This window comes from Clupea harengus, chromosome 14 (genome assembly GCF_900700415.2).
Source record: "Clupea harengus chromosome 14, Ch_v2.0.2, whole genome shotgun sequence".
Taxonomy (NCBI): Eukaryota; Metazoa; Chordata; class Actinopteri; order Clupeiformes; family Clupeidae; genus Clupea; species Clupea harengus.
The window spans coordinates 27,609,783-27,681,871 of NC_045165.1; the positions used below are offsets into that span (position 1 = coordinate 27,609,783).

The following is a 72,089-nucleotide window of genomic DNA, read 5'->3' on the forward strand; positions in this document are numbered from 1 at the left end:
CCTTACACCAGCTTTAACCATTAACCAATAAAAGGTCATGAATATGGGCAGACAGAAAAAAAAATATGAATTATGAATTTCAGACTTTTAAGACTGCAGTGTTTCATAGATCCAAACAGATTTAGCATAAATGAAACCGTGCCTTAGGTAAGAATCACTGTCACCCTGAAACCAGCTAAAGTCCAGTGCTAGGCCAAATTATAATCATTCCCCACAGTTCTGAGATCATCATGCATCAAAATGAAGATATGTCAAATGTACCACGGACACTGTTGCTGTTCAACCAAAGTGTATGTAGAATTTGATGGTAATGGTTGTTTACTGCATATAGCAGCCAAAATGCTTTCCATCTGAGAATGTGAGTTTGTGATTTGTTCTGATATAGGATCCCAAAACCACATGACCGTCTATTTCACCTCAGAAGGGAAGGAACATTTTCCTTCATTTCTACCTCCCTCCCTCCTTTCCTTCTTTCCTTCTTTCTGCCTGCCTGCCTGTCCGTCTGTCTACTACATTGCACAGTGGCACAGTGGCATTCTGCTCACATAATCATGGATGAACGTTGTCTGTCTACCCAATCTAGCCCCTGGTCCCTGAGGGAAAAGGGACTTGTAACAGGAAAACCTGCATGAATACTAATTCTCCTACTTGGCTTTTTACAGCTCCGGCAGAGCCATCTCACAGGAATTTGCTGAGCATGATGCCTTTCCATATTAATTACTCCACGGGTGTGGGGTGGGGGCAACACAGAGTGGGAAAACATATAAGGAGGGACTTGCTGCTCTAACTTAAATGTGCTTAATTCTAATGTGGTTTGAGACATCCTAGACAGGTGCCTGATGGCCAGGAGATGCCCAATCCCCAGAGTCCCTCCATTCTGGGCGTCTGGCTATTGGGCTTAGTGTGGCGAATGCAGTCTTTACTAAGCCTGAGTTTGTTTGTCCTCATCCTACCTGTCCATTTGTTATTGTGAAATGCCTGATTAACAACTACTGAGAAGAAAAGCCTCTCACTTACCTCGCCCCTTTCCTGAGAGACACAGATTTGTAATGTTTTTATTTTTATTTGATGGACCTAGGGGTGATAACATATTGCAGGTTCTGCATACAATTGGTTTTGAATTCAACCCACATGAACCAAATCAGCACATAGCATCAGGACGTCATAACATCAGACTTTGGTACTCATGAATGTTATCGAGGTAACGGAAACCCCCCATAAGCCATATCTCAGGTTAGAGATTAACGAGATATGATGAACGCAGATTTTGTCATCATCTGCATCCCTTCTAAGACCTCTCTCCAGACATGCTTTAACGGCCTCCACACAGTGGCAGATTGAGTTAGGTCTTTTGTGTGGGAGAACCTCACCTGAGCCCCCAGAGAAAGGAGCAGAACCCCGGTGGCCACAGACAAGGAGAGGGCCCTCCTGCATAACCCACACTCCTCTTTCAGGCACGTCATTCATGTGCAAATCCATACTCTGCAAATGGTTCCCCTGCTCTTTCAGATACTTGCTGAATCAAGCAATATTTGAATGGCAGGGCGCAAGATATTTGCATTCATTTGAAAGTGGTAATAAGGCTAAATTGGGCACACTCACATGGGATTGTTTGTCCAGTTCCTCAAGAGGGGAAAGTGTGTGTCCATGGCGATGGGGCCGCGTGAAGGCGGACCGATCCAGGGGACACAGGCACATATCAGAGGCGCTGAGTGAGTATGCTCTTCCTATTTCTATTCAGCTGATGGGAGTGCGCTGTCCTTTATAGGATAGATTATGACATGAGTTGTCATTTCTGAAGATGGTTAGTGTCATTTCCACCGCACTAGACTGCACATTAGGGCTGAGCGGGCGCTGTATTGAATGTTTTGTTGTCGCAACCTAGTCATTTGACTAGATTGTGAATTAACAGGATTGCAACGGTCTGACCCTTTCTAATAATGTATATAGCAGTGCCTTCTAAAGCAGAGGCTGGTAAAATAACAATGCAGCTGCCTGACCAAACTGCTGGCAAAATAAAAAAAACACGTGATGACAAAACCACCCTTTCTACTTTAAATAAATCATGCAAAATGACATTATTTAGTTACTGTTTAAATGGATCGCTAGTAGAGCAGATGAATTATTCAAATGTTCTGTCTACATTTGGGTGAAACCTACCTTACTACCTATAATTAGATGTTTCACCAAGGTGTTCTTGTGAAGCCAAAAACAGGAGATGCTTTTTTGCAAACACCCATTCTTTTGGTTTATTCAATAGCCTATGTCCTTGTGTGCATGTAGGCTATAGAAGAAATTGGACATGTTCCAGGTCCATAGCAACTATTGCCTCTTTTACATCTGAAGACTTGAAGACCTTATCCTCCAGAAATGCTTCCTTTACTAAATACAACAGGAACTTGAGTAGTCTATTGATGAAATAGTTATTTCTTAAACGATTCATTTAAAAACATATTTGTCCTGCTCCTATGCAGTACTTCACCTAGCACTACATCCTCTATAATGATCCAGCCAGCAAATAAGATGGTCTAACTACAGATTTCATTGTTTTTCCAGGATATTGTTTAATTGTCCCTGTATAAGAAAGCCACTGTTTCAACAATGTTACAACCACTGAATGTACAAGTAAACTGGTTTACCTTGAATCAGGAGTCTGTATAAAAATGCTACTGTGTGTACTGTGTGTACTGATGTGACTCTCTTACCTTTAACCTTCCTAAAATATTTTACCTCAGAATTGAAAAAGTAAAATAACAGTAGCGTGTCCCTGGTGCGGAGCAGCCAGAGGAGAAGTGGTTTCTTGTGCCTTTCAACAAACTAAGGCTGCATAATGGAAAACACTGCTTTTGTTTCCGCGCAGCACGTCCTCAGGAACACGGGGAGAAGAACCATAGCTGAATGAATGAATATTTAATTAAGGCCTATTGAAACAGAAGATCAAATGAACTTGCTTTAAATCATTATTCCCTGATAAAAATGAAAGTGGAGAGCAGCAGAATGGAAGGAACACACTCGAAACTTCAACTTGTCTAACCGGCGAAATCCATTATAGCAATATCGAGTATGTAAATACCATGCTGCTACCATATCATTGTTAATGAAAAGTGTTTAACTTTTCTCACAGTTGCTTTCATCTACATCTTATCTAGTCTTTGATTGAAATCCTCTTTTTCATTCTCTTTCAGGGAAAAAAAAACAATGCAGATTTCCCTGGAAAGTGTTTTGATAGCATTTAGTAAAAAAAATAAAATTACACAGCACAATTACAGTCTCCCCTAGAGAATTTTCATGTCACTATTTTTAGATCACTAGCTAGATGGCTTATCTGGTTTAACATCTGATCACAAGTCTTGGGGATGGGATGGTACTTTAGTATTTGATCACAAGTCTTGGGGATGGGATGGTTCTTTAGTAATTGATCACAAGTCGTGGGGATGGGATGGTTCTTTAGTATTTGATCACAAGTCGTGGGGATGGGATGGTTCTTTAGTATTTGATGGATACAACAGTGATGTCAGAATTGAAACCATTCAACATTCAGCTCCAGGTGAACTCCTCCGTAAACATGCACCTTGCATAGGCATTTTGATTTTAAAGGCGATCAGAGTCAGAATTGCAAGAAGGCATGGATGAGGTGAGGATCATATTCTATAAAATATATTTCTATTTTCTTTTTGACAAGGTTTAAAGAGAGGGTCTGTTTTCTGCAGCATGGAGCAGGTGAATCTTTCATAGTAAGAATACTTATCATTTCACAATGGAATTTAACAGACCACTTTATAACACTGGACATATCATGGAGTTTATTGTATTGAGTGAATAATAAACTGTTGGAGTCTTTTAACATTACAAACTGTAAAGTGTCACAATCGCTGTCAAGGTGCTGAGCCTGTGATGGCTGATTCTCTGTATTTGACACCTCCTCATTACTTATTGGCACAGAGTGGAGGATTTCATCATCAAAGTTACTGTGAAAAGCTCACCTGTCCAGTCAACACGGACTGTTACGCAACTGTACTATGACGATAGATAGAACAAGTTTTTCCTTCACCGCCAAATTAGTTGATTTTAAATCAGTTTCTCATAGCAACAAAGATTACAGAGCAACATCAATTGTGAATAGATGTTTATATTACAAATAGGACTACAGTATCTGTTTTCTGTGTACAATATCTGTTTTCACACAGGCTTGGAGGTGAGTATACTATATACGCACATCTTTTGGTGTATCACATACCACCTCTAAGTCTAGACTGCATGAGCGTTTACTTTCAGTAACATAATTTCCCCACTATTAACCGCAGTTTATATATTGATTGTGCACAATTTCTGCAGCCCTGTGGTTAATACTCGGCAGAGTCCTATACATGGAAATGCATTTTTTTCAGCTCTCCCACTCTCCCTTTCACATGCAAATTCCATTAATGTATCACATTTTCATTCACACTCATATTTTTGACTTTAATTCAGTCTTCCATAACAATAAAATAGTTTTCGGGCCGTGCCCTTTATTCTTCATTCAGAACAGAAATAATCTGCGTTTCCCAGTTTCAGCATCTCTTAGCGCTCTACGAAGACTCAAAGGGTACACATTACAGTTATACATGATCATTTTGTGGCAAAAGGTTCATATTGCCTGAACAGCCAATGAAATTACACTCCTCCCTTCCATGTTCCTAAAACATCTCGTTGATTAGCCGGACCAGTATATGGCTCGGTCCAAGCCACTGTATTTGCCTGGAATGTTTTGAGTGCAAAAGGAGGAAGGAATGAGGAGGAATTCGCTGAATTTGACAGAAAGTGTATATGATTAGTATTGTGGACTGCACCTTTAAGATCACCAAGCTATGTTGAGCCGTAGATGTGTCTTGTATTCCTGTCTAAAGGCTCCACTGTATATAAGAATGGCTCACCCATAGATCGGCCCCCATAATTCTTCAAGAATTTCTGTGCTTAATGTTAAAGGGCTCCGCTTTGTTTCGTAGAACTGGAGAAATGCAGTAAACCATGACTAAGCCACAGTAAACCACAGTAGAACCGGACTATGTAACAGTTCATAGTTGCCCTGAGTGAGGATGACCCACCTGGGCAAAAATACCACACAGTGCCACAATCAACACAATACTCTGTGGTTCTAGATCTGTGTCTACAGCTGCCGATGTCGACCCTGCTGCCACACCAATGACAGCTCCCGCTGCAGAGCTGGAGGTGTACTGTACATGTCTCTCAGTGTGTGATGAGCCCCCACATATGCAGTTACATGGTGGAAGGGAGCGAGCTGTGTGTGTTCAAATGAGGGGATGTTCAAACCATGTCTGCGACAGACTTGATGTGACACAGCGCTGTGGTAGTAACGTTACTGCGTCATGCAGCAGGAGTCTCACACAGGGAGAAATGGGGCTGCGTGATCAGTGTGACTAGTTCATGGAACATGGTCCAGCTGTCTGTCTGGACAGGCCATCAACTATGTAGTCACTCAGTGGAGGGGAGTGTTGCGGCGAGACAGCGTCTCCCTACACCTTTCTTTTCAATCAGAAGACCGGAGACTGGTTGTAGAAATCTGGAAGTTTTATTGTAATCATTAACGTCACAAAATAAGGAGAGGCCCATGAATCGTCTCAAAGTGTGAACGCTCTGCAGGCTCTTTTAAGGCCTCTATCTAGGTGTTTCTTCGTGGTTCTTTCTGTATGGCTGCTTGCCCAGACCAATCAGAATTATCTGTCTAATATTATATAAGTCCTTTTATGTACTCATTATGAGTCTTACAACCCCTCGTGAGGGTTGTGTTTCCCATGGCGCCTGGTGGGGCCCCTGGAATGTCAATGAATCACTTTTTAGAGTTGTATACAGTTTTCCAGCTGTTCAGCCTGTTCACTTGTTAAATGAGGCCTTTCATACTGATGAGTCAATCCATGTTCATCTAGTCATAGAACATATCCTACAGGAGCCTGATGCGCGTAACCCAGGTGACAGCAGGCTCAACGCCCCGCACCGGGGACGAGGGTCACTGGGGAACCCTTGAACCGAGCTGTCAGCAGCAGAGTCAGTGCGACACAGCACTGTGGCAATGTTGTGTCGCATAGGCAGGAGACTCACAGAGTGAGAGCTACATAAGAGTACATGATTCAGCACCATTAAGTCCACCACCACGTTCTGTTTGGGTGGAGCAGTGTAGGGCTTGTGTGTTTATGAGGGAAGGTGGAACACAAGTAGGAGCAGCTGCACTTTGCTCAAATCTGCCGCCATGACGCCCCAGACCAGAGAGGCATGTGAGGCTCATGAGAGGTGATGTCACACAGGACATTAAACAGACCCCCCAGAATTTCGCGATCGCAACTATTAACGCAAATTTTACCGCAAATTTTACCAATCATCGTCGTCTCTCACAACTTCCTCCCTTCCGCCTTACTCGAGAGCTGCAGCAGACTTGTATGAGTCCAATGTCTCACATTTGCCCACCAAATTAACAGCAAAAGATTGTTTCGCTTTATTTCCCTTATCTACCCAACTAAATTAAATAGTTTTGTATCATTCAAACAAACAAATGTATTGACACCTTTTTAATTTGGATTCAGTGTTTACATAGGCTTAAGTTCTGTATACTGTTACTGAAGGAGTGTTGTGTTTCCAGTGAAGGACTGTGCACTTTACGTTTTGTTTACATTATTTATGTAGACATTAATGGATACAAAAAAAGAGTACTTGATTTTGCATCGTTTAGGCGTCCTCAGCACAAATTATGCTTAAATTTGCTGTGAGATTTTGTGCACTTTAAATTACCCACTGTGATTTTTTTTTTCATCATATGTGAAGGCCGAGACATTCATAACATTTTATTCAGTCTTACTGATGGTCCTTTTGTAATACCAACAGGTGCACTTCATTGTGGATAAGTAAAGCCTGTTTGCAAAAAGGTTATTTAGAGGACCATTTCTCAGTGGTTTTGTTCTTTAATTAATATTTGTTCATTAATTACTTATTCTTCAACAAATTTCTCAATAATTACAAAGTGGGAAATTCGCAACTTTTTATCGCAACTTTCACTTGCTCCGGCAATTTCATCGCAACAAACGGCAAAAATATGGGGGATGGCGGCAAAACTGAAGTGCGCATCGGCATCTCATTGTTTTGTCATGCCAATCCATCAGCTTGCATTCTCATGCCACACGGAGTAATGCATTGAAAGCGGTTGAGCACTCACTCGGGGCAGAGGGAGCGACTAGGGAATGAGCCGAAGGCACGACCAATGGGACCTTTCTAAAAAGGGCTGAGCCTTGATCCATGTATCTTACCGCACTGGGGGGGAGGAAGCATATGCTACATGCATAACAGCATTGCTGCTCTCCAGTGTAGTTGGGCTAGTCAACACAGGATGCTGTGGAGCTACGTCATGTCCATTCAAATATATGTACACCTAGAATACGTCAATTGTGTTTGACTCTAATCAGAAACTTGCGTATGGTTTAACCCCGAACCAGTATATACGCCATTGATGCTATGGTCGGCGGCCAAGACACTGAGGACAACTGCAACATAGCTAAAGAATGCTGAGCATTCAGTGCTGTGGAGGGACAGAATCATGTTGGAATAGTGTAGACATGTGAGCCCTTTAATAAACTTGACTGCGTCATCAAGCCTGTGGTCAGCATAGGGGGCAGCATCTACTTCGAAGGGCCGTGGAAATCTGGGCACAGTATCTGCTATGGCCATAGCAGAGACCTCCGACGAGCGTGAGTCTCTGTCACTCTGCTGGTTCGGACACGAGGCACATTCGTGTAAAGGTTGAAATGCCGGAGGCTCCCGGGAGGCGACGTTTGCTCCAGCTTATTCTCAGTTTCCTTCGTCGTAGTCTTCATTTGCTTTTACATTTTCTCAGACAGTACGTCGATCTATGGCTGAGCCAGACAGTGTGCATGAAGTTTTGAGTTGGGCTGCTGGGAGCGGGATCAGCCAATACGGAGTTAAAGTCCTAAATGTCCTAAATTTCCCTTGGGATAAATAAAGTATCTATCTATCTAAGGACGGTAGAAAAAAGGTGGGTAGAGCAGCATTAAAATCTACCTCTTCCTTTTAATAGGTCAAATATCACCCCAGTTTGGTTTGCTGGCAAGCAGCCTGATTGGAAAATACATATTTAGTTTACAGAACTGTGGGGGGCAGTTTTTTTTAACCATCCTGGATACTAGTATAGTTGGTATAGTTACTCCACACATCTATAGAAGATCGTTGCCCAAAACTGTGAGGGATTGATATGGTTCATGATCAATTAATTGCCTATAGTAGAGACTTGTGAAACACATCCTGACAATTATATCTCCTGTTGACATGCTGCATAATAGGTGTGGCAGAGTCATTGTCAAGTTGCTGGAGTTTTATATTTGTTGCACTTTTCCCCAACTTGAAAAACAGACTGAATCATCTACATGGAGGTTTAGGTTAACTGGATTCCCCTCAAATGACTGAATAACTGAGTCCCAGGCAGTAGTTAAGTTTCCACTTTTCCTTTTCTTTTTCTTTTCAGATTAGCAACATTTGCAGCATTTTTTCATCAGTTCATTAGCAATTAGTTCATTTGCCATTAGGTAAATGCCTCTCCAGACTTCGTAGACTTTCTCAGGTTTGCACAACACTCCATAAAACAGCGCGAGCAAGTTCTTCCCAGCGTTTGCTGTGGCGTTTCAAACTACTCTCACGTCCCTGCTGGGAGCTTAATTAGGCACCTGTTATTCTCATCTCTGCGTCGCGTGTATGACGTTGCTGCGTTGCATTGATTTGAACTTGATTGAATGGTTGCTCAGCTGGTTAGTCTGCTGCTCCCGATTTAAAGTGAAATAGTCACCACCACTTTTTTGTCAGTTTTTTTCCCGTACATTTTTTTCATACTGGGAAGGTCGCCACTTCAAAGTCAAACTCAGATGTCCGTCTACCTTCAACAGGACGACCAGTTGCCGGACATCCCCGTGAAGGACAGTAGCTTGGATCTTCTTGTTTCATCCATCAGGTCTTGGTTTCTTTGCGCTCACAGCTCTCATCACAGGAACACTGTAGCTTTGGAAACTGCCACCCTCTTGTGCAGCAAGGAAATGGTCTCGCAGCACATCTTTCCTTTCTTGGACGGAGATGACTCCGGTTGAAGGGACTGCCTCCCACTTTAGTCTGTTCGGGGTCCGGTTTGGTCCAAGGAACCTTTTTGCTGCCCTCCAGATCCAAGCAATGGACTTGACAGGTGTAGTTAGGCCGCTGAACCGTTTGACGTCCACAAGGCTCTGGATTTCTGACCCTGCGGGTGGTCTCTGTTGTTCTACCTGGACCTGGACCTGGTCCTGGTTCTGTGCTGGTCTCATTTCCCGGGCCCTCGTCAAAGCGGCAGGAAAAGCTTTCTTTTGCAGCTTGATGATGCTCTCTCTGGCAGCACCAAGGACAGTCTGGCTGTCAACAAAATAGAACCACTTCTCAACTTTGATTTGGCTGTGCCACTCAAAGTACCTCTCCAGGCGGGACGCAAACACTGCTCCACATACCTCTGCTTTCAGCTCTCTTTTTCTTTCTCTTTCCTGTCTTCCCCAACAATGTAGCCAAGGCCAAGTGCCTTGTTGTCGTCATCACCCATTTGATTTGGGAGGACCAAGGTTCCCTCTTTGGCTCTTGCTCTGTCATCTGGCTCGTCATGAGACTCCTGCCTCCCACTTTGCACAGAGAACACCGACAGCTTGAGCTGAAATCCTCCGGCTTTCAGGATATGCTCCACATTTGCAGTGATGGCTCTCAGGCGGCCAAGGTCATTTTGTGATGTCGGGACATCATCAACATAGCTGTCCTGCTGGAGTACCCGGCGCTCCTCCTCAAGGTGCATGAACTGAGGGATGTTGGAGGTCTCTCGCATTGCAAGCTGTGCGATGCATCCTGCTGGCTTGTCTCCAATGTTCACCCTGGCGATTGCATATTCTCCCAGTTCCTCATCCTCAGAGTCTTGCCACAGGAATCTGTGCAAGTGCACTTCACGGTCTTCAAGCAAGAGAGTCGTACGTATCTTTTTTATGTCACCCAAAGCAGCGTACACCCCACTTCAGGAGGACAGCACGGATCGGGTTGAGGACGTCTGGACCCTTCATCAGCATGTCATTCAGGCTCACACCTCTGAATTTCTGGCTGCTGTTCCAGACAAGCCTCACCGGTGTCGTAATTGAGTGTGGATTCGGAGCGATGAGGTGACTGACATATTATACCGGCCCGGTAACGTTGGTCATCATATTCTTGGACAGCTTGATCGCAGCCCCTCTAGTGACCATGTCATGGAATTGGGCGGCATAGGCAGCTTTCCATTTGGGCTCTTTGGCAAGATGTTTTTCTGTTCTGAGGAATGTGGCCTCAACAGTTCCCCTGTTGTTCGGGAGTGAAGCTGGGTCTTCTAGCCAGGGGTACTTGGCATGCCAGTGCGGATCCTTGCTGTGGCAGTCACCTGTGACGTACGTGAGCCCTTCTCTCACTACCTCGAGTTCCCGCTCCTCAGCAAGGGTCATCTCTTTGCCACCTGGCTGGCAGTTTCCACATCGACAGCCCCCACACCTTGGATCTCAGGCAGCGCCAATACTGTCCCATCTCCACCATTCCAGGAAGTCTTGGCCGGTGGTGAAGGTGATTGACTCCTGGATGTCGTGGCAGATCGGACTGTTTGTTGGCTGCTGCTTTGGGATCCTGGCGTTGAGTTCCTCATACTTAATGGCGGCGGTCCTCATTGACCTGGCGAAGTGAGTGTTGGATGTGTGGGCTGACACGGCGATGTTCTCAAACAGGTCTGGGTGAGTGCCTCCAACGGTCTTCCCCAGCAGTCCGTCCCACAGCACAAGGTCTCCAATGACTCGAATTCGCTGAGGTGCCAGCTTACCCTCTCTGTGACTTATCAGCAAGCTGATCTCCTTGGTCCTTGTGAGCTCATTGGCTGGGATGTCAGGAAAGAACTTTTGCAGTTATCTTGCTGTTACACCCTGGTACACATCTGCAATGTTGTCCAGTCCATAGCAAACCAACTGGTGGGATTGAAGGGTGCCTCTGGGAGTCTCCACTCTGATTTTTAACAGGTACCTCTTCGTCTCTACGTGGACCTTCATCCCCCGACCCCATGGACAACGAGTGATTTCCTCGCTTCTGAGGTTCAGCTTGCTTGCAGCTTTGTGGGTGATATAGTTTGTGTCTGATGCCAGGTCGATCAAGGTCCCGATCTTCTGTCCAGCATTGGCTGTTACCTCAAGGAGCATCATTATGACCGGGAACTCTTGTAGACCACTTTCCATTGGAAGGCTTGGTCACTGTGCTGAGGGTTTTCGAGGCAGCGTTCCTCCTGCCTGGCAGTGTACCTTTCCTTCCCTTCCCCAGGATGGCGTGGACTGTAATGCTCTTTGCATCAGCATTTGGGCACAGGTAGTAGAGATGTTCAGCGGCGCGTCAACCCTTGCAGTCTGGATGCCTGCAGAGATAGGTAGATTTGCAGAACGCCAAGTCATCATGGATTTCGAGGCACCTTTCACAAGCCCCTAGCTCCTTTACTGCAGCATTTATCTCTGCTGGCCTTAGGGCTCAAAACCGCTTGCAGAAATACAGCTTCGTTCTGGGCTTCCCGTTGCCACAGATGACACATCCTGCATGGGCACCATCAGACTTGGTGACTTTTGTTGTAGCGTTTCTTGGATCAGATTCTTGCTTCTTTTCTTGGCTCCTCATCCTTCAGTTGTTCGAGTTGCTCGTAAATGCATTTTTGCTCCTTCAGGAATGCCAACAGACTGTCAAATCTGTTGTTTGGGAACACAGCATTTCGACCATCAGCCACATAGACAAGCCATTCCTTCTTCAGATTTTCAGGAAGCTTACATTCAATGGACTTCATGACCAACGGATTCTTGATTGCCCCTGTCTCCCAGGTCGCTCAAATCTTGCAATGCCTTTTCAACTGCTTGAATCAATTCCACTATTCAATTCAATTCAATTCAATTTTATCTATATAGCGCCATAACAATACAATTGTCTCTAGGTGCTTTACAGAGCCCAGAGCCTGAACCCCCTTAGTGCAAGCACAATGGCAACACGGGCAAGAAAAAACTCCCTGTTAGTCAGGAAGGAACCTTAAGCAGAACCACGGCACATAAGGGGGGACCCATCTGCTTGAGGTCGGCCAGGTGGAGATAGGAAGGGGGGATGGGGGAAGGTTGTGTGGCAAAAGGGGATGGGAAACAACAGGTGTTGTACATATCCTGCATTTGGTAGATGTACATAATATATATACAGACATCCGGTGGTAAATACATGATACAAACAAGACCAGTTTAGTGGGTATACACAGTGCTCATAGGTTTACTGTTACAGGGGTAAGGGGAATAGGAACAGAGAAACATGTTGATGGTGGCAATAATATATATTGTATATAAATGCTAGCGTAGGGTATGAGGTAGAGTAAGTGTATGGCAGTGCGGTGGCGGTGGGTGCAATTGGCCGAGGGTTTCTACGGGTAGACCGGGTGGAGAGACTACAGCAGCGTCCCATAGCGAAGATAGTCTGGATTAGGAGAGAAAGAAAAAGAACAGAGTGAGTGGGTAGAGTTTGGCTGTCCATATGCGTAGATGAGGAGTAGTGGGGGTAAGGAGCAATGTTTCCACTTCCATCAGCAATTGGAACATGCTATAAGGGAGAGAGAACATTTTTGCTAGTAGACATTTATTTCAGAAACAGATAAGGAGATACTTTTGGGTAGTAGATTTACTATCTTTCGTGGCTTCTCACAGCTGGCATTTTCTGCAACTCTTCCACAATTTCAATGGCGATGGTGGTTTGGTTTCCGTAGCGATTTCCAAGGACAGGGAAAACGTCTTCTGTTGTAGGTGGTGAGCCTGAGGTCTCGTGTGATTCTTTCATCCAAGCTGTCAAACAATTGGAATTTCTTCTCCTCTCTTGAACCTGTGGGCTCACCTTGCCTTTGCAGCGCTTCCCAATCTTTTCTCCACCTATGGAAATCCCGTTTATTGCCAGAGAACCTGGGGAGAGCTGTTGGCTTTAATCTGATTGAGGGCATGGGAGGATTTGGGGGGACAGTCCTCGTCTGTCCTCTTCTTTCAGCTTTACCTGGATGAAGTCGGCCTTCCTGGACACAAGCACCGGAATTGTGACCAGTCTAGCTCTTTAAGCCGGTCTTGGATGTCCTTTTTCTGCTCTGATGGAATCGATTGCTTCCAGGGGTCATGCAGTTATTTCGCCGTTTTTGTGAGGTCTCGCAAGTGGGTAGGCATGAACTCATAGGCATCTTGTTGCCTACTGGGGTCTACTGCAGCAGTGCGCTTGCACTCTGACTCTACGACTTCCAATGATGTGAGCATTTCATGGGCTCCAAAGTTGGACCACAGCACGTCTTGGACAAGATGTTTGATTTTCTTCAACTTAGATGCACTCTCACTGGCAGTCTTTTTTTCAGGTCGGCTTTTTGCTGTTCAGTTAACACTGCTTCTTCTCCAGTGTCCAGCTCAGCCTCTTCGTCAGCAATGAGCTTGGCTTCCAAGTCATCATTCAAAAACTTTTCCAGCTGCTTTCGTGACTGCATTGAATCCATTTTCAAGGTTTTGTCCAGACAGATCCTCGTAGGTCCTCAACAAGTTGTTGGCCAGACGAGAAAATGCTCTCTTTGCCACTGTTCTCTCCATCTTCAGCTGTTCGGCGGACTTCAGAGCTGGCTTCGACATCTTTTCACCTTTACTGGTGACACGCAGAGGTGACAAGGTAAGCTTTTTTTTCGTGAACTTTAAATTTGACTTAACTTTTCTTTTCCAGGTTTCTCTGCTCGGACCTCCGGTCAATCAATTTCCAGCAGCTGGTTGGGTGGTTTTCCACTTCTCCCAGTCTCCTGGCCTTTGGTCGTCAAAGTGTACAGATCCTGGACTTCAATTTTCAATTTTCCTTGACTCTGCGTTTTTTTACTGTGGGGGTTGCTGGAGTATTATATCTGTTGCACTTTTCCCCAACTTGAAAAAGAGACTGAATCATCTACATGGAGGTTTAGGTTAAGTGGATTCCACTCAAATGACTGAATAACTGAGTCCCAGGCAGTAGTTATGTTTCCACTTTTCCTTTCCTTTTAGTTCATTTGCAATTAGTTCATTTGCCATTAGGTAAAAAAACGGCTGCCTATCCAGACTTCGTAGACTTTCTCAGGTTTGCACAACACTCCATAAACACAGCGCGAGCAAGTTCTTCCCAGCGTTTGCTGTGGCGTTTCAAAGTACTCTCACGTCCCTGCTGGGAGCTTAATTACGCACCTGTTATTCTCATCTCTGCGTCGCGTGTATGACGTTGCTGCATTGCGTTGATTTGAACTTGATTGAATGGTTGCTCAGCTGGTTAGTCTGCTCGCTCCCGATTTAAAGTGAAAGTTACCACCACTTTTTTTGTCAGTTTTTTCCCCGTGCATTTTTTTCTTAAAATCCCAAAGTGAAGTTTAAACCACAGTTTGACTCAACAGTCATTTATGCCTGCCTGGCTGCCTGCTGGCAAAATAAACCTGGGAGATATTTTGCCATTTGCTGGCAAAATCGACACTGCCAAAAGAATAGGTGAAAAAGAATGAGAATTATGACAAAATGAACAAAACACTTGTTGGCCGTCACTCCAAACTCAAATGTATGAATTTTGACCCTGTCAATGGACAAGACAACTTGCGTAGTCATATCACTTACAGGCGTCATAATGTATCGGGTACTATGTGATTAGTGTGATAAGCTATAAAACGGTTTTGTACGTTAACTCAGAACGGTCTTTACAGATTTGTATCTATTGGGAAATAAACATTATGTACTATGTCACTTCCCTGTCTAGGACTTTAGGACATGACAAAGGCTTTCAACAAATGGGCAGACAACGGAATAAAGATAACCGTGAATTTATTTACAAAGAATAGAAAAATTGAACTAAGGCTCAAAAAGAACTAAACAAGCAAAAACACAAGGCCTCGAGAACAGGCCTCAATAGCCTGGCGCTCGCTCCCGGTCTCTCACTCTGGTGAGTATCGAAAATGATGGTAGTGGCGCGGGCAAGGCTCGAGGCTGGGCCTAGCGGCAACGAGGTGTGGCAGTGGCGTGGCAGACAACAGAACTGAGCGATCCCCAAAGCAAGCCCTGTGTGATGTAATCCAGCCGCTTTTAAAGGGCCGGGACTTCTATACGCCCAATGGGATCAGAGCCCCAATCAGCTGGGCGCCAACCCGCCTGCAAGACACACAAAGCAAAACACGGGCAAGAATACATAGAAAGACCCACAGGGTCGTAACAACTATGATAGACGATACCCATAGTCTTTTAGAAATACCAAATTAGATCATCTTACCGTGTCGTCCTTATCGTTTGACAGGTTATACATCATTCAAAGCAAGCAGCAAACAGGACTTGTCAAAGGTTTGGGATGTCTTTTGTTGCTGTTCTTTTTATCGCCATGACATATCCTGACGAGCAGACCCCAGGTGGTGAGAATGGGCAAGCACACCTCCTCCTCACTGACCCCGAGTACTGGGGGCCCCCAGGGCTGCATACTCAGTCCCCTCCTGTACTCCCTGTACACGCAGGACTGTGTGGCAACACACAGTTCCAACATCATCCTGAAGTTTGCAGACGACACTACCATCCTGGGTCTCATCTCTAACAACGATGAGACCGCCTATAGAGATGAGGTAAGGGGCTTGGTAGCATGGTGCCAAGACAGCAACCTGTCTAAACATCTGCAAAACCAAGGAGATGATTGTGGATTTCAGGAAGCTACAGAGGGGGGTCACAACACCATACACACCGAGGGAGCTGCAGTGGAGAGAGTCTCCAACTTCAAATTCCTCGGTGTGTACATCAAGGATGACCTTACCTGGTCCATGCAAGCGGACTCGGCGGTCAAAACTGCCCAGAAGCGGCTTTACTTCTTGAGGAGACTCAAGAAGTTTGGCATGTCTGCTAAAACTCTGAAAAACTTTTATAGATGCACCATTGAGAGCATCCTCTCATGCTGCATCACTGCCTGGTACGGTAGCTGCTTCGCTGCCGATCGTCAAGGACCACAGCCACCCAGGCTATGGTCTATTCACACTGCTGCCGTCTGGTAGACGCTACCGGAGCATCCGAGCACGGACTACCAGACTCACAAACTGATTTTACCCCCAGGCTGTAAGGTTTCTGAATCAGTAACACTGAACAGTCGCCATCACCTTGTACTTCACACTCATACAAATACACTTGCTACGTATATATATATGCACATATTTTTATTTAATTTAATATTCCCCACCCTGGAAACTGCCCTTCTTGTATTTCAAACTGTTGTTACTTATTATATGTTATAGTGTTATATGTTATTTTTGGTATATGTTATTTTGTTACCTGTTGTATGCTGTCTGTTGTGTTGGCTGCCAAGTCGTAAAGAATTTCGCGTTACATTTGCGAAGTGTCCAGTTAAGTGGACTACTTCACCATAACAGACATCTGCATACAACGGATCACACAAAGAAGAATCCAATGGTTGCTGCTCACCAAGTGGGAATATAACGTGTTTAGCTTTTAAAACCCCTTCTCATACGACTTAACATGATTGAACTGAAAATATTTGAAAGAATGGCAAATCATCCGACCAGCCATCTCAAACTGGTTGCTTTCCCAGGTAGAGCAGCTGCAGTGGGCATTCTAAACTGCTGAGTAACCTTTGGACCAACCCAACGCTTGATCAACCTAGCCCATCCAAATGATTTATCATTGCTATTTTAACCCAGCCGCTGGGTAAATTGGACCAACCTGATACTGGGTTAGCCAACTCCAGACAGATGGGTTTATTTCACCCGGTAACTTCAAACCATATGCTCGCTCATGTTAAAACACAATGCTTCCTCTGTACAAGCTCAATATTTTCGCATGGCTGTACAAGCTCAATATTTTCGCATTGACATGGCTTCTCCTACCAGCTCAATTTATATGCTAATGTAGCCTAATATCGATTACCAAGGCTAATTTAAAATTACCGGTAGCCTACACAGTCAAATAAAACAAGTTAGACAGAAAGACTTCAGACAATTAATTTTTATTTTACAATAGGCCTGGTTTTAAAAGTGTAATTTTCCATCAGGAGAGGGAATTCCACTGTTCCATCTCTTTTTGGTGCCACTTCAAAGAAGCTCTTGTACCATAGCGAAAATGTAATGTCCATCTTTGAGAATCTCAGCGATTGATTTGGACTAACATGACAGTTTGAAAATAGGCTTTACATCAGGATAACACTAAATGAGGTTTAACTGTGTGATGCCGCATTTCCTAGGCGCGTCCTCACCACTTCCTAATGGCGGACGCAACGTACTTTTGTTATACTTTTAGCAGCCAATTGAAACTTCTACAGTCCTTATTGTACATCCCCGCATAACTCTCTGAACTGGTTTACATTGGCTGGCGTGTGTGGACCAATAGAGGGGCACAATTATAAACACCACGCCAAACATTTCACTTCACGTTCATTCATTCATTTACTGTTGATCAAAATCTATTGCCCAAATATTGTTCGCCAAATCACTGTTAAGTTGCCTTTGCATATAGCATGTGTATAAGAATGACACAATACACATACCATGTTTGTTCAATGGACAATGTTGAATAATTACCTTGCCGCCATTACATCTTCCTTGTTTTCTTAGGATGTGCGCTCCCGTCCCGAGACTACTTTATGGATTGGGCAGGTTCTCGAGAAACATGGTTTCGCCCTCGCGAAATTAATCAATTGAGTTGTAAGGTTTTTCAATGGTGAATGTGACTTATAACTGTTGTTATCATTATTTTGAAGGCTTAACTTTGTTCTAATTATTATTGGTACCATTTTAACTTTGTGTAATGTGTATTTCTTTGACACATGATTTCTCCCCTGTGCTCTGGGCCAATTAGGGAGAGTTCAGCAAACTGATAAAAGGGTTGGTGTAGTAGTAGTCGGGCAGCTTCTGTGCTGAGAGCTTCTTTGGTGAGCTATATCTATGCACGTTTGAAAATATCTTCTGTTTCAATCTATATTATTAGTCTTTTTGTTTATTTATTTTTTCACATGATTGGATTATGCACCTGGTGGAGGACATACATTTCCAACCACAGAGTTTTTGTCTCCCTGCTGCCTTTTTTGCGTACCCTAAAAAAAACCTTGACACGATTACCCTTTGACAAACTAGTTTAATGTTAGCTCTGTTAGCCAAGCATTATCAAACATTAGCTAACGTTAGCCATCAACAAAATGAGCCAGCCAACTGCAATTGTATCAATCATCATTTCACAAAGGGCATGTCTGTGCTGGATTAAAAAAAGTTAAAAGTAGATACAAACCTTCCATTGCATGTTGAAACTGCTGGACAGGATGGATGGAAGACAAACTTTTTTTAACTTGTTACATAGCTTGAATAATGAAACGACTTAAAATCAGCCAGCGGCTGTAAGGTGTCAGACATTTGGACCTCACCCCATCTCTTTACTTTGTGTAATCGGTTGTATGCATATGTCTGTTATGGCATTGTAGTTGTAGTCCATTGGACACTGCACTGATGTAACGTAGTGTGGTCACATTCAGTTATATCTTTGAAATCACGTTCATGTGATTGGCTGAAATTGTAGATCTCTCCACCCGATCTACCTGTAGAAACCCTCGCCCACTGCACCCACCGCCACGTACTGCCGTACACTTACTCTACCCCATACCCTAAGCTAGCATTTATATGCAATATATATTATTGCCACCACCGACATGTTTCTCTGTTCCTACTCGCCTTACCCCTGTAACAGTAACCCTATGAGCATAGTGTATGCCCACTAAGCTGTTTTTGTATGTATCATGTATATACCACCTGATGTCTGTATATTTTTATGTACATCTACCAAATGCATGCTGTGTCCACACTTGTTGTTTCCCTTCCCCTTCTGCCACACAACCCTCCCCCATCCCCACTTCCTATCTCCACCCGGCCGACCTCAAGCAGATGGGTCCCCCCTTATGTGCCGTGGTTCTGCTTAAGATTCCTTCCTGACTAACAGGGAGTTATTCCTTGCCCCTGCTGCCATTGTGCTTGCACTAAGGCTCTGGGCTCTGTAAAGCGCCTTAAGACAATTGTAGTGTTATGGCGCTATATAAATAAAATTGATTGAATTGAATTAATATGTTATCTAAAAAATGCAGGGATCTTTACAAATGGGGAGCGGTCTGTAAATGCAAGTTCATTAGTCGGTAAATAAATGTAACAGCGTTTACATTTGTGAATCGCATGACATCTATTTGTGAATTTTGAAAGCATTCCAACTCCATATGGTGGAAGCTGTACCGGTGATCATTTTAAACTGACCTTTTTAAGTTTCTCACTTTGTCTACCCACATAGTCACGTATTGAGGTTGTACTGCAGGGCTATAATGTGTGATTCAATTCAAGATAGACAGAGAAGGCCTTGACACTACATGCACCAATGATGGAAAAACATATTTGTGTCGATTTTATTATATTGTGTTGCTGCACCACCACCAGCAAAATGCAAAATGTGAATACTACACACATGTGCTTTTAATATGTTTTTGGGTGCCATTCTCTGTGTTGGAGGCCATCTCTAGATTGAGCCTCAGGTGGTATTCTAAGAAAAGTCTCTTCAAGAGGATATACACTGACCTTACAGAATCATGGATGAACAAGGACCCTATTTCCATTGATTCACAAAGACTTACAAGGTGCCTGGACAGGATGCCACTGCATACCAGGGCCTTGTATTGCCCAAGGCAAGGCCAGTGCATACAACAGGGAGCAAGTCACTGCAACAAATAGAGAGTACAAGATGCTCAGGCAGATGATCTACGAGAACCACATCGAACATGTGAATCAAATATTAGAATGTTTACACCCAGAGCTAGTTGACCCCACTCTGATAACACGACCAATGAATCATTTGTTTAAAGGAAGACAACTATACAACGCCACACAACTCATGTCTACCCTATGAACTCTGCATCAAGCCCATGATCCATTGAACAGAATCAGACTTCTTTATATAGTGTAATACCTGACATGAAGTGGAACAAGCACTCGCAGTGAAAGTCTTTCTGTGACGGGCTGAATTAATCAGAGGAAAAGTTCTTTTAAAAAACTGTTTATTGTGTTTGTATATATCAGCGCAATCTAACTGCTCTCAGCACACTATCTCCAGGCACACAAGTGACTGTTGACATGATCCTTAACATGGATATTATATGAGGGGAGCCTTTTAAGCAAAAAAACTCAGAATTATTCACACACGTTTCATTTTGTTCACCACATGAGGGTCAAGGCTGGCCGCAGCCATTACAGATAATGAGTGTGGAGTCCTACTTTAGATGGTTCAGGCTCATAAAGTCACCTAAAAGCTGACTAATGGAATCCCACTGATGGACTGAATGCCAGCATTTTGCATTATTATGGAAGAGCATAGGCTCCGTGAATGTTAAATATACCTTTGGAATGAGGAAAACAAATGAACTTCCAGCCATAAACAGATTGATATGTATGGCACATGGGACTCGTCACTGAGAGGTCGTATGTGCGTGTGATTAATCAGGGTGAACATGTCCGTGCATTTTACAATCGGATTCTGTAATCATTTCTGCTCCCATTAAAAGATGTGCGCAAACAAACCCAATGATAGCATTTTGTATCCAATGCATTTAAAAACATTATGAAGAAATATTTATAGTGACAGTAGCAGTGTATGTATGCTCCTGCTTTGTGTGTATATAAAAAAAAGCTTCAATTGCTTACATGTGTTTTAGTTGGTGTTGGTGCTTTATTAGTTGTTGAAAGCATTTTGGACAGATTTAATCTGATTCAAAACACACAGTATGTAAAATTGTGTCCATTAACGTATGTCACATAATTTCTAAGCAGCTTCTGGGGGTGGGGTGGGGTGTTCAGTGGAGCTCTTTAGCTCCTACCATGTCTTTTCATGACTGAACTGCATTTACTATCTAAATGTTTGATTACACTCTCATTCGATATTCACAGCTACAAGAGACTCATATTTTATGTGTGCAAGCATTGGTTTAGAAGAGTCATTACAAAGAGGGGAAAAAACAGTTTGCTTCCATTTTTAGCCAACTATGGCACACTTTGTTCTGTTAGTGCTGGTACTTCACTGAGTTCAAAGGTGTTCTCACACCGTGGAGAGTGGCCATAACTGGCTGGCTTTCACCAGTGTTGACTCAAAGCAGCCCACTCAAGCCTTCCCATGGTGAAACATTTGGAGGCGCCTGCAAAATCGAAAATTCATAATATGCAACACAGTGCAAAGGAATGGCTTTAAAAGCAAAGTTTAATCTATTTCAACCAGTCACAAGGGCTGTTCAGATGGAGAGATTCAAGCAGGGTTAGCACTGGCGTGTTTGAAAAATCCTCCACATTCTTTCGCCTGCAACTAAGAGCCACCCTTTTATTTATTCTAATGGAATGCACAGTTGTGAATGCTGCAAGAGCAAACAAGAGCATATAAGCGTAACCTCTGAACAAGTGCTCCGCCACCATTAACTGTTCTTTCCAGAGGTCGCAATCAGTCGTAGAAATCATCAGTGTCATCACCGGACCTCCAAGACTGAGGACGCAAGGCAATCTCAATGTCTGAATTGCTGTCATCCGATTCTCCCCAAAAAGCTGCAGAGAAAAGGACAAATTCATTTATCACTTCTGAGACCCTGAAGAATATCGTGCTTCACTCATTGCCCTACCTCACTAAATCAAAGCAAATGGATTTGCGCAGGAATATCGTTCACAGTGTGTCATTAAGGCTCATTTATAGGGGTATGGCTGCACGGCAGTAATTTAAACTTACATTGACATACTCCTGTAGAAGATGCTCACCTTTTGATTGGACGGCTGAAATGGCCTGTGCTTTGGTTTTCTCTTTTCTAGGAAACAAAGACATCATTTGACAACAAAACATAAATCACACTGAACATTCATCACGTGTCCCTATCCTACACAGATCCAATATCTCCTTTGTTCATTACAAATCACTCAATAGCATCGTAAACAAGCACAAATGAAAAGATCTTTGTAAAATCCATCTATATCTTCATGGTGATGATGTACAGGGATTCTTTCCCATCTTGTCATCCATCCAGAGCCGTGGCCAGACTTCCTTGACTCCATCTCTGATCGTGCTTGAGGACTCTCTTCTAGGACCCTCTTTGATTCAGAAGTGCTCCTGGCACGGGGTTGCTGGGTTCCCATAGCATCACTGATGTTTCTATGGAAATGCCTGACCTCTGGGAAGCCTTTGATCTGCACTGATGCATATGCAAGAGCCTGGGGTAGTTGTATTTCTTTTTAGTAAGCCCTCTTCAATTTACATCATCACAGTTTCATTCAAGGAAATACAATGTGGCGCCATCATCGTTTCAGTTATTGTATATCCATATGGGCTGTGGTTTAGACTTGTCGTTCAAGAGAAAATGTTTCCATAAGTAATAAAGAATGGATTCTGCATTGACGATGAATCCACACAGGGCTGCAGAGAGGGCTATACATTGAGGTGCAGGCGTGGAGCTCTGACATGGCTCTGTTTGAGGGTCCTCTCCTAACCGCAGGCACTCACTCGCTGTCCCCCACCTCTCCCCCCACTCTCAGCTCAGCCTTGGCACTGCCCATTGGAGCTATACAGTAGGTATATGAACCCAATTACGTTGGCCATGATCCTACTCAAAGCTACTCTATTCTCACTTACGTCCTTCTGTAACACCTCCACGATTACAGAAAATTAGACCCATTTATGATCTAAAAAAAAAAAAAGAAACGTTTTCAGCCTGACTGGCCGAGACTAACCTTCAATAGACTTTTCCATTCAAACATACTGGACACAGATCAGATCAGTAACTCCAATAAGTATTCAATAAGTATTCAAGAGCTCATTCACATAGGAAGCAACAGATTTTAGTTACTGTTTGAAAGGAGGGAGGTCAAAGAGAATGAATGGTACACTGAAGAACATAGTCTGAATGGGTACAGAAAATCACATCTCCGATATGGAGGTGGACAGGGAGTAGGTCCACACAAGTTTACACAACTCATTGTGCCCCATGAGGCACTGAATCTTTAGGATCGGACACGAGTCACAGTATACAGAAAATCACTAAATCTATAGCATCAGACACATGAGTCACAGTATACAGAAAAGCACTGAATCTATAGGATCAGACACATGAGTCACAGTATACAGAAAAGCACTGAATCTATAGGATCAGACACATGACATGGCGTCATCCTGATGGCTAGCTAGTGACCAAAAGTTCAAAATTACAAGTTGTGATTCGAAATAATGTGACTGGCACAAAAACAGACAAAGGCCTTTTCCCCTTTGCACCAAGACAAGCAATAACAGCAGCCATGCTCTCTTGTTTATCTGATTCATTCATAGTCATCAAGTAATATGGAATCCAAGAAATAAGACTCCTCCCCAAGGCATGTTCAGTCATCATGAATATTTTTGAATCTTTGTTCAGGTGAGGTGTGGGGTGCATTCCATACCCCTTTGAACAACTGTCCCACGTATTGCACATCAAAAGCCAAGGGGGGACAATATCAGAGCTAAGAGGCCTCAGGGCTGAGAGCTTAGTGTATGTGTTTAACCATTAATTACTGTTTCTCCATACATTTGATGTTATAACAGCTCCAACATCCCCTACTTATCTCTTTAGACTTAACCTTCAGGTGAAACGGAACAAACCCTTTCCAGGCTGACCACATACATCACTTCCCAGATTCATTTGCAGCAACTGCCTTCCTTAATGAAGATTTTTGAAGAGTCATTACCTGCTAATTGTGTAGTGTGGCTTGGAGAGGAGGATGCTCTCAAACTCTGGGTAATGAAGTGGGAGTGGAGGCGAAAACGGCCTCAAATTAAATAAATAAATCAATCAAGACATGAATGTAAAGGCATAAATAACCAGTCAAAGGAGGAAAGCAAGACAGGAAGACCAAGTTTGTCCTTCAGTTGGAAAATGACTGTGTATACAGTACATGTGCTGCATCTGTGTTGACGTTTAAATTGATATATATATTTATATATTATTTCACTATTTACCACATCTATTTGCTTGTAGAACTAAAAGGCATCTTGTGAGCAGCAAATTGTGCATACTCATCCCGATATTAATGATATAGGATTACGCACAGCAGTTCAGCTAGCTTGTTGCAACACAAACAAGCCCCATGTTCAGCCCATTCACAGGATGTTCAGGTCAGCGTCTAAGAGGTGCTTGTGCAGCTCTGCTGTGCCCATATCACATCACTTGTCTTCCTGCCATAGACTTCTTTTTTTTATCAAATGCTTTTTAAATGTGTGTCAAGTGACGATGTTATCAACAAGGGCTTCTTTCTACTCCCGCTCTGACTGTGTCCTTGGCTGGACCTACTGTTCAATCTAGATTTAATAAAAGGAGATCTTTCAGGGAGCTACTTTTTTCTTTATTGTATTGTATTTAAATGTTGAATGGGCAATTTCACAAGGCACCAAGGTGGATGGAAGTCATGGCACGTTTAGCTGATTAAGTTAAAGGACAATTGTTGGCATTCCTGATCTACAGCTTATCATAAAATATGAAGGCCAATTACCATATACCCTGCGTCTAGCTTTTACACCTGTACTTTCAAATAATGTGAATGTGAAGAAGAGTAAAGTGTGTATTGTCCATGGTCAACATACTATTAGAGGTATATAGGGAGCTATACACATTGTCCATGGAGGCAGATGAGGAGCACACACATAAACCAGTAATATGACAGTTGTTTAGGTGTCTATATAACGCCTCGTATTGGTTTGGCTGTCATTTATACAATAAGCATGCATTTTCAGCCTCCATAAATGCGGCCACCACAAATCCTTCCCTCATCTGCGACTAATCTTCAAAGGGGCACAGCCCATAAGAGAGGTTATGAGTGTTCAAGAATGCAAATTTAAACGGAGTGAACACCGCCAACCCCTGATATAAACAGCCAGCAGGAAAATAATAAAAAAAAGTGGACGGCAGAACGACTGAGCGGGGAGAAAAACACTGCAGCAAACTAATCCATTTCCAAGCCTATGGAGGCTGGGGCTCATCCCATTCTCCCTTTAACAGCTAACATTTACAACAACATTTGGAGTTCTTCTGCCTCCAGAATAATGACAATAATAAATACATGTTTCTGTGGGGCAAATTGGGCTATTCTTTCTTTTATATAACTTCCATGCCATGGGAACAATCTATCAGCTGTTCCACTTCAGAATGGGATGAGGCTGATTTCAAGACTGTGCCATTACCATAGAGAGCTGTGGATGGCATTGACCCCTTCAATCTAATATTCCATTTCCATAAACATTTATGCCAGTTCATCTTGTGCTGAGGTTCACTTAATTGAGGCAATGATCTGAATATGTAAGACTGGGGCCGGCGACTGTTTAGCTGCGTCTCATACACAGAGGTGAATGTAATGTGTAAAATGATGCAAATTACGGCTTTGACAAAAACACATCGTTTTTCACCCCCTCCCTCCCTCCCTCCGTCCCTCTGTCGTGTTCTCTGTTGCAGACTGTTTAGTACATTTTGTGATGTTGTGCTCTGACTGATATGAGGTACTCCCACTAATCTTTCACAGCAAACAACACCAATGCTGAAATGTAGATTTTATGGTGATTTTTTTACAGTGGTGTAGAGATAAAAAAAAAGAATAACAATAGACACCATCATTATTTCACTGTTGATAAATTCCACGGCGATGCCATTATTGCAGGCCAAGTTAGAGATCCCTTTAAAGCAGTACTCAACAACAACAGAGGATTGGTTAATATGTATGATGAAAGGGCAGGAAGTCATCTTTTCTGTATGATGTCCTTGGGGGAAATATGGAGCATAGCTATGGTCACAGCCAAATGACAATGACAATGACAATGACCCTCAACATTGAGTTAACATGTGCTCTGGTATAGAGCCAACAATGCATGCTACAAAACCATCTGACTACAAGGTGAGTCTTGAGGAACGTGTATGTGCATTCATTCTGAGAAAGCTTGTGTTCATTGACACCTTTTTGTATTGTAGTACTTATTGTGTTTGTGTAGTACTTATTGTGTTTGTATGTTTTATGTTCACTGTATGCACCTATACACCAGAACAAATTCCAGGTAGGTGTAAACCTACTCAGCAATAAATACTATTCTGATTCAATATGATGTGATATTTTATGTTCTCTCTCTCTCTCTCTCTCTCTCTCTCTCTCTCTCTCACTCACACTCACTCACACTCACACACACACACACACACACACACACACACACACACACACACACACACACACACACACACACACAAAGTGTGTGTTCCAAAGCTGAGACCAGGTGATTTAGGGCTGTGCACATCCTGGCTCCTGTGAAAGCTGGGAAAGTATTGTGAGGTGGCCTCGCCGCCTCCTACTACTACCCTGAGTATGAGTGCCCTCTACTGGTGTTTGGAGGGAACTGACGCCTCCCACCAGGTCCCACCCCCCCCATTTCCTCATTGTACTGGCTGCTCATGCAGCTTCCTACTCCAGCTGCTGGACTTGAGCAGAATAACACAAATACAACACAATGTGCTAGTCACAGTTTACAATACATTAATGACGACTGATTCAGAGGATTAGCATAATATGTATGCAACTTATAACTCATAATATGTATGCAACTTAAAGCATTTTATAACAAAGACCGGCGCTATTGTACTATTCGTTTATCTGGATGTGCTTCATTTATCTAGAAAATGTTGGTTTTTGACCCTGAACAGAGAACAATATGGATGATTAAAATGAATGTTGGGATACTGTTCGGGTAGGACATCATTGGGAATGTTTGTGACAGAAGGGGGATGATGAAGAAATAGAGTGACCTCCACTGGCAACAAGCTCTCAGTGCTACCTCTACCCAACAGAGACTACCCCAGCCTGTTCTCCTCCTTACTCCTCCCTCTCTCTCACACACACACACACACACACAGTGCCAAACTCTGACCATGTTTAGTTATGGCATTTGTTAATAAGGGAAAGAGGCATGTTAACAGAAATATCTATATAGACATGGCGGCATGTCTAAAGATATTACTGCTCTGTCTATGTGTAGATAGCAGTGTGCAGTATGGAACCACTGGCATTAATAACAAGGCTAAGGACGGGCTGGGCCACAAAAGCCCCTCAACCTAAACAAACGCACACATTCAGCACTGTTCAATGCATTAACACACTTTTTTTTTTTTTTCTCTCTCTCCCTCAAATACTATAACAAGGCCCAATGAAGAATGGGAAGCCCCACTGAAAGTGTCTACAGTAAATAGGGGGGCTTAATACATCTGGGAGAGGAGGAAGCAGAGGCATGCACCCTGAGACAAAGCCCAGAACAAGTGGTCTTTACATGGAGTGCAGCTGCTCACAGAGACTCACTCCTTCGTGCATCGTGCCTTTCAGTCCCACTCAACCACAAAGTGATTTTACCCGCTGCGCCACAATGCCTGCGCAAGATTTATAATGGGCTCATCCTTAATAAACTGTTGCCGATCTGTCTACTTGCCCCATGATTTAGAAACACAATAAAATGCTGTGGTCTGTGAAAAAGTGGCTCGCTGAAAAACACTGTGTGGTGGAGAAGAGGATACGAAGAGGGAGAGAGGGAGAGAAAGAGAGCGAGAGAGAGAGAGAGAGAGAGAGAGAGACAGACAGGGAACACAAAATGTGAAAGAGCCCAATTCTCTCCCATGCCATAATAGTGAAATGAGCACATATAAATGTGTTAAGAGTATCTCTTTGCATCTTGTATAGACTGCATGTATTTAATGTGGAAAGCTTATTAAGAGCGAGTCATTGCTATGCAAAGCAGCAGCGCCCAGTGCCTTTCTCTCCTCCTTTCAGCCCGGCGCTCTGTTTGGCCAATAGGCCTGGCCCCTCGCTCTCATTGGGCATTCATAACATGCAACATTGGCACAATGTATCTCTCAAAGGCCTCTGAATAGAGGGCCTTAATACTCATGTAAACAACTGCAAACCAATTACTTAATGAATCGGCCCCACACATAATGAGCAGCCACACAAAGGCCCATAAATGCATTTTTTGCACCAAAGCCCCCGCTTTAAACTCCAATCCCTCAGCTGTAGTCCCGGGCTTAACTGGCACATCATAATTACATCTAAGACAACAGAGAGGCACACATTTTCCCCCCTAAACAACATTTCGACTCGGGACTAACATGTCTTCTTTTGATGTAGCTCATCAGCTCAGTAACAAAATAATGCCAATAAGAGGGAGACACAGATAGAAAAAGAGTGAGATGGAGGGAGGGGGTGAGTATGCATGAGAGAGAGAGAAAGAGAGAGAGAGAAATGGAGAGCTTGAAGGAGGATGCAAATGGATAAGGAGTGCAGAGGTGCAAACGAGGGAAACCAAGAGACAAAAAGGTGAAGAAAAGAAAAATCGTTTGAATGCGTAAGGGAGAGAGTGAGAGAGAATGTGTGTAGTGTTTCTGTGTGTGTGTGTGTGTGTGTGTGTGTGTGTGTGTGTGAGTGAGAGAGAGAGAGAGAGGGAGGGAGAGCAAAAAACGAAGGGGGGCATAGAGCAGTGTTGTGCTTCTGCTGAAGTGCAGGGCTTCCAGACCACTTGTGGAAGCAATAAAGCGCAAGAAGTGACTGTGGTAAGAGAAATGCTTAAACATTAGCATCTGAAAGAGAAAAAAGAAGCCTTCACTGCAATGTCTGCCAGTTTTCAATCCACAAATTATTACCCTCACAGAGAACAACCATCTCATCTGATAAACACAGAACCCCACCATTTTTTGTTTCTCATTAAACTGTTACTTTTCCGTAGTTAATGGTGGCTGTGTCTCACGGTTTGTTGTTTTGTTTTGTTTTGATATGTTTAACTGCTTTTTTTTTTATGTGATTGCGCAGTTGTTTTAACTGCCATTTTTAAGTGGTTATTTTCCCATTGAAAATGAATGGGGAAAGTTATATGGGCTGGTGATACAGTAGTTAGCCATGCGTCCCTCTGAGGAGTTGACCCAGGGACGATTCCCGGCCCGGACGCCATTGCAAATTTGGACAAAAGCATCTGCTAAATACTTGACCTCTAGTGGTATACTGAAGATCTGCATTTAGTTTGATTCAATGGTCTTGAACAGGTCAGGTATATACTATCTATAGTGGGATAATGCAGATGTGCATTTGGAAGGCCTTGAGTTTCTGTCATTGTAAACATGCAAACAGCATGCTTGAAAAAACAGCGTTTGACTAAACACCACAACTATTCGTATAAGACTGGTAAACGGGTGGTCCATATAATTAGTTTGCTACAGATGAAGGCGATGTGAAAATGTTCATGTGGTTTTTTGTAAGAGGAGAATTAACTTTTATGTTCAACCTAACGTTATCACATAGCTGGATTGGTAGGTGTTGTCGCAAGATACCCAGGACTGCAGGTTAGTGAATTTTTGATTTATTTGAGCGATTAGATTTAACGTAACTTGCATAAACACTTAATCAGCACTGTAGATTAATGTTATCTGCATTGTTTTCAATGGGTCAATATATCAGCTAAGTCCGCGATTTTTTATTTGACATGAATTTATGTGAAGTTGAAAAGTTAGTGTTTAGTGGACCAAGACTTAATTCGTTCACCTGCACGCCTAGGGTGGCTAACGTTACTACTACTTCAAGAAACACATGCTAGCAAGCCAATATAATGAAGTTACATTTCCAACGTGGCATTTCATACATTTTTGAAAGGCTTTGTTCAGTTTCTGTCACTGGAATCATTCAGCCAACTACATACACAACTGAGTTTGACTACATATTTTGTAGGGCTACGTGATTTATTCTAAGCTTGCCATCTACCATGCTTAAAAAAACAGTGTCTGACTACATGTTTTGTAGGGCTGTGAGATTTATTGCAAGCTTGTGATCTAACTCGCAAATGCAGAAATGTTCAACCGCCCTCTTTCAAATTCATAAATATGCTCTGTAATGACGTGGAAAAAAATATGAACCATTGTGAACACAAAAGCATGCAACGGCTGATAATCTTAGAACATAATGTGGTTAGGATAAAGGCAACATTCTATTGCAAAAAGTGTATAGCGATCATTTTATGACAGAAGCAAAAGCAGATGGCTTTGTAATGTGTGTCACTACCAACTCTGTTTAGTTGGCGCAGTTTCCCTGTAAAAATACTGCGTTCATCACCCATCTGTCTTAAACACAGTATGTGTACACATGTCGTTTGAACAGAATACAACAAAAGATTGCTCTTATACCCACATAAATTGTATTGATTAACAAAAAGGTTTATTTTGGAGATGCAGAGATTGCACAATGATATGATAGCCTACCTGTGCGCCCCAGTCCCCGCAGAGGACAACTAATGTAATGTAGCAATACCTCTTCATCAATATATGTGTGTTCTTGTATAGTTTTTCACTATTTCCAGTGCACTGCTTTCATTTCCATGTCTGACCATGTCTGACCCTCACACTTCGCATTTTCCTGTGTAGAGGTACAATTGTGAACTTCAAGAGAACAAAAAGAGATGGTTTTAAGCCCAAATCACTTTTGAATTTCAATTCTGTTCATTACAGTAATGTTAGTCAGCTCAATTCATGGTTTCCCTGTAATAATATTGCGGTTATTTTCATTTATCTACAGAATTGAAGTTGCAAGTTAAATAAAAGTTAAATAAAATCTACAAGAATACACCAACAGATAGCCATCCAGTCTTTTTAAAAATATATGTATTATTTAACTAATATCAGCTGGTGTCAAGAAACAAAGGTGAAAATAGTTATGGTATTTAGAAGATACTTCTTGTCCAAAGTGATCTACAAAACAAACAAACAAAAAAACAATATGAACAACAACCAGAGCATGACAGATGAGTTCTTAAAAAGGCGAGTCTTTAAACACTTTGTGATACTCTTTGAATGTACCACGGCTGTCACTTGATCGGATAGCACTAGGTATGTCATGTCACCACCGAGGTACCACTAATGAAAAGAGTCTTGATTGCCATCCCTTGCTGTGGAGAGAAGGCAAAGACAACAGACGTTCTTCAGAGGAACAAAGTAGACAAATTTGAGATCTCGATAATGTGCATTGCACACAATGAAGAGACCATCAACTCATTTTGAACGCTGACTGATGGATATATTAATAACGGAGTTGTCTGCCAGAACGTCAGTATGGCATTGGTGCTGCCCTGTGCCTTGTTAGATTATATTTACATAATCCAACAGGTGGTGGGGGAGTCAGACATTCTTTCATATGGCCAAGTGTTAGCATCCACCTAACTGCATAGTTTACGGTATGTTACGGCTGACTACATTCACATAGTTTACGGTATGTTACGGCTGACTACATTCACATAGTTTACGGTATGTTACGGCTGACTACATTCACATGTTCTTGTGGAAATGCATCTCTACTTTTGTCTGTGAACCATCAACCCATCAATCTGAAAATAGTGAAAGCGTGATATGAAAACATCTCCAGCTAAAATCACTTTATGTTTATTAAAACAGCTATCCATAGGGGCAGGCTGTGGTGTGGGCACACACACACACACACACACACACACACACACACACACACACACACACACACACACACACACACACACACACACACACAGAGTTGATAAAAGTGTGGTCATTATACCCTTTTCTTGTTCTAATAGTGTCTTGTGGCCAAGAGACAAAGGACAGGGAGGGGGAGAGAGGGAGGAGGGACAGGGAGAGTGCGATTCAACCCCTGTGTCGGTGCGGAGACTGATAATCACATGAAATCAAAGGAGATTATTCTTCATAACGTTTAGCCGCTCATTACCAGCCACAATATATTCCCACTGAAGAGCTGAGAAGCGAACAGAGAGCTGCATCACTAAATATCTTACCTGATTGCATGAAGTTGCTTAAGTGAGCCACCCACATTAATGCTACATTTTCAACCTATTTAAACCAAGCCGTGACAAACACTTAAACGTAGCACAGGAAAAAAAAAAAAAAACCTAAGGACATGGACAGACTGTGAATACTAATAAAAACATAAAAATAGCATCTTGGGGGGGAATGTTACCTTACTTACTTACTGATTCATATTCATTTACTGCCTTATTTTCTTATTTATTTTCTTATTTATAACAAAAATATTTCTCTGTACTAAACATTTATTTTTTATGTTTTATGTTTTCGTTTACGCACACATCCACAGTAATTTCATACAGAATGTGTGGATGCAACAATCAATAACCTTTCCTTTCCTTTCAACTTTTCTGGCAACCACATGTGGTATCAAATGGTGCTTGGCTCTTTATTTCATACATCAAGGTTCCTTTTCTATAGGGAGACCACTGTGTTTGATGTGCTGGCGGTTTTTCGCCTTGTCCCTTTGCTGTGCAGCAAGGCTGATGTTCCAGAGAGATCTGGTGTGCTCTGGTGTGCTCCTACACATTGCAGTGACATTTGCAATGACAATGACTGTAATAGCCTAATAGCCGTTCTCTTAAATAGTTCCTATGCCTATGGTCAGAAACCAAAGTCAGGTAAGGTTCCCAATTACTCTGAACAAATCATAGTAGTTAAATATTGTTTATGTTAGAAATAATGTAGTATTTGGAGGAAGGGTGGAAAATATGTTTCAAATACTCCATGTTATAAATACACCACACACACATCAGTCTCCTTTAAAGTACTGTAGCAGGACTGACTCAGACTAGGATGTTCTATCTAGGGGCTTATGGGTGGGCTGCCAGCAGGGAAAGAACTCCCTCTGTGTGTGTGTGTGTGTGGGGGGGGGGGGGGGGGGGGTTACATTCCAAGTGTCTCTCTGTCTCTCTCTTCACTGCAGGTGAGTTTTTCAGATGGTCACTACAGCAACATTTTAGTGTGTGAATAATTTGGAGTGCATAAAAATGGATGGCTTCAGCTAACAAGTTGCAAATCATTTCTACCTAGCCGGATACACACAGACTTATATGTGGTTGTGTGAAGCTACAGTATACCAGTAGATATGCTGTGATGCTCCAGTACATGTCCAATTCTAACAGATTCTTTAATCAGTTAATATATATGTTTATGATATGTTCATATATGATCTATCCATACAAACTGAATCGCTTAATCGATTAGACAGAATAAAATAAAGAATTGCCTGAGGAGCAAGTATGCTCTAGAAACAGCAACTCCTTTCCAGTAGGCAGGGCATTCATAAACCTGAGGTGAGAGTCAAGTGTGTCTGTTTGACGTCAAATAAATACTCCAGACATGGGAGGCCTGCTGTTTATGGTGGATATTCTCCAAACAACTCACTCACCAGTGACTAGATGACACTTAAACTTGGTTTTTCTCCTTATCAGTCTTTTGCTGAAAAGTTGTGGCGCTACATCAGACAACAATAACTTACTGGCCCCTCTGGACTTTCAGTTCCACCCTGTGTGCATGCTGCTTGGATTGCCTTTCCTGGCCTTTAGAGGCGACTGAAAAGTCTGCACTGAATCTCATCCTACTGGTGTGGTTCATCAGTTATCTGTTACCTTACCGAATCTCATCCTACTGGTGTGTTTTATCAGTTATCTGTTACCTTACCGAATCTCATCCTACTGGTGTGATTTATCAGTGAACAGTTACCTTACCGAATCTCATCCTACTGGTGTGATTTATCAGTTATCTGTTACCTTACCGAATCTCATCCTACTGGTGTGATTTATCAGTTATCTGTTACCTTACCGAATCTCATCCTACTGGTGTGGTTCATCAGTGAACAATGACCTTACCGAAATGATGAGTCTTGAGCGCCGGTGGACCTCCCCCCTTCCAATCTGCCATATTGTGCTTTGGTTAATGATCCTTTTAGTGTAAACACAGAAAACGAAATGAAAGTTAACATTCATTATCACTTTTACATTCAGTATAACTGTTTCAAATGTAAGCAAGTAGAAATGAAAAGCACATGCATCAACAGTGTATACGCACCAAAACATTCCATACATAAAACTGTTTATGAAAAACATGCGTGCCTCTGTGCATGGTCTCAAGGTTGCTTACACATAATGTTTGTAATTTGCAGATTGGCGACACCGAGAGGAACTAATGATGTTGTAAGTAGGCTAAACAGTCTCGACCCATTTAAAGGATAGTGGACCTTATGCATTTTCATGTGCACATGATTTTACGCTGAATTGACTGACATTCAGATTTATGAAGATTAGAGATTACCTTAGGCATACATTGTGTTTGATATCTGACAAAAATCCTCTGTACACAAATGTGCGTATACGTAGTCCTATAATATTGATACATTCGGCTTGTTTTTTTTTTTGCCTGACCTGGTGGCTCCAGACCAGAGCCTTCACCCCCCTCCTCCTCCTCCTCCTCCAGCTCTTCTTTCCCTGCCTTTCTGCTCCAGTGCTTGTCCTGCGAGGCAGACTGTTTAAGCAGCTGATAGGCCTTTGTCTCTGTTTAAAAAAAAGACAGAAAACAAACAAGACATGTTACGCTGCCATATAGACACAAGAGCCCCCTCCCCCTCCCCCTCCCCCTCCCTTTTAACTGGTGTCAGTCTAGGGCCCCAGTGTTTGGTGAACCAACATGTTCTGGTGACTGACTCCTGGAGACTCTCAGAGGAGTGAGGAGGACAGAGCAAGCTGAATGCTAAGCTGCTGGTTTTAGCTGATGTGCACACAGACAGTGGCACTTGTTTGTGTCAGCACCGTCTGGATAGGCACACGCTTCAAATCCCTGGAGTCTGGTGGCGAGAGGCTGACTCTACAGGTCAGCTTAAGCAGTCCTATCACACCAATTACACCACCATGCAAAATGCAATTAGTCACTCTACACCAAGTCCAGCTACTTCCAAGCCTCAATGACATCATACATGCGCAGTAATCCTAATAGTGCCACAGTAAAGTCTGGGGCCCAAATGTATATTCACTATTTGCTTATTATCTGGCTGCATTGTGTGCTGGGCTAGCGCTCTTTTAAATATTACATCAAAATAGAAGGCAGGTGGAATTCTCCTCTCCTCTTTTCTCCCATTATTATTGCTTTTGATTAGTAACAATTTGAAGCCGGACTCCTCGTTTTGTTTGTCTTGCACCTTGGGAGTAGGCCTTGCGACATCAAAAGCTCAGTATGAAATCAGATAGCCACAAGGAATAATGGACGGTTTTTACATTTCCAAGCATGCAGGGGACCCGGTACCCTGGGTCTCTTTCAGGGATGCCTTAACATCCAGTCTTTTCAAGTCTGCTTCGGCTCGCCATTGTTTTGAAGATAATGAGAACCAATGCCAGATCTCTTGTGGCCACCCCCTGCTTGGCGCTCGGACAATTAAACGGACACATTATTCCAGGGGCAAAATTCTCCCCGTTCAGCAGCTCAGAGGGAGGAAGGAGGAGGAGGAGGAGGAGGAGGAGGAGAGGGGGACGAAATAAAAAGACAGCGATAGAGATGCAGCGGTTGTCTTGGCAATAATTAGAGGAACTGCTCAGCTCTTTAGGTGGGACTTTGACCTCGGATTCACCTTGATCATCTCTCCTCTGCTATTCCCACCCCACCCCCCCACCCCACCCCCTCTAAAAGGCCCCCCCATTATCCGGTGCAGGAGGGAGAGCACATGGCCGGATGTTAAGAACTCCCAGAAGGGCGGGCTCCCGCTCTGCCTTTTTACCTCTAATAGGAATACTTTCCACCGAGCCCCTGTCAGCACTGTCCTCTTCACCACTTTGTGCTCCTAGAAGAAAGGGTGCAAAAGAAGGAGAGAGAGAGAGAGAACATTCAGATTTTTGTTTAGCACAGACTGGTGAAAACAGCCTTAGATCAATGTACAAAAACACTAGTTTCAGCCAAAAAATAAAAACATAAAAAATAAAAACATTGAGGAGCTGTGTGTTTACACTCAAGGAGTGCTCTTGCCTGAGTTTTTCATCTGTTCTTCCCTCAAGAAACTGTTATTGTTTTGTGTTTCTGTATGGCAAAACCCAATTAGCTACAACCAATTAGCTACAACCGCTTACTTCAAACCTACAAGTACACCTGAATGCAAATCTTTGGTCATGGCTGAATACGCCAACTGGTACACCTGGGCAGGTGGGGTGGGCATGGCCCTCTGCTTTTCACCTCTGAGCTGAACTGTCCTCTTATCTCACCAAACTGACTTCCTGTCTCACCAAACTTTAGGGCAGTGGATGAGTGGACGTCTTTTGGGCTTCCGTTTCCTCTCTGATAAACAAGAGGTAATGTTTATGTGTAGAGGACGTGTGCTTCCTGTTACCAGCATTTTATGCAAAGCATTTAACTGATTCCATGTGAAAATGAATGAAAAAGTATATCCAGTATCAGTATCTTATGTTTTTTAATGATCAAATCACCATATACATTTTCTTTTCTGTTGGTTCTGTTAAACAATCTATAGTTCTTACTCCCATATATGGCTAGCCCATGTGGTATTGACATAATAATCACTGACTGGCTTTGCAAATCAAAAACAGCACTGATGTCCCTAACCTTGCATGGTTAAAGTGAGAGGCCTTTGGATGTCACTGCTGTCGCCCAGAATGGAGGGCAAGCCGGCTGATGACGAGTCCTCGTGGTCTGATGGAGTGGAAGCCAAGTCCAGAGGGGAGTGGTTCAAGAGCGCCCTCAGCAGCACCTCTGCCTGAAAGAGTACACCATTCACAAGAGACAGGATCAGTCACACCATTCACAAGAGACAGGATCAGTCTCACCATTCACAAGAGGCAGGATCAGTTACACCATTCACAAGAGGCAGGATCAGTCTCACCATTCACAAGAGACAGGATCAGTCACACCATTCACAAGAGACAGGATCAGTCTCACCATTCACAAGAGGCAGGATCAGTTACACCATTCACAAGAGGCAGGATCAGTCTCACCATTCACAAGAGGCAGGATCAGTTACACCATTCACAAGAGGCAGGATCAGGAGCATTCTCACTGTCTACAGTCAGTCACACCATTCACAAGAGACAGGATCAGTCTCACCATTCACAAGAGGCAGGATCAGGAGCATTCTCACTGTCTACAGTCAGTCACACCATTCACAAGAGGCAGGATCAGTCACACCATTCACAAGAGACAGGATCAGGAGCATTCTCACTGTGTAGTCACTCCAATTGCATGTGAGAAGCTCTGTCAAACCCAGCAGTGGCAATGCGTTTAGGATATGTGTAACAGACAAAGCAACAAGGTTGTACCTTCCAAGTTCTCTCATATCCGGTAGAATGTAAAAAATGAAGAGTTGTAAAAGTCTCCAAGCGTGTTAAGAGACTTTAGATGTGGAGGAGTGGGTTAGCGAGGAGAGGAATGTCTCCTTTTGTGTTCACGTCCACTCCTCACTTCTTTGCAGATGGACGACACACAATTAGGCAGAGATGTTAGGAATAATGAGTGGCTGAGATTGAGGACAGTGATACCTTTTTTATTTAAGCATATCAATGGGCCCAGTCGCCACAATCTGAGATACAGGCCCTCTCGTCTTCAAAGGCCCGCTCTCGTCTTAAGGCTGCAGCTCAACACTATTTAATGAGCACTAATGCAGTGGACACACGAAGATCGCCATGATTTCACCACAGAAACACTTCAAATGAACATTGGAAAGGCTGTTTTGTTATCTACCAGTTGCAAAGTAGACCTGTTTCAGGCATTTCGAGAAAAATAATAAAAAAATTCGGATTTCTAAAAGCAGCCATTGTTCTTTGTTTTGCGGGTGGATATATTTGTATCTTAAATGGGCCCAATTTGCTGTGAGCTCTTAGATCACACATTTCAGAAAGGTTTGAAAGAGGAACACAATACACATTTTAAAAGTGTTTATTAGCCATTTGGTGCACCTTAAGAATATACGTGTTGTTTTTATTATACTGCTACCCCAGTGCTGTGTAGGCCCTTAACCTGTGATCAAACCTGGTGTGCAATGTGTGTGTGTGTGTGTGTGTGTCAGACAGAGAGGGAAATACAAAAAATGAGCTGTTTAGAAAAATGGTCTTTTCACTCTCCATCTTTTCTTACCATACTCCTGCACAGAACGATCAGGACTGCTGCAACACCCGTCTCTTTTGGTGCTCTCTCTCCCTCTCTCTCTCTCTCTCTCCCTCTCTCTCTCCCTCTCCCTCTCCCTCTCATGTTAGCAATGAACTCCTCAGCATTTCTCCATCAGGACAGGCTCACTTCAAAACCTCTTGATGGAGCTCAGGATATTTGCTAGGTTGAAAGACTCAACCAGTTCAGTTGCAGAGGAAATGAAAGGGTGTTTTAGGCCAATTATTTCAGACTTGGACCAAAGAATAAAGACATTTGGAAAATGTAACCACATACTGTTATATGTACATATTTTTAGGATCATTGTATTAGTCGCAGATTGTTTAGGAGATTGTGTATATATATATATATATATATATATATATATATATATATATATATATGAATGAGCGAAGTGAAAACTGCTCTCCCATAAATATAATATATATATATATACTCTGTATATATATATATAATATTTATGGGAGAGCAGTTTTCACCAAATTAAATACAGTAATGAGAAGTCAGTAGATCATAGCTTGTAATTATCTATTAACACGTCATAAGTTCCGCTTTGGTCAAAGGCATCATGTCTGTTCATTACGTGTCAGCAAACAATCACATCACAATCACAAAATTGTGAAACACATAACAAAAAACAGACTCATCTCAGGATGACTAACCCTGCCTTTCTGTAAAAGCTCACCTCGTAAAGCCTGGCTTCATGCAACTTATTTCCAAAGACCTGTAAGACTACCATCTATTTCAGAAGTTTCAAAAGTTCTACCTTGTCTGTGTATGAGGCAGTGCGCTCCACCAGGGCAGGGGTGAAGACCTGCAGCAGCTCCTCACAGGACAGGACGTCCTGCTCTCTCAGCAGCAGGGCGTGACGGAGCCAGCGCTCCCACAGGGGGACACTGGCAGCAGGCAGGCAGGACCTGGGAGGAAGGGCACATGGGAAAATGTCAACATGACAGAGAGACATCAGGGGGAAGCATCAGAATAGTATCTTGCGCCATACCAAAACCCACAAGAACTTGTCAAAACGACAGACCAGTCCAATTAGCTATCCAACACGCTTGAAAATGATATTCACAAATGAAATATTAAAAAGTATGTATCTTTTTAATGTAAGTATTTGCTAAAATGCTTAAAAGAAATGATAAAAAACTTCCACTAAATGTGGACAAATGCCATTACAAACCTGGCATTAAGGCCTATACATAAAAGAGGGGAAAAAAAAAAAAAAACTTGACCTGCATTAACCTGATTTAACATGAGCACATAATATTAAAACAGTATGCATGACACACAAGAGCACACATAATTAAATTGTCATAGTGCACAAAGGTACCAAACGCACCAAAAATGGCAGAGTACATGGTATCCAGAAATAAGGACTAAATGGTATCCAGGGAGTTTTGAATGTGTGGGAGTCCCGATAGTCAGCAGCTGTAAGGTGTTCCAGAAAGGTCACCTCTCTTACTAATGAGATAACACTCCAGTCCAGTAAAAGTCATACACAAATGGAATCCGAGAAGGTCATACACTTTGCCCCACAAAAGTCAGCCGTAGGTAACTCACTACATTAACTGGTCACTAAGGTTCCCAACAACACACTAATGTGCAAGCCAACAATCACTTTCCAGATCTCTTCCCACAAGTTAGAAATGTTACCTCAGCCATTAACCTTTTTCACTTCATTTTATACAATATACTACAAAATCCCATTACCTTGAAGCTGTCTTAAATCTCATCAAAAAAAGAAAAAAAGTGCCAGTACTCACACACAGGTATTAGCAGGTGTAGCTGTCAGCGCAGTACCTTATTCTGGTCCGCTCGGCACAGTCCCAGTTTGCCCTGACCAGCTCCCAGGGTAATAAGCATCCTTTTGACGTGCTCCATGACAACCTCTGCAGCTGGTGCACGGCGACCGCTCCACATGCTTGCAGCGCCTCTTCATTCAGGGCTGCCTTCCCCTGACAAAGGCTGCAGAATATATAGAGTGTCGTAAGCCATCGCCATGGAGCCGGCGGGCTGGAGGCGACCGGTCAGGGTTTCGAGCGGACATGTACGCATGCACACACACACACACACACACACACGCACGCCAACACCCCCACACTGACATCTACATCAGAGACAGGGGACGCTTCTTGACACCTCAGGCCATGGTCGGGCCACGGATTCACCTTTGTTTTGGTAAGGGAAAGGGACATGCATTAATGTGTAAATATGATTATTTTTTTCTGATTTAGGAGATTATGGGAATTTCAGGGTGATAAGCAGAATTAGAGCGGGATGCTATGGATGTCATTTCATTTTGTACTTTTGGTCCTGTATTTATTGCTTTGCTTCATATTCTTAGTTTGTAATATTCTTTCACGTCTTCACATATAAATTGCACAATACAATTTTACATACACCTCAAAAATATGTATAATGGATATAAATTGCATAGGTGTGTTATTGATTAGATTCCCTGTCAGTGTTAGGTTAGCAATGCTGCAGGACTTTGGATAAACACACCTAATTATTCATCCTCCTCTTTCGCTGCACAGGAACGTTACTATGACAATGTGCTGCAATATGGAAACCCTTGGAAAACAAGATTTACAGCGAGGACATTGCTGCTGCCAACCAATGACACTTCATTTAAAGTAAGAGCCCTCGAAGGCTGGATAACACATCTCACAGCGCACCCGTGAACACCACATGGAAATGAGAAGGCAAACGAAGCAGAGAAAAATCTCACCTGATCACATGGCTGTGTTTTTGCTGGCTGACCACGAGGTCACGGTACGGTTCCTTGTTGCTGCCGTGCAGATGTCCTTCTATATGGTCAAGCAAATAGGAGAGCCCATCTAATGACAGCCTGAAGGAATAGAGGAAGAAAACAAAACTGCATTATCATTGGATTCAATCGATTTTGATAAAGAGTGGCATGCGCACATGGACCATATGTTTACAAATGCACATGGAAATGAACACGAGAAATGACAGCGTAATAATTACCAGTGAATCGTAAAGCTAAAAGTTACCTTTGCCGTCCAAACTTTACTCTCAGCCCAGCAGAAAAGTCTATCAGATGCGCAGAATTTGATGTTTGGCAGCAATTGAATCGTCAGATAATGGTAAACCCACAACAGAAGAGCCATGGTGGTTTCATCCCCCTCTTATTTAAAGGGAAAGATAGGGGATGAGATAACGGACTCTAATCTGCTCATGTGCAATGGCAAAATGAGAAATATATGCCTAATGCCTGTGGATTTAGTGAATCCATTTCTCTCCCTCTCTCTCCTTCCTCTCGAGTATTAAGCTCTGGGTGGCCCTGTTTGAAAGGCCTCTGCAAAACCCCGAGCCCAAATCCTGAGCCCTGGCCACATAATAGGGGCAAAAAGAATTTATGACAATCTATAATGGGCTCCGGGGTCGGAGGTCACCAAACAATCGCTCCCTCTCTTTGGCAGGTTGTTTCCTGGTAACATCCTGATTAAGCTGCCGGTGCGAATTATATCTATGTCATTCTGTAGTGCACAATCCATCTGTGCTAAGTCCTCTTCAATGCGGCTGAAGTAGCGTGGCCAAAGCTCTGCCTTTTCCCTCACCACCCCCTTCAGTCTGGGCCTTGAAACAGTCATCATCCTTCCCTCGGCTTTATTCGTCTGGGCTTCTCAAAAGGGGGAGCCAATGAAGCGAATTTCGTATGAGCACCAGGCCTTGGTGGGGTGGCAGGTTCATGGGTACCACAGCCAATCAGCCTCTTTTAGCAATAGGCAGAGTCAATCAACACTTGTGGGGGGTGGGGAGAAGAAGAAAAAAGAACGAGAGATGTATCAAAGAGAGGCCATTTCAAGGTAGGTCCACTGAGATAAGGTCATTCCTTTAACAAGTGGACATCCTCAGCATGTTGACCCTCAGGTAGCTATTTGGTGACAACATACCAACCTCGGAAATAAAAACTCTGAAAAATCATTACTGGTGCTAGGGTGAGCCACAGTAAGTTGCTGACACAAAGGATGCTGAATGCAGCTTTATCAAGTCAACAATTTTTGGGGACCTTCGAAACTACCTTACCATTCCAAATTTCAAATTCAAACAGCAACTTTTGCAAGGTTAGCTGAATAAAGAGTGCTTGAACAACAAATCCATGGTTTCACCCTTGGTCATATAACGTACAACACTATCTTCTTCAAAACTGTCAAGTCTTTTCTTAGCCAAACTATTTCATAGAACCTTCGAACATCATGGACCAGAACAAAACCGGAGACCGGCAATGAAACAGGGACCACATCTGTGTGCAGAGAGGAAGTTAGTATTAAGAAGCACTACTCAAAAACACAGACATCCCATTTAGACATCCAGAACTAACCCTATGTACTCACTGCAATGCGTGACACAGACCTTGAGCTTACAGTGGGAATCAGTAACGAGGAGTGATTTCAGACCCTGTCGGCCAGCCGGCCCAACATGCACAGGAGAGGGAGGAGCACCCAAACTAAATCAAAGGGCAGAATTCACATTGTTGACTTTTTGCTTTGGTTCCTCAGTCAAATGTAAAGGGAAAGGGACAGTAAAGAGGAACGGTTAGCAAGGCTTGTTCACTTTCTTTTTCCAACTTCAAATGTTTCTTTACTTTGAAGAAAGAGACGGGGAACTCACGAGTCCTGGTATGAGTGTTCACTTGTCTGACACCCTGCATGCTAAAGGTTGTTCGGCTCCTTTGGTGGAAACACAGCACATAATGTACAAAGACGCTCTGGGACTGTGATTTGGGGGGTCAGAGAGTGAGCCGTGGCTAAAAGACGTGGTGTAATGACAGGGTATGGTGGGGCTAGACACGGATCAGAGCAGAGAGGTCTGATCAGCAGGTCTGGACTTCACAGGGACTCGGAGTCTGCTGCGTCCCCTAATGTCTTTAAATGGGACGGCACCTCAGCAACCACTTGCTTAAAAGTGCTGTCCACACGCCCGTTCTTCAGAACACTCTAGGGAGTCTGCAAATTGTCACCTCCGCCGGGACTTCCGAAAATCTCTCGAGCGGAAAATTGCTCGGTTACAGCATTATCTGGGATTAAGGCAATAATGTCGGATAGGGAGGCCTGAGCCCTTCCAGCAAGGTGTGTTGCACCCGCCACTGAGCCGCAGAGAGAGACAGAGAGACAGAGAGAGAGACGGCCTCTGGAGCGTGACACACCTCATCACATCACCCTTCCCCATGCCCCTCACTCTCTGTTTCACATGCACACACACACACACACACACACACACACACACACACACACACACACACACACACACACACACACACACACACACACACACACACACACACACACACACACACACACACACACACACACACACACACACACACACACCAGACACACACACACACACACACACACACACACTCCCCAAATCCTTCCAGGCTAGATGTTGTGCTCAGCCTTGCTTGTGCCTCTGTCATAGTCCCTGGTGTACTTATCAGCCGGCCGTGGTGGAAGAGTTGGCTGCTTGGACTTGGCTGAGCTGACACATTGACTGTCCCTTGGACTACTTGGCATTTATTTAAGGCTGAGCTATTGCTGTCTCACTGTAAAAAATAAAAATGGCTGAAATTTGAATGACTGAAAATCGTACAAAAGGTCATTTTCGACTCTAAAGGGTAAAGGGCTGCGGTGTGAACGTGAGTCAATCCCCATTTACATTCCTGAGGAGTGATTCAAGTCCAAACTAAAAAACGAATCAGCATTTCAGTTTTACAAATACCACCAGATCGACTTCAGTTAAGGGACACCAGAGCCAGGTTGTGTAAACTATGGGCCAAACCGAATCATGTTTATTTGCATTTTCTGAGCACTGTCCAGAATCTACAGACAACATGTGAATATCACCCAGTGAGACAGCCAATAGGCTAACAAAATTCACAGCGCCCATCGTTAGAAGCATGCTAACCTCTAACACTTGCTTTACCTCTCTGTTGCAGACCTGTGAGACAAGCAGTCTGAGCCATGTTGGACAGTTGTCTGCGGTACTTCAGCTGGTGTTTTGTCCTTGGGATAGGCACTGGTCTTTTCTGAGTGTCTCAGACTGGAGACCCTTGTGTTGACAGACCCCTGCAGATCACAATCACTGATGGAGAATGAGAGGTCACTGTCAATCTTCACCGAAGACTCAGACGAAATCTCAACACTGGAACTGGATAGGCTGGGGCTCCTGGATTTCATCTCTTGTCCTGCAGAAACAATAGCTACAGACCCAAGCACATCTTATTGAAATACAAAATGTAGACCAAAAAAAACTCAAAAACACACAACTATCTCCAAGCTATCTCAAAAAATATCTCTAAAAATAACTAGGATTTTGCACACCTGGAACATTTTCGGAATCCTCCACAAACTCGTGCAAAGAGCTCAGGGGACTGTCTCCAGAGTCACGCTGAGGGGAGGATGGGGCCGCAGGAGCATCATGGGAGATATTTTGGTGCAAGCCAGACAGTGGCGGGGAGCTCCTCTCAAGCCTCTGTGGGGCCGGACTGGGCAAGATCAACTGGGGCCCTCTCAAGGTGACTCGAGGTGAGGACTCAGCAGGAGCTTCCGCGGCCCTCACAGGGGAGCCACAATCAGATGGCAGACTGGGTGTCCTCCTTTCATGTCTCTCACTCGGAGCGCCGCCATCAGGAACCTGGATGGAGTCTAGAATGTCATCTGATAAGACCGGGCCGGCATTGGCCTTTGAAACGCAGGCGTCCTTCAAAAGGCCACTCGGAAGCAAAGGTTGCAGGCGGTGATTAGGCAGCGAGTGTGACAGCTGCGGTGAGAGTACACTCATGCCGGGATCAACCCAGGGATCTCTGATGGTCTGTCGACCCATGAAGATGACTGAGGGCTGCTGCAGTGGAAGAGTTTTTGCAGATGATGATGATGATGGCAAGTCCTGGTTCTGAAATAACAACCATAAACACATGAATACTCCTGAACATAGACATGGTACATAGCATGTTTAAATATCCTAACTCTGTTGACAACACAGGCCATGATTCAATGAACATATGAAAGGTTAAAGTACTAAGGCTAACCTTCACAAATTGGATTCATCCATTGATTCAATGGATTAGTGATTAAACACATGAGACTGCAGAGATGAAGTTCGGCGGGCAAAGGCACACTTCAGCCCAATTCTTTTTGAATAGCTTACTTAACAGCGCAGTCCCTGCCTCCTCCACTCATGTGCCTTTAGCAGCCTGTGTGACTTCTATTCTCTCATAGTCTCCTCACATTCAGAAGCCACAATCCAGGCTGCAGCAGCTTTTTTTCCTGGCACATTTGGCTTAAAAGTCTGTGCAATAATGGCGTGTCTTTGTGTGTGGCATTTGGTCTGGGTCAAGGGCAGACTTCTCCTCTAACTGTCCTCACAGGAATGCCACATGATCAATGCCTTAACTTTTAATCTCACCTTTTACTCCAAAGTTTTGATTCATGTCTGCAGTGGCACTACGGGGGGTGGGACCACACACACACACACACACTCTCTCAAACACACACACACACACACACACACACACACACACACACAATAATAACAAAACACATAGCTTCTGTTTCTTTTCTGATAAGGGTCTTAAATACCAAACAGTTAGCTGCTTAATAGCATTCACTGTAAACCATGCAGCCTGGCCAACAGATCCGGCATGTAGGTAAAAAAAAGGGGGGGGAGAAAAAAAAAAAAAAAAAAGAGGAAAAGTTAATTTCTTGGCTGAGTGATTCCATCGGTAGCTGCGGGGCAAAGTAGAAAGTGTTTCACTAAAGTAGCAATTGATTCTTCTATCAATCTGCGGCACGCGCGTGCTCTTCCAAGGAATGTATTAAATATGAAAATCATATCCCGTTATCATCAGTTTCCAGCTTTCAGGCCGGTAAGCTCCCCTTAATGAATGCTGCTGCCTGAGGGACATGCACACTGCCAGCAGAGGCTCGTATGCATAATGGAGTGACGGTTACCGCCTCTGCTCATTACAATATCGGCAGGCTAGGAGGGAGATGGAAAGAGAGAGAGGAGAAAGAGAGAGACCGAGTAAGAGAGTCACAGAGAGAGAAAGGGAGAGGGAGAGAGACTGTGAGATAAAGGGAGAAAAGGAGAAAAAGAGGGGGAGGGGGGATGGAGCGGAGGGGAGGGGAGGGGATGAGGGTTGGTGGCGCTGGGGGTGGGTGGGTGGTTAGGGGGGGGGTTAGCACACACAGTCACAAGTGACTGCTCGAGACAGCATGCTCCAAGTTATTATGAGCTGTCTTCCACATTTCATCTGAAAGAGCTTGAACTGCTTTAAGTGAAAGGAGAGGGCCGTGGGCTTGAACTACACAGACTGAGCAGGCGCAGGAAGCAGGATTAGACACCTGTGCTGCCGCAGATACGCTGCCTGCTAAAATGTACACTCCTTCTGAGCGCTCTGCATAATAGCAGGACTTTAGCTTAGGCCAGAAAAGACAGAAGAAATGAGAAAAAAAAACCAGGCAGACTGAGAGAATTCAGATTTCCTGTTGTTCTTGTCATCTTGAATGTTTAGCCCCGCATCATTATCCAATCTCTCTCTGTGTAGCAAATATCCATTGGAAATGGATCATGTTTCTAGGAAGCATCCACATGGATGGGTATTTCTTCAGCGCTTAAGAGATAAGAAGTGATGGGGAAATTGCACCTTCATTTCAAAAGCGAACTAACTGGCCATTTGTGCAGAACGATTACATTTGTGGACAGCTTTTGGTAATACATGAAGGTATGCCGATCATGTAGGCTGACCCCTTCCCTTCTGCGGACAAAGAGAAATGCACAGACATTTCTCACTCTCATTCTTTTATTCAACACAAAATGGAAGCTCACTGAGCTCTAAACATCTTTTCACTAAGGTGCAGTTTCTAGTGGATTAAACATTTTCATTGCTTTAGCATACCTTATTTCTTAAAATGGCTCTCTGTTTCTCCTGCTTTTCCCTCACTTTGGAGATTTGATTCCAGCACTCCATCTGTAACATTCCCAAAATAAAAACAGCACTCTTACTTAGCTGTAAACCAACCACACAAACATCCACAAACCACAAAAACTTCCCCGGAACTTTGAAAAATGATTTGCGGATGTGAATAAATCTATATTTTCTTCACAATATGGATGTGTAAAAATGCAAAAGCTAAATAAGAAAGGGGGGAAAAGAATGCATTTCTGTTCAATTTCTAGTTAGAGCTAAATCGTTCAGCTAAATCGTTTATAATGGCTTAAGGTGAGTAGTTCTGGGCTCTTTGCAAACACATTAGTATGAAAGAATAAGCTTGTCATTTTACTCAAGCTGTAAGAGCGTTGGTCACTACTGCTATCCTCCTATGAGGGCTCTCCATACAGCCTGCCAAGACTCTTAATCAATTATCTGAGTAGCCACACTGACTGCCTTAATCCTAACTCCAATTAAACAGTCTAATGGTGGTGCTGAGGGCACTAGGATTAACTCCAGCATCCCAGGCCATTCCTACAAGATAATAGTAGCCGTCCATGAGGAAGAGCTTAGTTTATCCAAATGACCAAATGCAATAGTTATCCGTTTGCACTGATTTTTTTGAGCTGCCGATAACCAAGTGCCAGAATAGCTGATTGTAATTAAACTGATAAATATGTTTCCAGCTACAGTTAATTGTGTGTCCGTGTCTGTGTTCACACACATTGAAAAATGCACGTGCTAGGGCATCAAATATCTGCAAATACCCCTGTAATAATTTTACAAAAAAAATCGAGACAATCTGGCAAAATATAGAGAAAACATGGCAAAATGTAATAAAAATGTTGAAGGAAATTGTTATTGCTAAAATGAATGAATTCAAATGTAATTGTGTTGCCTTGAAAGTTTGATGCAGAGTCAAATTAAAATAACATTGGTATGGAGCAGAGTCATGCTCAGTGAGAGAGGTAAAGCTTTTCAGTGTCTGAGAACATTTTGGGTGAATCCTGATGAGGCAAGTATAATCTCAGAAAGACAGCAACATTAATAGTAGGATATTAAAAATAATAACAATAAAAACCAACGTAGATAATAAATAAATAAAAAAACACAACCATATACAAACACCAAACATCAAATCATTACAAGAAACGTCTCTCCATACGGGGTGAGGGGAGGAGGGGGGAAAACATTCACTCCAGTGTCTCAATGTTGGACCAATTAATTTGGTTGGGGTGTAATTAACCAATTTTGTTAATTTGATATTTAGCCGCTGAGCACTGTTCAGTTTTAAGTGATAATCTGACACGCTCATTGTTTTTCCTTTTCTCATTTGTGTGTGTTGATAAAATGAAAGAACTGGAGTGCCAGCAATTGCTGCATGTTGGAAATGGGCATTCATTTCTAAAAACTGCCAAATTAAGACATGAATAGCATGTGCTTCAGAAAAAGTGATACAATGCTCACTGTCTCACCAAATTGTGCTGCATTAAAAAAAAAAGACAAATACTTTAATTACATTACTATACAATAACATGCGATATTCCAACCAAATCTTCTCACCACTAAACATAATTATTTGCCAAATCACAAAAGCCTTTCCATTTGATGTTACCTTCATCTGATGCAGTGAGCTGCGATCAGGCCAAAGGCGATCCACTTGTGACTCCACTGACTCCACACTTTTTAAAAGCTCAAGGTTTCTTGCTTTGGCTTGCTCCTCTTTCCTAGAGATTTCCTTGAGATAACGCAGCAGCTTGGCATATTTTAACTGTCCACTGCCAGAGACAAAGAATTTGTTTCACATAAGCAATTGCACCTGTCCACATTAGAAAGTTACTAATAAACGATCACAATTTAAATGGTATGACAGGAGTACAACCTTACTTTTCAGCACCACTCCTGTATTTTTCATTAGGTCATTAGTAGTTTGCATAACCTAATAATGCTCAATGTAAGCCTACATCCAGTTTTACTAAAAAAGGGCCATCCAAACTGTGCATACTGTACATAGTGTAGTATTTACCCCCCAATCCGCTGGTTTTATATAAAATGTGTGTAAGATCTGTTGTTACTGCACAGCAATGGCCCAACTGCTCTCCTGAATCACTGCTCTTCTTTTTTTTGACGCTTTGGTATGTGTTATGGCAAGGCAGTTAGAACTAGGCGATGTCAAGGCGATATTAGATATTAGTATAGAAGAGTGGATATTAGTTGACTTTTTCCCCCAACATTTTTGATAGGCTACTTACACTCGTTGGTCAGACCTGCAGTAGGTAAACAGCTCTCTCTCTAGTTCAAGCCTCTTCTTTTCCCTACAAGTTCAACATACCATAAGTTATAAAAATGCAACAAAACAGTTAACAACAAAATTACTTTTATATATGCTGGACAATATAGAGAGCACACAGTGCAACTTCACTTGGCAGCCTGTCAGCTAACGTCAGTTCATCCGGCAGTTTTGCTCAAAATTACTCAAACTCAACAGACCATCTCATATCAGGACGATTCTCCTATTCGAGCTATTTGCTGAAATTGTCAGATGAGCTGCTAACGTTAGCTGACAGGCTGCCGAGTGCTGGACTCTATGCTGCACCTAGCTCGCTATACTAATTGCACTAGTTAACAACGAAAGCAAATTATATTCCAGACTGCGGTAGCGTTACATCTCACAGGTCTATCAGAGGTTGCGCAAACTAGTTGACGTTATCTGGTTCATAACGTTAAGTTAACGTTTCACGCTTTAACACATCAGAAAAGTTTGGCAGCTAAATTACCCGTTAGTTGGGTTAAAGAGCTGATTTAAATAAACAGATTTGAGACGACTTAAACTCAGTTTGATTAACGTTAATGCTTTGGCAGTGTCAAAGTCACTAATTCTCTGGTAAGAAGTTAAAGATGATATCAAGCCTCCGAGTGTGACTATCATTAACAGTTCAGGCTAGCTAGTTAGCCAAACTAGCTAACGTTAGCGATGTTTAGCTAAACGTCAATACTATAAAACTGCGATTATGTCTGTTTAACTGTCTACCGTACAATGGACTATACTAGGACATTGACTAATATCAGGCTAAAATCAATCTGAGGTAAATAACGTTATAATGTGCTAGCGAGGCTAGCTGTGTGTAGATACACAATAAGTAAACTGACTTTAACTAATACACTCTGAAACAAATGTGTATTCGAGTGTTGTCTCACTATTAGACTGTTTTAGTAATGCTGCATATGAGATGGAACCAGTTATAAATTAGACGTAACAACCTATAACATTGCTTTGTTGTCTCTTCGTGCTACCTAGCTTCTCGCCATCTATTATAATGCTATCTTACTTAGCTAACAGCTATGGCACTGTATTGATTTGCTAGCACAAGAAACCTGAGAAGAGATAGCTAGCCACCACGTTCGTAATAGACTTCAGCTTTCGGTCTCAAACAGGGCCAACTTCACTCTCGCTTTCTTGTGTATTTGTTGACTGAAATAACAATATATTGTCAACTTACATTTCGTGCATGTTCTTTTGAATATGTCCAATTTTCTCAAAGTACTCATTGTTGCAAAAAGCCATTGGTTCTTCGTAGCATCTAGTAACAAAGCTAGGTTCAACACATTACGCTGATCTTGGCGTGTTTACAGCGGTTGCCATACACACAGCTACCCATAATGCCCTTCTTGAAAACATTTCCACCATGTGGATTTGCCATGAATCTCCTGAATCACTTGCCCATACAAGACCTATGCCAAACGCGGGTGGTCTGGTCTGGGGCGTCAACTAGCTACGTTGCAGATAACTGACGGGTGGACCGACCCTCTAACCTGCAATTTTCCCCCAGAAACAAAAACCCGCGCAGGTAAATACACACTTCCTCGAATAAGTATTTCCCTGCAAACTACCCACTTAGGCCTAATGCAAACCTAGGCTTGTCTTTAAGCTGAACGAATCGAACGGAATGCTGCCCTCCAAAAAACAAAACAGGCATTTAATGGAATGGCTAACATGACGATATAGGCCTACAAGTCAGCAATATGTGCAATGCTGATTTTATGCACCAATGTTAGTACATTTTATTTTCTTAAAGATTATCCACTCAAAATGAAATGTCCTCTCTCTGAAGTTCAAAGTTGATCCTTTTCAATTAGTCTCAAACATTTTTGTGCAAATTACATGTAATTGGCTGCATCAAATGGATTAATTAATGAAAATAAGGTCCTCCCTGGCCAGACAATTACTAAATGAACTCATACATTTTAATTACTCCAAGTAGATTAAAATACTGATGCTTATCCTGTATCCACCTGATTACCTGATGTTTGTGTTTACAGTCTATCATAAAGAGGGTAGAGAAATAATGTCATTGTGTGGTAGTGGATCTAAGGGGCTTTGCACTCATTGTGTTGGGAGCTGAAACCTGCCAGTGATTCAGAAGATAATAGGCCTAACATTTTGTAATTTCTGTAGTAAATAATAGTCAAGGCATGTGACTGGTACACAAAGATACTAAAAGGATATACAATAAGCTCAAATAGTCTTGTTTTCTTCCCTACATTGGTGCTGCAAACCAGACATTTTCAACATGTTTTTGTAGCTATGTTACCTTTAATACCTAAAGTCAGTGCAAAAACCATGGTAGGATTTGGTGCCATTTATTCCTAGATAAGTGTCTCTCAAGGCAAAGTAGGTGAGTGAAGGACTTTGTCAAGGATGCAGGGGGTTAGACTGTTGGCTGCCAATCAAGATTTTGTTTCCTCTACTACAGCGATCACAATTTTCATTCTCCCTCTCATGCCTGGACAGCGACTTAGAGAAGTGGAACCTCATTTACTGTTCCAAAGCTCCTTGTCTGACATTCTGCAACAACCATGGATGCTCTGCTCTTTCCATTTAACCCTTCCAATCTTCCATGACATACACCTACAAATACTAATGCTAGGACAAAATTTCAAACCGCAAAGTAATTGCCATTGTGTATTTCTTATGTTGCCTATATTTTCAGCTCTATACAAGTGGTTTTGTCAGGACATTTTACCCATCCTATATCCTCACAATACAAGGTTCATGCAAGAGACATGATATATTAATGCAGTGTAGTTTAGTTGTACATTGGGTTGAGCACATTATCAATTATGACCTTAACATTCTGTCAATAACAATGCATGTAAAATGTAGCTGAACCAGTAGTTTCCTTTTTAAGGAAGAGATGGATTGACTTGAAGAGTGTCTCAATTGTTCTGTAACATTTCTTAACAGACTGCACAAGAGTATATATACAGTTTTGTCTTCATCTTTGTTTTGTCCTGATACATAGCCATCTACAGTATACAACAGAAGTGAATACACGACACGGCATGGCGGACACCAGTGTCACACAAGTGTTTTCAGCTGTTCTTTGCTGGAGGGGTTGTGTGGCTCTACCGTTCTCTTTAAAATACTCCAAAGGAGTTATATTGGAATCAAGTCAGGTGACATACTTGGTCACTGGGAGTCATATTGACAGCCAGTATTTTGGTATATCCACAGGCATTCACGGTTCCATCTCTAAATGTCATCTCCCCAACACTGTTTGCACTCATGCAACCCCATATCATCACACTCCCACTTCTGTGCTTCATTGTTGGGAAGGCACTGGGGTAGTCGTGGTCACATTCACGTCAAATATGCTGGATCCTATCTGAGCCCAACTCAGTTATCTTGGTCTCAATATATGTGCTCCCAATGTTCATCAGGCTTCTCTTCATGTACTTTAACAAAGTTTACTTTTACAGTCTTGTGCCGAACAACAAGCAAGGTTTTTTTTTCTTTGTTGCAGTTCATAAAGTTTGATGTTATGCAATGTCCTTTGTACGGTCTGAGCCATCACAGAAACACAGATTTCCATTGATAACCCCTGTGCCAAGTCTGAAGCACTTGCCTGTCTTTTTCAGAGCTAGATTGTACAAGTTGTGCACTGTGGTTTCTTTTTAAGAGGTTGGTCACTGTGGCTCTGATTAGTGGTACTATGGCTCATTCTATACGTCCTGATTACTGCTGCAACTGTGTTTTGACTGATTTTTAGTTGGTCACCGATCTTCATGTATCTTTTTCGATTTTTCTCAGTCTCACAGTCAGATATTTCAGTTCCTCTGGCAATTCTTTTCTATGTGGACCCATGATGCAGATAGACACAGCCCATGTTTTCCAAAACTGAGAAAGTTTGGTGTTCATAGGTCATTTTCTAACCATGTTCATGCTATTAGGCTAATTGGAAATCACCGGTGTACACAGTTTGGTCTCAATGATCACAGGTTTTCTAACTTGTGCATCAGTGATCACAAGTGTATTCACTTTTGGTGCATTGCGTTTTCATCTTTGAGGGCTGTATTTTCAATTAGTCTTTCTAAAGTATTTGTTTTAGATTGTTCATAAGTACTGTGCTTGTCAACTTGGAGATAATGCACCTTATTTAGAGGTGATACAATGTTGAATCACTTAAGTGATATTGCACAGGGGTGGTGTACTGTATATCAGTCAGACATGACAACTGATGACAAATTTTGTATGGCCAACATCTTGTAATGGCAACCTTGGGCATACATTTCACCTTGCTTTTTGGTCTGTTGTGTTGTGTTGTGTTTTGACTGGTGCTGCTGTGTGGTGAGTATCCCCATGTCTCCCAGCCGAGATGCTGTAATTGTCAACCCTCCAAATACAGACCCTAATCAAGCAATTTCCCCAATTCCAGCCCCATCAAATTGCTCTTTAGCTGTTGAACCACAGAGTTTTGCTGTCTTTTTCACATGCTAATTTCCTCCATTCAGGGTCCCTCTGTGAGGCTGTTTGTTGGGGAATAAATCCCCTTGTTTGCCTCCTGCATGTATAATTGATATTGTTGCAGGGGTCTTTGTTTGCTCTGCAGAGAGCTGAAAGGCAGTGCTTCTGGGGCGATGAGGAGAGCGATAGCCACAGTAGAGTTCTCTAAATGCAGTTCAACCTGAACATAGAGAAAATGATCAATCCCCAGAACATTTAGTCAGTGGGTCATGGAATGTTGAATTATAAACATTTGTTGGTGTGATTCCACAAAAAAAGGCAATGATAATTCTACCTAATGTATGAAATGAATAGGATAGCTACTAGACAGTGTTTCTCTCACGAGGACAAAACAACATCATTTATGTTATTTTTTTATTTTCAGTATTGATTGATTTGGGATGATACTTTAAATGTGTATTTTTACTCAACAAAGAAAAGATACATATGAAACAAGCAAACTGAACATGCAATAGAGTAGACATCTGGAAGGAAGTACAAAATACAATATGTGGAATTGAAATATCATTATAGATGCATAGAAAGGTTTCTCCACTCCCCTGCTTTTGTGTTAGCATTAATTCATACGGTACATATTTTGTTATGTTCTTTTCCTTCATACAGCCATTTGTCCTTTAGATATTGTAGGGTAATTGATATGGCTTAACAGAGGTCATAATTTGCATATGAATTAACAGCAGTAAATTAAATTGATATTCTGGGCACATCGCAAATTATTCCTTTAGACATTTGTTCCTATGCCTGCCAGGGCTACGGTTCAGCTGGAATCCAGTCAGAAACATCTGTGTCTTCAATCATTTATAAACAGCATATAGAGATAGCCTCCAAATTATCTTCATGGAAACTCCTTAGAACAGCTTGAAATACTGAGGCTTTGTAGTAAAGGCAAAAACAGTTTTTTTTTATCTTGTTTTTTTGCTGGTATATGCTAGTTCTTGGTTTTCATGCCTGCTTCTTACTTATGTGGTCTCCTTGTGAGCATTTACAGTTCACAATGGTGCAATATTTCTGCGTTAAATCGAAACCTTGGTTCACCTGAAAACAAGTCTAGAAAGAAATATTTGAGGTCTCCCATTGTGGTAAAATACACAATAGAGGCTATTCAGTATTGTAGTCTATTATTCACATAGATATTGTAATCTATACAAAGACAGTCTAATACACAATAAATATTGGAAATAAAGGGACATCCTCAATAATGGACCCAGGAGGAATCATGTTCCAATGGTCAATAAGAATATCTGAGTACATTGTTTGCTCTGGGCTCAAGAGAGTCCCACTGAAATTGCAAATTAGATTAATTCATTTTTACTCTGAATTTACTCTACATCATATAAAAGCTCTCAAGTTCCCTGTGTTAATTCAACGGTCACTTGTTTATATAATTGGCTTATGCCATCAGGAACGTGAATTTAACCAAGCTTTTATCATCATTTCAACAAATGGACACTTGTAGTTAACATCATTGAGGATTCATTTTGACACACACATGTATAAAAAAGATTTCTTTTCAGCTCAAATGATCATGTGAGGGCTGACTGTGAGTAGAAGAAGACATTATGCACGTTAAATGTTTTTAATATTCCTATTTCTATTCTTCCTGTACATTACACTGCATCATCAAGCAATGAAGTTGTTTTCATTCCAATCTAAATGGAAATTAAAAAAGGAATGCTCTGTGAGTGTAGGGTAGGATACACTAACTACAGCATTGGTCTGTAGTGGTCAGTTGTTATGTTTGTCATGTTTATCAGCAGAGTTTGTTTTCCAGAATATTCCACAAACAGGCACGTGCACGCATGTACACATTTATAAGTTGCAATTATGAACAAAAAAATCTGGATGATGTGAAGAATTTACTGTTGCATGCTTTTCACATTTCAGTTCGATTTTAAGGAAGTCCTTGAACCTGACTGAGAGGCAGGAGCCAGGGGCACTCATTGAAGTCTTACATAGTTTTTCTAAAGACTAAATGTGTGTGTGTGTGTGTGTGTGTGTGTGTGTGTGTGTGTGTGTGTGTGTGTGTGTGTGTGTGTGTGTGTGTGTGTGTTTGGATGGAGGTTGAGTAGTATGTGCGAAATAGTGTGTGTGTGTGTGTGTTTGGATGGAGGTTGAGTAGTATGTGCGAAATAGTGTGTGTGTGTGTGTGTTTGTGTCAGAGGAAGCAATTAGTTAAGTGCTGTCAAGTGGATAAAAAGGTGCACAATCCTCTCTTTTTTTAAATTTGTGTCAAGGAAAGTTAATAAAGTAACATGGAGTGGGGCTTGATGAGTGTGAGTTTCTGAAAGCTTTTTCTTCAGAGCCCAAGATTAAGGAGGGGAATTGGACACAGCCTGTCTCAGAAACAAATGTCAAGACGCTGTCACCTCTGCCAGTGACAGTAATTGTTCTACTTCATAAAGAGGATTCAAAGTTGACTGCTGTGTAGAGAGCAGCTCATCCATTTTGAATTGGTGTGGCAGGCATCTCATTTCAAAACAAGGCATTCTGTAGGATGGCCATCTCATTGGAGGTAATTATGAAAGATCATTCCTAATGCCTCTGGACAGCATGCTCCAGTGAATGTAAAGCAGTTTAATTGAACTTAATTGATCTGAATTGAAAGTACTCTGTTAAAAGCATGCGGTGTCACAGTCAGGTAACCTGTTTTTGAAATCTGTCTGCAAACACTGGGGTGTGAAAGCTGCCCATTATTAGTGAGAGGGAAAAATGATGAAAAGAAAAGATATTTTTTTCCAAACAATAAACAATATTGTTGTGCCTAAATGGGATATTGATTTAATCTTTTCATTCAGTGATTTTGCTTACCTTTGGAGTTCATTTTTAATGGGGTGAATAAATCAAGCAATTAGTACATCGATTAAGTTTATAACCATAGCTATTCTTCACTGTTTTTGTAACCCAAATAGAACATTGTATCTTCATGAAAGTTTCAGGAAGAGATCAACACATTAAACAACCATTCACCTTTTGTCCAATTTACAGGTTACTGTGTATACGTGATTATCTGTTATACCAATGGATATTGCACATTGTCTATTGTCACTATTTGTGCAAAAGTAAAGAAATCTAAATGTAAGGAAGAAAAACCTCAGTGTGATCAATGTCAACACTGTAAAAAACTACAACTGGAGAAACCGTATATTTCACATACAGAACACGGTATAGCTGTATGTGTGGGGTGGTGTTATGTGGTATCCTATTTGATATTTTGAGGTTAATCTACAATGTACAGTAGACATTTTAACAAATATAAAAAAATAACAGAATGTATTAATGAACACCATGCCTTCATATATTGTATACTTGTTAAATCCCTGAAATTTGAAAATGATATTTAAAATTTCTGGGCATTACCTAAGCACTGTTGCCAGTTATACATAGTTTACACAATGACATAATTCAGCTCTAAAGAAACCGTAAGAAAAACGAGTGTTGTGATGTGTGAATTATATACATCATTAAATATAAGACATACTTGGTTGAATTTTTAATCCAAGCCTGAAATAGAGGGACAATATGTGAAAACCTCTCAAATGTCAAAACTGTAACACAATGGATGGCAATGTTTTTGTGAAATAATGAATGAAAATACCCTATTTATAAGCATAAAGCATAAGCATTTTTTTTAAATCTATGATTGAGAAATTTGACACATCATCATGACACTGGTATAACAGAGCTCTCAGCTTGCTTTCAGAGTTATCCTTTACCCCATTTCAGTTGCATAGAGGACATTTCACTCATTGATGTAAGAGAAAAACAGGACAAAAATTTAAAAAAATTCAAATGTACCAATAGGTGCTATTGTAACACTAATACTTACCCCACTTATTGGACTTACTGCCATGTTGTAACATATTAACAACCTTGTAATAATAATTTAATAGCAACACTACAAAACAACTGTTCATTAATATCAGGCTTTTATATTAGTGGCCGCACCATTGAAATTGATCCAGCAAAAGGTTAGCTTCAGTCCTCACACACCTAGCCAGCTCCAGCATCAACAGAAACTCTGCTTAGTGTTCCACGGTAGTTCACTGTTCTGCACTACAGATATCATCCACATAACTTTAGCACCTATTGCTCCCCTAAAAACAAACACAAAGCTCAACTCAACTGCACTCTACAAGTGATCAGCATGTCACTGTAGTGCTTCCCCCTTTAGAGCTTGCATTGCTGAATCACGGCATTCAGACCATGTTCTCTTTTGTGCTGGTGTTTTTTCCATCTCTCTCTCTCTCTCTCTCTCTCTCTCTCTCTCTCTTCTTTCTCTCTCTCTCTCTCTTATCTCTCTCTCTCTCTGTCTCTCTTTCTCTCTCTCTCTCTCTCTCTCTTCTTTCTCTCTCTCACACACACACACACTCTCACGGTTCAGTCTTGAGTGCTGTCTGGGCAGACAATCGTGTGCAGTGTGTATCTGCAGCACAAAGAGCCACAAGTGAACAGTGTCTTTTTGTTTTGGTGCTTCTTGTGCTCATGAGGCAGATGCGTGATTCATCACACCAAAGCAAGTGGATGCATTCTGGATCAATCTGTTTATACAAGAGCAGGAGTGGGATTAGGCCTCTGTGGAGAGGCAGACACACACTGTACATACATGTGCACTCAGATGCAAACACACACACACACACACTAGGACACACACTAACACACACACACTAGGACACAAACACACACACACACTAGGACACAAACACACACACACAAACACACACACACACACACACACACACACACTAACACACACACACACACCCACACACACACAGTGCCTCCGAATGAGTGACAGCTGATAGTGGTGTCAGCATGAGAAAATTGAGGTGTGGTGTTACTGACCTGGGGCATGAGGGCAGGAAAGCCCAGGGTTCAGTCACATAGTGGCTGTCAAATGAGAAGATCAACCTTTAGGTCCTGCATGCCAGTCAGGAGAAAGAGTTGAGAACACAGATGCTGTCGACTCAGATGCATGTGCTGTTGATATGTTGCCAGGTATTATTATGTTGATTTGTTGTCAGGCATTCAATATTTTCTTAGGAATACAATCACTGAGATGCTGAGAATCTCTACTGTGCTTTAAACAACCTGTTTCGACAATAACACTTCTATGTTCTTGCACCTATCCATTTACCCAGTAAACTGTCTGCCAGTTTTTTCCCTCCACCTCAGTCTCTGCGAAGGTCACATTATTTGTTTCTGGACGGCCCATTTGACTTCATGACCTCACCTTTAAAAGGGCGCGGGTCCTGCAGCTCATCAGGTCGACGGCAGGAGATACTTATTTGTGCTGCGCGGTGTGTGTAAGGGACGCGTTTACATTCTCCCTCACGTAAGGTCAGGCCCTGCTGATGCCAGCCCTGGAAATTGCGCTTATGGGAGCTTTGTCTCCCAGGTCAAATTATCCTCCAATTCACCTGTCACTATTCAAACTCCATCTGCGACAGCTGGGATCTGTCCAAGGTCCCGCTTCCATCCGTATTAAGCCATCACAGTTATATAAGGCAAGCTCATATGATGAACTCTGTCACCGGCAACCCCTGATCCAATATCCTTATAACTTTGCATGCATATTGATTGCCAATTGTGTGCGCTGGTGTGTGTATGTGTGTGTATGTGTGCTGGTGAGAGGTAGAGAGAGAGAGAGAGAGAGAGAGAGAGATTGAGAGAGAAAGAGAGGGGGGAGGCTTGATGCTTAGTTTTTATTTCCATGAGGAACAGAGGATTCATGTTTCTCTGAGGCTGATTAGAAAGCTCATGCATAGAAAATCATGCAGCCGCTGCATTTCCTCCCATCTGCCCGCGGTGCAGGTGAAAACAATTTACACATCGGCGGGCTAATGGATACATTCATAGGGACTGGGGAGGAGGGGGAAGAGAGAGACGCTGAGTGAGGGAGGGAGAGAGAGAGAGAGAGAGAGAGGGTGGAGGAGAAAGGGAGCGGGGGAGCAGGGTTGGGAGAAAGGGAGAGAGAGAGAGAGGGCGATAATGGGCCTGGGCCAATGCAGGCCAGTGCCCTGGTCATGCGTCCGCGGCAGATAGCGCCGTATCAGATAACATCTAATCGCCAGGGTCTCGGGCTGATGAGTGCGGTCGCGGCCCCACCGGCGTTGGCTTTTGGCCTGCGCTAAAGACACTCGTAAACAATTCAGCCTGTTCACACCGTCCCCAACATGGAGGTAATATGTTGATTCAGCAGGTAATGAGAGGGTCCCCAGAATCAATACCTCGCACCCTCCCTCAACCGCTGCCCCCTCCACAGCCCGCGTGACCGCCAGCGGGGCAGCGGGGTCACCGTCGTGTGCCTCCCCCGGCGACCTCGCCCACGACACGAGCACACAGCGCCGTCTGAAGAGCACCGGGCTCATATTGCGGAAGGCGCCCGAGTGTCAGAACTTTCATTCGCAGCGGCGCAAATGAACAGACAGGCCCCGCATGCTAATGAGCAGTGGGCTATTTTCCACCTTTTTTATCTGCACATTATGCTCTTGACTTTGGAGAAGGTGGGAATTAGGTTGGACCTCGGTGTCAGACTGCCTGATGGCTGCGCTCAGGAAAACTGGTAATTGAAGCCGATGGCTGCCGCGGAGGAGGTCTGAATTTGGAAATAAACAGTTTCAAGCACTGCGCGTCACCGCCGGAGAGATGACAGGGGAATGGAAATGAGCTGTCTGGATCTAATGTGGCGTCGCAGCAGGGAAAAAAGGGGACCGTCTTTTTAGATGACAATTCCACTCATTAGGACTTCAATGCCAGCGTAATGACAGGGAGCCCGGGATGCTAAATTCAGAGAGGGCAATTAGGGAAGAACGTCCTCAACAAAATGGAGGCTCGAGCGCGAATGCAGCCCGATGCCCACACCAATTCTTTATGTTGCCCCATTGTCTGACGTTGTGAGATACATCTAATTGCTTTGAATGGGAGGGTGGAAAAAATTATAGAAAAGATGCAGTAAAATGGTCGCCTGCTGAGAAATTCTTCAGTAGTGCGACTTTGTTTGTTTTTATTGCTTGTTTATTAGCATAATGGGAAGTACAGCAATTATTTCTCCTCTCGTTGGCAAAGTGACTCATTTGTGTTTGTTTCTGTGCTTATTAAGTGTCAGGCTTGCTTGAACATCTTCATGTGAGTGTGTATGCTTGTGTGGGTGTATCTCTGTGTGTGTATATTTGTGTGTGTGTGTTTGTGTGTGTGTGTGTCAGGCCTTGGGAAAGAGGGGGTTGTTATTCAGGGTGCCAGCATGATGCCACGCTTATTGTTTACACCTGTTATGTAACATTGCACACATTTCAGGATCGTAATTAATGTCTCAAATTGATGCAATTATCAAACAGCAGCCCTGTTCTCACTGACTGGTGCCTGTGTTGCCAAGTTACACATATGGTGCTTTCACTTTCCTCTATGTACTGTATGTATTTTTCCTCTATGTATATATTTTTCCTCTATGTATGTATTTTACCTCTACCATGGCGCTACGAGTAGTGGAACTTTGAAACTCACTCTGTGGCAAATATGCCGAAGCTATTTCCAGAGCCGTGGCCTCTTAGCCTCATTCCCACACAGACCTCTGCTCAGGGACCCCCCGCGGCTATGATCAAACCAGCTTGCTAGCCGCGGGAGCCGGTGGCGGTAAGCCGCCTGTGTCCACCGCAGCACCCTCCCATCAGGCGTCTGCATCTCGCTCTCCCTCTTTCAATTTCCTGGGGATTATCGACAACAATGCATTTCAGCAGATGTGCAAACTTTCCCTCACCAACCACTCCCCCCCCCCACCTCATAGCCCCTCCAGCAACACCACAACCAACAACAACAGCAGCTCCATCGCCAGCACCAGCACCACCTTCCCATCAAGCCCACAAGCAGTCCCCCAGTTCCCCTCTCCTTCAGCCTCCTCACCCAAGCCTATGACCATAATGCACAGTTCGCCTTCCTCCGTGTTTTTCTCGAAAGGCCCCTGAGTCGGAGGGGATCCGTGTACACAGAGGCAGCCGCTGGGTCGGTCGGCGAGCGCGTAACAGTGAACGACCTGTTTATCAATCTGTAAATTGACTCGGAGGCACGCTAATCCTTGCCGCTTCTTAATGTGGCGTGTCAAAGACACAACCTCATCCGTGCGCCGTGATTGATGTGCGTGAGCAACCTTGATGTGGCGGAGACCGCGGGGGTTTTCTTCGGCTCAGATAGTCTTCATGCTCATGAATAAAACAGGGGCTTTAGAGCTTCCTGTGCGGCTAATTCACCCCACCCCCCTTCTCCCATCACACACACACACACACACACACACACACATGCGCGCGCACACGCAGCCACACACATACACCAGACTGTTTTTTTTATGGTGCTCGGGTAGAACAATATCTGTCTCCATTCCAGTGGGGATTGGGCTGGGGAGATTTTGGACTGCTCATTCTGGGCCTGTAATTTCCCCAAAATCAGTGTGTTCTTGCCACATGTCCACAAAAGCAGAGGGGGGAAATCAGGCTTTTGTATTTGTTCCCCTTCAGCAGAGAAATAAATCATGAGGTCTTCCCCATTTGGTCACTTTCCCTCACCATGTTAGCCGGCCTATGTGCTTACAAACCATGACAGCCAATTGTGCCCTTAAACGGTTCCACTGCCGCTGTGGCACATGTACCAGTTAGCGTGGCTCAGTGAGTGACACTGTGGTTACTGCTGTTAGCCTCTATGCTCCAATGCCACATCACATTTCAGTACAGGGTCTGCTGTGTGCCTGCAACACAGTGAAAAATGACAAAGGGCTTTCTCAAAATAAATAAAAAATCCCTTCAGTCTTATGACCTCTGTGACCTTCCCCAATGGTCTGATGTCACCTGACATTGCTCCTGTGCTTCCCTCTCCCTCCCCTCACCTGGCGTGTCTCATTGCAATTAGCCGTGAGTAGCCGAGGCATTTCCTTGTGAGTCCTGTTTGCAGACTCATTATCGGGCCCCGCTGGTGTCTCTCGGCAGCTGAGAGGTAGTCAAACAAAGTGCCACTTGTGCTCCGGAGGCTCTCCGCCGCACCGCCCGGCCCCGGATGGGCGGAGGTGCCGCCAAGTGGAGGAGTGCGAAAACAAACCCGCAGTGACCGGCACCAGACGACACTGGGGTGCCGTTCCCACCCAGGCACACACACACACACACACACACAGACGAGCCCTCAGAGCTCACGGGGCAGGAGGAAGAGCCGACTGATGATGGCACAGAGGCTAAACTGCTATCAGTGTCCTGTCAACGTTGGTGTGATACCACAAACTTGAAGAAGAAACATCGGCACACCTGAAATATTTACACCAAGGTGTTGGGTGAAAACTGTAGCAAAATAAAAAAATTGTTGATGGGTCTGCCTATCATGAGCACGCACAGGGTGGGTGCCGTGTCCAGGTAAACTCACAGTAATGTGTGTTAGTTTATGTCATCGTGGGTGAAAGCATTCTGCCTGAGATCTTTTTTTCAGTGGCTGTTTTCAATCTCATCATTACAGTGAGCGTGACTCTGGTCTATGAACTCCACACAAGCGCTTGATGTGGTGACGGCCTTTGCCTGTGTAGTTCATCTCAGCCAATTAGAGTAAGAATCAAAGATATGTGTGTGTGTGTGTGTGTGTGTGCGTGTGTGCGCGTGTGTGTGTGTGTGTCTGGTGTGTGTGTGTGTGTGTGTGTGTGTGTGTGTGTGTCTCTGTGTGTGTGTGTGTGTGCGTGTGTGCGTGTGTGTGTGTGTGTGTGTGTGGGGAGGAGGAGGTGGTGGCATCAAAGGCCTGTTTCAGAGCAGATAGGGATGTCTGTGAGGTGGTCAGCAATCAGTAGCTCTCCCACTGAGCTGTCTGTATTTATCATGTGTCCCTGACATTTTCCACCGAGCGTGAAATGGATCCGCACTATTTCTGGGGGTTGTTGTATCTATCAGATATTCACTGTATAAGAGGATGATTAACCATCATTTTTAACTTGATGAGGTTTAAGTGAGGAGTTCATATATTCAAGGTGAGTGTGTACTGTTTGTTTCAGACCTTTTTAACAGTCCTTTCAACATTATTTGACATTGAGAAATACAAAAGCAAATCAATTCATATCAGTAAATAAATGTATATTGTTCAACCATTGCAACAGATAGTGGTATGATATGACACGATATCAACAGATTATTATATGATACGGCCATATATGTTATGTTCATATGTTTACATGGAGCAAGTCAAAATATTCAACCCCCCAAACAAATGAGCTTTTTTTTCTGTTTGGCCTTGTGACAAAAAACCCTGGAGTGCGTAGATGCTTTCACAAGAGAGTGTATGGTATCACTGTGTGCGTGTGTGTGGGCATGCGTGTGAGTCTGTGTGTGTGGCGCAACCACATAAAAGTGGTGTCAGCGAGGCCACTCTGTGTGGGTCCTTGGAGCTCCCATCTGTGCAGGCAGGGGTAGGGGCAGAAGAAAGCCCAGGATGAGGCCCTCTCAATGGGCTATGAATGGGCAGACGGTGGCCTCCGCTCTCCAAAAGAACAGGGCCATTCCACTCTTGTCCAAGGGGAGCCACCTGGAGTCCGCGCAAGCTGGATTCTCAGGATTAGGAGTCTTTCTCTAACTCACTCATGCACTCCCTCTCTTCCCCCCTCCCCCTCTCTCTCACTCACTTATTCTCTCTTGCTCTCTCTCTCTCTCTCTCTCTCTCTCTGTCTTTCTCTCTCTCCCTCGCTGGTTCTCTCTGAGAAAGCCACCACTCTCCACAGGGAGAGACGTTAGCCATGGGCCAATTGCCCTTAGCCACAAAATGCTACAATGTGGCCACCAACAATGCAGCATTGGTTGCCTGTACTCACCACCAGATTTTCTCAACCCCCTTTGTTATGCTTTTTGAATGCCATTTAGCAGCACCACCCATAACTGTTATTTTGTACTCAAAAGGAGTCTAAAATTGTCCACTAAATTCCAAGACTCTGCTTAAATATCCCGCCTGGGAGCCGTGTCCTATTAGCCCATGTCATCATGACATTCTGAACACTGTTGGATCTGTCTCTCTGGCACCTGGGGTCTGAAGATGACAATGGAGGGGTCACGCATCATACATCTTGTGTGTTTTCAGTGGGAAGCGAGTAATACAGCCCTTGTTTGAGTCTTTCTGTGTGTGTGTGTGTGTGTGTGAGAGAGAGAGAGAGAGAGAGGGGAAGATGTATGTGCAGTTGTGCATGGTTGTGAGTTATTGCATGTCTACATGTCCCAGCCCTCTGCCGCTCCTGGTTAGCCCTCAGGCTCTGAAGCCATGGTGGAGGAACACAAAGGCCATTAACCAATCGTATTGATGAGCTCAAACTGATCTTTTATTTATTTGCCATATGAAACATAATTAGAGATTATGTAACATCTCGGTCCCTGCTGTTGTGACTGCTGTCCAGTGTTTGAAAGGGTATAGTTATGGCGAATTAGAGACTGATTAGTGCATGGCAAATCTACTTAATTCTAAATATGTTAATTGACAGCCTATGCACTCTTAGCAGTGTTTAAAAGCACTAGTCACCTCACGCAAGCTTCAAATGCACTGCTCTTGTAATTGCTTGCACTAGGTTTCTTTGAAAGGCTATATTTAATTAAATGGCATACTGTAGTACACCAGTTTGAGGCTAATGGAAGGTGTATTATATGTAACAGATATAGCTGGAATCACTTAACTATTTCTAATGGACACATTTTCACTTTCTGCAATTTTCTTGTGGGTTCATTAGAAATCTAAAACAGGCTGTTAAAAAGCATGATTGAATTATGAGCTAATGTCATTATCATGGTTTCAAAAATAAATTAATAAATGTGATATAAAATCCTACGTGAGTGTGTGTTTGTGTGTGTGTGTGTGTGTGTGTGTGTGTGTGTGTGTGTGTGTGTGTATGTGTGTGTGACGAAGAGACACAGAGTACCTGTGAAAGAATGAATGAAAGAATGTTTATAACACACGCACAAAATACTGTCGGCCTGACAAATCCATGCAGGTTTTTTTTGCCAGTTCCATTGGTAAACTGTCAACAGAGTGAACACTTCTTCTCCACTGCAATAACACAATGCTAGCAATGACATTCATATCAATATGCAAGTACAAATACATCGCATTTTGTCCTTGAATTTTGTCCTTTTTGAAATGTTATCTAGCAACTAGTTATTAGATCATGGTGCACCCTGCATGGGATGACAGGACAAACAGGAAGGAACACATATTCTGTACAGACACACTGTGGCATGGTGGCTGGATATTCTTCAAACATCTCAACAGAGCCATCTAGCGTCGAAACCACACGAGAGAGAGAGAGAGAGAGAGAGAGAGAGAGAGAGAGAGAGGGAGAGGGACCTCAGACAGAACGTGAGTGAGTAAGCTGATGAGTCCTGCACTGGTCTCTCACGAGTCGAACAGCGCACCTCCTTCATCTGAAGCATCTGCAAAACTATGTGCCTGTTCTCACTCTCCAACACCAAATTTGCTGCCGTAAGTTGCTGGCCCAGGAGATCCACCATGATGACAGGATCAGGGATGGGCAACTCAGAGACAATGCCCATCCCAGGGCTCCTGATAAAAGAGCATTGGAGGACATCACAAATAAATTATGTCAACTGAAAAATATAAAGGTGGTGGGGGGGGGGGGGGTCACATTTGTTCTGGTAACTACTGTGAATTATATATTTCAACAGACAAGGCCGTCCACTGGTGATTAATGTAATGTAATTGTTAGCTAATGTCGGATTCTGTGGTAGATATAGTGAGTCAGGCAAGGTTCAAGTTCCGTTGATTACTCCCACAACGTTAATTCTTAGCTGTTGATAAACTATTGTATTTCTGTCAGATGCTTCAGCCACATCCGTAAGCATACAGAGTCAGCCCTCGGCAGTCTGCCTCAAAACTTGATGTAGGGTGCCCCCTACTGGCCAGAGTGTGGACATGTAGCAGGGTCTGGAGAGAGAGAGAGGGTGTTCTCAAAGCCTGAAGCCAGTATTTTCCCCTACGTAAATCCAAGCCCCTTTCCATTTAAAAATAAATATAGTGAATTGAATTCTGATAAAATATACATTATTAAAGCAATATAAAATTATAAAATCAAACATGTTATCTAAATGCATATGTATTACATTACAGTTATTTCATGTGCTGAATTGTTTTAAATACTAAATACATTCTCAGTCATGATGCATTACATTTTTGACATTGATGAAAACAAGATTGTTTGCACACACACACACACACACACACACACAAACACACACAAACACACACACACACACACACACACACACACACACACACACACACACACACACACACACACACACACACACACACACACACACACACAATCCTTGGTCTAGAAAACAAAACGCTCCCTTTTTTTGCGCACACATTCATGCACACATTGCAGCACCCCCCACCCAGCCACACACTTGAAGATCAGGAGGTGCTGAAAACCCCCTTCAGAGTGCAACAGTTGTTTTGGGCAGGCTCTGTTGGAGCCGAGGTCTGGCAGCCGGTGACCGGTGCGGGCCGTTTCTTTCACTCTCCTTCTTCCTACAGAGCCATTTTCTTCAGCTCGCTGCCATTCTGTTCATCAGTATGGAAGTCTATTAGGTGGGGTAATGATGGACACTGTGCACTGGGAATCAGCTGCTCAATAAAGCCCCCCCCCCCCCCCCCTAATTGCTTAGCAACAGTGTTCCAGGCCTCTCATTTGAGATCAAGAGTTTACCGGACTGAAGACTCCGCTTTGGAGAAATAGAGCTTGCGCCATTAGATAAGACGGGTGAAAATGGGCCCTATCTCCATCCCCAACTCACCCTCCCTCCCTCCCCCTCCCCTCCCCTGCGCTCGCCCATTCTCTCCCTCTTCTACCCCCAGAGCCAGCTCTTCCCTCCACCAGCCAGACTACACTACCCACAACCCCCCCCCCCCACCACCACCACCACCAAACCCCAACCACAGCAGCATGATTATGTTACCTTTCAACTGCCTGATGTATTCAGTTCAGTAGATTATTTTCTGTCATCTCAGTTAATTGAATTCTGTCCATCACATTTAGATGGTTTTGCATTTGCATAAAGGTTAGAGTGGTGAAGAGTGTCAAACTTCAATTTAGACAATGTCACTCAAATAAATATAGCCGCTCACTCCTCACTGGGTGGGTATTTACGGATTCGGTCAGAATTTAAATATTCTCAGCTGAATTTCCGTGGATGTGGGCTCTCATATGCATGTAAATATAAATATGAAAATGACTGGATGGCTCTCTGATATGGATGGCTCAGTGTGTGTGAGTGTGTGTGTGTGTGGGGTGTGTGTGTGACTGTGAGTGTGTTCACACGCATGCCAACATGTGTGTGTCTATCCTGTGAGGAAGGTATAGGATCCCATCTTACCAGCAGACCCCCATACATCTATGTGTAGTTGCCACAGTTTCGCTCAGCACCGAATCCCCCCACAGAATCCCTCTCTGTAGCTCCCCATCAAGCTACCAAATCCCTAAATCCAAACGCCTGGCTGCCAAACACTGGTTTATGCTGCTTTGCACAGCAGAAGGAGGACATGACCCATTCAACCCTCATCCAGGGACCCATACTTCAAGATGGCACCTCCTCATTGACTATTTAAATGTTCTGTACGTGTGGATGGTAAGCAGCTAAAGCAGTAAATCTATGAAGAGTGTGCAAGAGAGAGGAAGGGGGGAGAGGACATTGAGAGATATAGAAAGTGAGAGAGAGAGAGAGAGAGAGAGAGAGTCTTAATGACATGTCATACCTAGCGCTACAAACGAGAGGATGGATGAGGCAAGGGAGGAAAAAAAAAAACAGAAAAGACGATGATAGTTCCTCTCTGTTAGGCATGGAGACCTGCGCCACGACACATTTACCAAAGTACCCCTCCACATCCCAATTATGTTTTTCGCCTTGGAAAATTGATTTGTACGTCTTTGCTGGCAATTTTCATATTAGCCCCCTTTCAAGTAAACATCTATTAGGTTTCTTCTTTGGCGCGCACACTGCTTCTAATGCCACAGCGCTGGCTTCCCAGCACTGAAATAAGTATGTGTCAGTTAGTCAATAAAGGGGAGTCTGAGACGGAAGACCAGATTGGAGATTGCTTATCTCCTTTCATCAGGTCTGAATGCTGGCTGAATTGAAGGTCAATATCTCATGCCTCTCCACAGCCAAGCAGGCGACTGGAGAGCATGGATTTGCAGTGCAGTGCACAACAGCCCACTGTCCGCATGTTATGACACAGTCTCCCTTATACCGCCAACACCAAGACAGATAAAACATCCCCAGCCCTCAGACCCTCACACCACCACCCCAGAAAAAGATCTTTTATGCACCTCCTTTCCACATTTACATGCCATGCCAGGCCACCATTTTCCATTTTGGTTTTGTTAGTACTGCACTTCGGATCTTGTGCTCTGTCTCCACAACTAACACACTTTTTTAGCAGAAATGATCATGTGTACTGGCACTTTTTTAATATTGGTAGTTGTCCATGTGGATTGCTTCTCTTTCTTCTCTGTTTCTTCTTCCTTTCTTTCTCTCTCTCTCCCCTTCTTTCTCAACAAATGCTGCCATGTTAAAGAGGGACATCGGAGCGCTGGTGCAGATCCTGCTGCTTTTAAGTGCCTAAGGGTTAACTAATGTGAGGCCTGCTAGGGTGAATTTAAAGGCTGCCCTGGAACACTCTGTCTCAGGAGCCCATCTGTTTCCCCTCATAAGGAGACACGTCCAAGGCTGTCCTTTATTGATTACGTGGCCTTTTCACTCATTCCCACCATGACAACAAGAGAGAGCAGCCTTGGAATCTCAGACACATTCAAGCGCATGGTACTAATGCACGCTTTATTCTCTTTTCCTGGGGACCCCTTTAAAATCCTGAGGGTGATCCTCTCCTCTCCTCTCCTCAAGTGTCACAGTAGAACAGCCCTCGGATGGAGGAAGGCAAATATGCCTGGGGCTGGCCAGACGTCCTTCTCTGTCGCCCTCACAGGCTGTTTGTGGAAGAGCTTAGAGGGCCCTGTTCAAACTGGAAAATCACACAAACCAGTGGCCTGAAGGACACTGCCCCTTGAGTGGTGGCACACGTATCTGTCTTCCTGTTTGTGTGTGTGTGTGCATGTGTGTGTGCGTGTCTGTGTGTGTGTGCGCGTATGTGCGTGTGCGTGTGTGTGTGTGTGTGTGCGTGTGTGTGTGTGTGTGTGTGTGAGAGAGTGAGTGAGAGAGGGGAAGAGAGAGTATATATATATATGTGTGTGTGTGTGTGTGTGTGTGTGTGTGTGTGTGTGTGTGTGTTAGTATGTGTGAGCGTGAAAGAGAGAGAGAGAGAGAGAGAGGGGAAGAGAGAGTATATATGTGTGTGTGTGTGTGTGTGTGTGTGTGTGTGTGTGAGTTAGTATGTGGGTGTGAGAGTGAGTCAGAGTGAAAGAGAGAGAGAGAGAGAGAGGGGAAGAGAGTATATGTGTGTGTGTGTGTGTGTGTGTGTGTGTGGTCGAGGACACCCTCCATGTACGCAGCTCTCTCTTCCCCCGACACTCACACCATGCCCAGCAGCATGTCTCACACAGCCCTGGCCATTCACCTGAGTGACGGTGGCATTTATGACCTGGTCCCTGGCGATTAAGGGAAAGGCCACATGCAAACACACCCCCAGGCACCTCTATGCATTTGGCAAGTCTCCACTCTGGATAACAGGTGATTATTTCTGTTGACCCCTCCCCCCTCCCCGTCCTCAGTTATATGGGAGGCACACATACCACAATGAATACATTAGTGTGTGGGGCTCACATGTAACCACGTAACTATACCACACTTCATTAATTAAGCTCCCTCTGAAAATCCTAAAATCTTATCAGATGTGGTACTCGTGCCTGACCCCTTTTGGTAATAATCTGATGTTGTTCTTTATCATTTTGCACTCAGTTTCTGTTGTGGATTTAAACAAGGATGTAATACTGGGATTAATGTGCGCTAGTGTAATGTTGATGTGTGTTGAGCTGTGTCTATTCAACACAACCAAACAATGCCCCCTGCCCCACTACAGCTTTGTTGCTCTAACAACCTACTTTTCATTTTTCTTCTATCCATCCCTTTCTCCCTCTTTCTTTCTCTATATCTCCCTCCTTCACATCCTCATAACAACACCCCCCCCCCCCTACACACACACACACACACCCTGCTGCACATTCCAAATGTCTTTGGTTCCAACAAGGTGGCCTTGATGGTCTATGTTCCATGGAATCAATAGACTGTTTTTCTTTCTGTCTTTCTGTCTTTCTTCTTTTTTTTTTTTAGTCTTCTGCTCCCATCCCTTCGTCAGATTTGAACATGCGACATTGCTGGCCTTGGGGAGTTGCCTTTTTGAAACACAGCCCCCCCCCCCCTTTTCTGTTTTATTTTATCTGTTTCTATGAGGTGTCTTTACTGGGAGAGCTGCTTTATGAAAAGGCTGAATAGGCAGCACTGGAGGTGCAAACAAGCCAACTGCATTCAACAATAGTTGTCGTTTTGGTAATGTATACTGTGTACATGCTGAATAACCTTCAGATCCACGATGCCCGTGGTGTCTGTCAGGAAATAAACAGACCATTATTGACTACATTTCCAATATTGTTGAATTTCTAGCACAACACATTCAGGTGAATGCCAAGAATTTGCTGTGATAAAATTAACCACAGAAAATATAGAATGTATTTAAAATATGTTTCAATTCATCATATCCTCAATTAAATGTGCTAGTAGTTCACAGGAAAGGTTCATGATTCAGAGCAGATCCATGTGATCTAGTAATGGAACAAATCTGTCAGCGTTAAAGACAAAACTTTTTTGAAATAGTGAAAAGTAAAATCAGTGTGTAATTAACGGGAACAGCATTACTCACTGCAGCAAAACCGAAACAATGATTAAAAAACCAATTCCTTTTTAAGTCTTTTTCAAGTTAGTATTAAGCACAGAACAGATGAGCATAAACTAGAGGTAAATAAAAAAGACAAATCTACACCTGTGCAGTCCGACAGGACCGCCGCGTTATGGCTAGCGTGAGCGACTAAGAGCTCTCCCTAAACACAAACATATGTGCCAAGCACCGAACATGTCTACAATCTCTGCAAACGGCGACATCTGCTTTAGCTTTTTTTATAGCCTGCAACATATGTCCCCTTCCCGGTGACAATGCTGGGTTGTGGCTCTCTCACGCTGT

General features: G+C 43.2%; 1 protein-coding gene across 2 annotated transcripts; it reads right to left on the reverse strand.

Annotated features, from left to right (window-relative positions):
* Nucleotides 1-21,329: 21,329 nt before the first annotated feature.
* On the reverse strand, nucleotides 21,330-51,103 carry kiz (kizuna centrosomal protein). Of its 2 annotated transcripts, XM_031579904.2 has the most exons (16): nucleotides 50,590-51,103; nucleotides 49,342-49,404; nucleotides 48,705-48,867; nucleotides 48,565-48,573; nucleotides 47,057-47,128; nucleotides 44,481-45,051; nucleotides 44,083-44,359; nucleotides 40,862-40,981; nucleotides 39,931-40,095; nucleotides 38,894-39,044; nucleotides 36,574-36,724; nucleotides 35,738-35,800; nucleotides 34,395-34,523; nucleotides 33,843-33,915; nucleotides 21,890-21,936; nucleotides 21,330-21,682 (listed from the first exon to the last, which is right to left on the reverse strand). In XM_031579904.2, exons 1-16 carry the CDS (start codon nucleotides 50,652-50,654, stop codon nucleotides 21,582-21,584), a joined length of 2,220 nt encoding a protein of 739 aa, XP_031435764.1. In that variant the 5' UTR covers nucleotides 50,655-51,103; the 3' UTR covers nucleotides 21,330-21,581. The 2 variants fall into 2 exon arrangements, with proteins under 2 accessions (XP_031435764.1, XP_012693561.2); XM_012838107.3 differs by lacking the exon at nucleotides 48,565-48,573 and having other exon boundaries at nucleotides 50,590-51,096.
* Nucleotides 51,104-72,089: the final 20,986 nt, after the last annotated feature.

Bases quoted from the DNA above. Each gene is read 5' to 3' on its own strand.
- kiz (XM_031579904.2), bottom strand. From the start codon at position 50,654: ATGGCTTTTTGCAACAATGAGTACTTTGAGAAAATTGGACATATTCAA. The intron at 44,360-44,480 runs GTGTGCAAAATC...TTGGGTCTGTAG, and splicing joins GGATTCCGAAAATGTTCCAG to CTATTGTTTCTGCAGGACAA. The intron at 36,725-38,893 runs GTAGAACTTTTG...GTACTCTTTCAG, and splicing joins CTGCCTCATACACAGACAAG to GCAGAGGTGCTGCTGAGGGC.